General features: G+C 37.1%; 3 protein-coding genes across 6 annotated transcripts; 2 read left to right on the top strand and 1 right to left on the bottom strand.

The window, feature by feature from the left end:
* The first annotated feature begins 1,949 nt into the window (after positions 1-1,949).
* Positions 1,950-8,132, top strand: LOC129455360 (peflin). The gene is made up of 5 exons (XM_055220075.2): positions 1,950-2,087; positions 2,831-3,074; positions 4,608-4,763; positions 4,860-5,003; positions 7,258-8,132. Exons 1-5 carry the CDS (start codon positions 2,067-2,069, stop codon positions 7,482-7,484), a joined length of 792 nt encoding a protein of 263 aa, XP_055076050.1. The 5' UTR covers positions 1,950-2,066; the 3' UTR covers positions 7,485-8,132.
* A 1,028-nt stretch (positions 8,133-9,160) lies between these two features.
* Positions 9,161-10,752, top strand: LOC129455363 (small integral membrane protein 12). 3 transcript variants are annotated; one of them, XM_055220079.2, is made up of 2 exons: positions 9,161-9,316; positions 9,770-10,752. In XM_055220079.2, exon 2 carries the CDS (start codon positions 9,792-9,794, stop codon positions 10,065-10,067), a length of 276 nt encoding a protein of 91 aa, XP_055076054.1. In that variant the 5' UTR covers positions 9,161-9,316; positions 9,770-9,791; the 3' UTR covers positions 10,068-10,752. The 3 variants fall into 3 exon arrangements, with proteins under 3 accessions (XP_055076054.1, XP_055076055.1, XP_055076053.2); XM_055220080.2 differs by having other exon boundaries at positions 9,228-9,358; XM_055220078.2 differs by lacking the exon at positions 9,161-9,316 and adding an exon at positions 9,416-9,440.
* A 9,018-nt stretch (positions 10,753-19,770) lies between these two features.
* Positions 19,771-24,923, bottom strand: LOC129455781 (gap junction alpha-6 protein). 2 transcript variants are annotated; one of them, XM_055220542.2, is made up of 2 exons: positions 24,794-24,911; positions 19,771-21,524 (listed from the first exon to the last, which is right to left on the bottom strand). In XM_055220542.2, exon 2 carries the CDS (start codon positions 21,479-21,481, stop codon positions 20,417-20,419), a length of 1,065 nt encoding a protein of 354 aa, XP_055076517.2. In that variant the 5' UTR covers positions 21,482-21,524; positions 24,794-24,911; the 3' UTR covers positions 19,771-20,416. The 2 variants fall into 2 exon arrangements, with proteins under 2 accessions (XP_055076517.2, XP_055076516.2); XM_055220541.2 differs by having other exon boundaries at positions 19,773-21,484; positions 24,794-24,923.
* Positions 24,924-61,884: the final 36,961 nt, after the last annotated feature.

The raw sequence follows: 61,884 nt of genomic DNA, 5'->3' as shown, positions 1-61,884 counted from the left end.
GCATTACAAGTAACGTGAATTACGTAATAATGTTACTTTTCTGAAGTAACGAGTAAAGTAACGCATTACTTTATAAATGCAAACATTAATATTTGAGTTTTTTTTTTTTAAGTAGTGCAAGTTACTTTTCAGTTTAATTACTTAGATTTAAGAAAATATATAATGCACTGAATTAAACTGAACATAGTCACGTAGAATTACGCACAATATATGCGTGTGCGCCCAAACGGAAATAGTTTGAGTCAGAAACAGAGATGGCAGGCCAGAGCTCGACATTTGTGCGATAGAAAATGCAACTTCTGAATGCAACTTCTCAGTCATAAAAAAACACCTGCAATGCCTGAAAGAAGAAAAAATGTAACTTAAATGTAACGCAAGCATTACTTTCCATGAAAAGTAACCAAGTAACGCAATTAGTAACTTTTTTGGGGAGTAACTTATTGTAATGCATTACTTTTAAAAGTAACTTTCCCCAACACTGGTTTCCACTGCACTATGCACACCAAGGAATGTTTTTGAGACTTATTTCTGTAAATAATAAAAATACTGAAACATTTTTAACAAATAATACAATTTTAAATATGTTTATGCCAGACACTCGGTGGGAAATGTATGTACAGGGAAGTCCTATAGTGTAGAGAAAATATAGCCCCTTGAAGAACAACGTGGTTGGAGCAGACATCAGTAAACATCCTGTCATGTCACACTCAGACTGTACAAGAACATACTATTCAAACATGGACAGAGCTCACATTGAAAAAAGTGTTATATTATAGCTACTCTCTAAAGTATCTATTTGATGTATATGATTTGCACAACATATATATGTATTTATGTTTGCACTATATATAAATAAAGTTTACATTATGACAAATAAAAATGGTTTAATCTAAAAAAAATTATGTGTAGAGGTATGCATTGACGTCACTTTTCCACGTGACCACGCCGGAACTTGCCCTGTTGAGTGGCAAACGTTCAACAAAATTGCTGGTTTCATAGCGGGTGCTGTGAAAATGCCAGTAAAGCTGACTATTATCAGCTTAAATTGAATTTAGTTGGACTTCATAGCAAAGGTGGACAATACTTAGTTACATTAGTTACATTTTCCAAGCATTTGTGCTTTATTAGGGTGTTTGTCTTAAGAAAAAAATTACTTCACTACATTCTAAAGCATAGAATCATACTGTGTATTCTTTAATATTGCAAATTAAAATGTATTTAATACCTAATGACATTAAAATTTTGTATTTTTACTTGAGTAAAAGCACGTTAAGATACTTAAATATTGAATGTAAACAGAAAAGTATTTATGAAATGTAATAGAGAAAAATTAATCATAATATGCTTTGGAATGTATGTTTTTTCAAAGAAAAACACTGATAAAATACAAATACTTGAAAAAATACTTTTAAGTAGAAAGTAAAACGTCTGCTTGATAGTGACCCTAGCAACTTGTCAACCCACCTGTGGTCTGGACGTTGGCATGAACGATCAATTTACTTCTCCTTTCGGTGTTTTTTTGGCAGTCTGTAAAACGATAGCTCTGAATTCTTGTTAAATCTGTTAGTACAGTCTATCTGTCTTTTGCCACTCAGTGGGCGTAACCGCAGTCACTTTCGCCTAAGGTGACGTCACGTGCATACCCTCTATTAAAATGTATTTAAAAATAAATTATACTTAATACAAAATAAAATCCCATCTCATAATATAGTGGTTTAAGTTAAATTAAATTAATTATTCATATGTTGTAACAGTCACGCTTTTATTGTGACAAGCACACACATTCTAAATAATAAAGTCATATAATATGTATTATATTTATATATTATATAAATAGTTTTATATAACATTACTGTACTACGGCAATACTACAAAATTATTTTTTACACAGTTTCTAATGTGACTCATAGTTTCTGAGGTACGCGATTTTCCATTACTTTAACCAATCCGATTATAAAGATAAGGGTGCGTCTGTGACAGACGTTAAAATAAACCAATCAGCTCTTAAAGGCGGGACTTATTAAATACAAGCAAATCGTTCCGTTTGCTCTCAGATTCTGTGCGGAATGAGTTATCAATACGGGCAGGTAAGTGACTCTTCCGGGTTTATTTACTTATTATTTATCTATATTTCTCTTTGTTTGACTGTTTCTGATTCTGGTGTATTTGGTATACGGCGTGATGTACAGGGGCATGATGTGTACGTTCCGATCATTCCGATTGTGTGAACTTTTTAGAAACTGCTATGATTTAGGCTAGTCGGTTAGCCGCTTAGCTACATTAGTATAAGATGTGAGTTATAACACACGTATGTTTGTTTATCATATACATTTAGGGCGTGAAGGCTGCTTTATTGCGATCATGATTAGTTTATTATATTTTTATTATGAGTATTATAATATGGGATCACTTTCAAACAGTGCAAAACGCCGTTTTCCCTAAAGCTAAATCTTGCGTAAGTTAATTGCTTATTCATTTATCGTTAGTGATAGTGATGTGTATTAAAGTGTTTCTGCATATCATTGAGTAAGTTACAGCATTCGGTTAGCAACGCCACGGTCATGCGTTAGAATTCCATAATTTTATGATTTAATGTATTTAAAGTATAACGTAAATAATGTATGTATTTAACTTATAGATAATGTGTAGATTAAATGCCATGTTTGGATAAAAACATCTTCCAAATGTATAAATGTTAATATCATATTACCATAATTTTAATTTACAAGAACTGTAGTAACTTAACTTTTTGTTACAGGTTAGCCAAGGCTAAAATACTGAATGACTTTTTTGATGAAATGTAGTATTTTTCTTTCTTGTTATCCAAAAGGGATATCCAGGTGGAAACCCCCAGCACCACCCTCCTCCAGGTGCACCCTATGGAGGTGGTCCTGCTGGTGGACAGTATGGTGGTCAAGCATATAGAGGTGCCCCTCAAGGATCACAGTATGGAGGTCAATACGGCTCTTATGGAGGTGCCCCCGGAGCACCATACGGTGGGCAGGCTCCAGGTGGTCCTTACGGAGGTTATGGGCAGCCTCAAGGAGGACATTATGGTCAACAGCCTCCCGCAGGTTTGAAACTTGAAACTATTGTTTGTCTGTTCAGTTGGGCTAAGTATTATGTTGGTAGCACATATAAGTATATTGATAAAGTATTTATATGCAAATAAGTGCATATTTTGCCCCCAAAATGAATGTTTACACTATAAATACTATTGCAATACATGGAAAATATCATACCAAATGACTGAAACCAGCTTTGGTGGAGCAGTCCATAGGTAATATGAGGAACTGCGCCTGGGGTTACTTTAAGAAATTGACTTCTTATGATCTACTGTTATGATCTACTAAAACATGTTGGTTAAAAGTAATGAAAAGTTTTGTGAGAAAATTATCATCATTTGTTATTATATGCAAGTAAATTCATGTGGCTAAAGTTGGTATTACCATATACAATTTATAAATTTCTCCCCCTTTCCCGTTTAAAAAGAAAACAGGCTACATACTTCAATGATTGTCGATGATGACTTGATCTTGATTAATAATTTAAACATTGTGACACTAAAATCAATCCATCCGACCTAAGATTAATGTTCTGCCGAAGGCCAGTGGTTTGGCATATGTATCACTTTATATCAGATTTTTTCACAGCTTCATACATCCGATCTGCTTCTGCAAACTCCCCATGGGAGATATTGGTCCGGCAGGTGAATTTTTTCCTCATGGTCTCAAAAGTGTAGACAGCCGCCCCAGGCCGGTCTGACAGATGATGTTTGAGCATCAGGGTTGGCAGCCGAGACAGCGAGAGCTGCTGCCGTTCCATCAGGCGTGAGGTGGCTACGGGCTATGCATAAAATACGAAAGATAGGAATTTATGACTGTGCTGTACTCAAGGTTCTTGATCCTTATGTGCTGCAGCCGTGTCCCTCACTGAGTGACTGATGCCGATACACTGCAGGATGGCAGTAGCAGCTTGTACTGATCTGGTATGGGATGTGCCCACGGGAGAATTAGAGTGATGAGTGTGATAATCCTGAGCGAAGGGGTACGAGTGTATGTGTCCGGCTGCGTTTATGTTGGGGAGTGTGCAGTAATGTCCTGTGGGTAAGACTGTCAAATTTGCAAACAGAATAGTGCTTATCACTTCCTGGGGATGGATCCATCTGGGTTTTACTGAATAGCACAGTGTATTCTTGTTCCTAATGGGACAGAGGTGATGCATCGCTGATGACTTAAGCTTTGTCGCACTGCACCCAGTTTGGATTTCAAATCTGATCTTTCGGACTGACTTGTCCATGATGTCATTTTGTAAGCGATGAAATTAGTTCTGTTTGTTCAGCCAGCCATATTTACTATATATACAATAGTTGTCACAGTATTGACTCCAATGTCAAGGACATTGATGTATTTACACATTCATGCATGTGCATTGAAGCCTTGTTTTGTAATATCATTGAAGTGTGTAGTGTGGGTTTTATGGATTTATGTGCTAATTCGACCTGATTACAGTTAAGTGATTTGCTTTAAACTGATTGTATTATTTCAGTTCAGCCTTTCAGATGAATGTATCTACATTTTTTAATATAGTCTGTTTTTACATTGCAGGTAACATTCCTCCCGGTGTGAACCCTGAGGCTTACCAGTGGTTCTCTACTGTGGACACGGATCGTAGCGGCTACATTAACCTAAAAGAGCTGAAAGTAGCCCTCATTAATTCAAACAACACCTCTTTCAATGACGAAACGTGCATTATGATGCTCAGTAAGTGTTAGCGTTCAAAATGCTGTAATTTTTGTAACTAGTATAAAAATAAAGCTTTATTCTGTTCTGTAATCAGTGCTTAATTCTTATTTCCAGATATGTTTGACAAGACCAGAACCGGACGTGTGGACATAATGGGCTTTTCAGCAATGTGGACATTTCTGCAGCAGTGGAGGGCAATGTTCCAACAGTTCGACCGGGACCGCTCCGGTTCAATTAGCAGCAATGAGATGCATCAGGGTGAGTGAGTTAGGGATCAGAAAATGGACCCAAGAGTACGCATTTGCAGTTAGTTAAATTAAATCTGCATGTTAATGCTGAAATGATAATCGTCACAGACACTAAGCTTTAAACTAGGATAGTCCAGCATTCTATCACTATCCTGAAGTATATCAAGGTTTGACCAATGTGTATATCTACTGTAAACCAGAAGTGTCAAGGAATTTGTCAAATGAATATGGTCCAGAAATAAATAAATAAATGCTATTAATAGTCCATTTTCTTAAAAAAAATCCAGATAATTTACTCACCACCATGCCATCCAAAATGTTGATGTCTTTCTTTGTTCAGTCGAGAAGAAATTTTATTGAGAAACATTCCAGGATTTTTCTCATTTTAATGGATTTGAACTCTTTCGCCTCCAGCATATTTTAAAAAAGTTGCCAGCCAGCGCCAGCGTTTTTCATAATTTTCACAAAAGTTTAATGCCTTTCAGAAAATGTTCTTCTTTAAATATATAAACATACAATATACCAAATGAAAGAACAGACCCTCTGCTTTAAAAAAAAAAAAACGTTTCATCCTACCTTCAGTAGTTCTTTTGTAATCAGCTTTTGAATATGGGTAGGTTTCTGCAAAAACACCACATTTTGAGCAAAAAGCAGCGATAATTCCATTTTTGTGACGGACTTTTCATAAAGATCCCATTCAGAGCGATCTTTAAAACAGACACGGACATGCAGCCGCTTGCCATAAGGCAATACTTCCGGGTTTAAAAAGTTGCCACCTGTTGGATAATAACGATATTGCTGAAAGACGGAAATACTCGGCATTGGCAGGGAAGCGTTTTCTCTTGATTGACGAGATATCTCGTCAATGCCGGCGAAAGAGTTAATAGACCCCAATACATAACAGTTTTAATGCAGTTTAAAATTGCTGTTTCAAAGGACTCTAAATGATCCAAAACGAGGCATAAGCGAAACGATTGTAATTTTTGGCAAGACAAATAAAAAATATGCACTTTTAAACCACAACTTCTCGTCTTCCTCCGGTCCTGTGACGCGCCAGGGCAACCTCACGCAATACGTCATTACGTCAAGAGGTCACGGATGACGTATGCGAAACTCCGCCCCAGTGTTTACAAGTGTGTTGAAAGAGGACCGTTCTGACGTTGTTGTATGTCGAATGATACTAATTAATGTCTTTGTGTCAGTTTATTGTTTAAAATGGTCCGCAAATGTGCGGTCGCACTGGCTAATCACACAGCCGGAGGAAGAAGAGAAGTTGTAGTTTAAAAGTGCATATTTTTTTATTTTTCTTGCCAAAAATGACAATCATCTAGCTAGATAAGACCTTTATGGCTTGCTTGGAATAGTTTAGAGTCTTTTGAAACTGCAATTTTAAACTGCATTAAAACTTTTAAGTGTTGGGATCCATTAAAATCCATTAAAATGAGAAAAAACCTGGAATGTTTTCCTCAAAAAACATAATTTCTTCTCGACTGAACAAAGAAAGACATCAACATTTTGGAGGACATGGTGGTAAGTAAATTATCTGGATTTTTTAAAATGGACTAATCCTTTAAAATTGGCATTTGCGAAGAGATTACTATACCCACTGGGCAAAATCATACCCATAAGAAGTAGCAGTAGGAAATTTGTAAGGAAGAGACACTTACTGGCCCTTTGTTCTCTGCTGTAAACCCCTCATCTAATTCTATTCAACTGAAAGTGCGTTATTCGTAAGGGGAATTTCATTGTTGAGTCGCCACAAAAATTGCCTTTTGAAATAACCCCAACAATCGCAGCTGTTCTCTTGCAGGCACTTTTTTGAAATGTATTGATTTTGTATGAGAAGGCTATTCATGACTGCTAGAGCAATGTTTCATCTGCTGTGATAGTTGTAGCCATCAAGTGTGAATAGGCCTGAAAGTGCATGGATGATTACAGGTGTGGGAACGGGTGGAGAAAACATGGTGAATACGTAGATACTAATATAAATAGAGAAATTGAGAGAAAATTGGGACTTTAAGGAACCATGGCACATTAACATTAATTAAATACCCAAATCTCTCTTCTTTGTATTTGACTTAAAGCATAGCAAAACCTCAGGAATTATTTCCTTTTATTTTCCCCACAAAAATGTTGCATATTAATAAAAAAATAATTTGATATATTTGTGATATTTCCAGTATAAACTTTTGATTAGAGTTTTTTTTCTGTTTTATGTAAAATGTAATCTCACAATTTCTATTCTTGTTTTTCTCATTTTTTAGCATTATCTCAGATGGGCTACAATTTGAGTCCTCAGTTCATTCAGGGACTGGTGAATCGTTTTAGTGTACGTAGTGTGAATGGAATCCAGCTTGACCGCTTCATTCAGGTGTGCACCCAGCTTCAAACCATTACACAAGTTTTCCGTGAAAAAGACACCGGTATGACTGGCAACGTGCGGATGAATTACGAAGATTTCCTGTCTGGTGCCATTACTAGACTGATGTAATATATACTGCATAATAGTTTCAGACCTGTTTTGGCTAATGATTTTAGACCACTTTGGATTGTTGATGAAAACACGTTGCACAATACTTTCGCCTCTTGACACCCTTAACAGTGCCTTTCACTGCAGGTTACCTTGATTTTACCTTATTGTGCTACACAGCCACTTTGTTTCAAGTATTGTCGACAAGCCAAATATAGCACTCCTGTGACATGCTACCTGTAAAATGCTTTGCCTATCTGCTTATATATATATAGTTTTTAAAGACTACATTAGTGCCAAACATGCCTGTTGTACATGTGAATGAGTTGCCAGTAACTATACAAGGAGCGCTGTTTACAAGTTCATGAGATTATGTAATGGAAATTTGGGTATTCATTATTTCAAATCTTAATACAACTATTTCAGATGGTTTAATCGGGAATGTTGAAGTTGAACTTTCTAAATATTTGCATATAAATAGTCTTTTATCCACAATGCCGTGGCTATATGCTCAAGTTTGTTTAAGCTCACTTTAACACCCCAATGCACCATCACCAGAAATAGAGTAAATGTAACTTTTGATTTTTATGTATTTATCTATTTTGTATGTTTTCATTTAAACTTTTTGTTCTATTTTAAAATAAAAATAAAAATTATGGTAAAATTCTGTCTTTAGTGACTGGGTGAATGTCAATGAGCAATATCTGGGTAGTAGTTTGCAGAGAGAAAACAATATTTGTGTTTTTTTTTATTAAATAAAGCACCGTGTTTATTTAAATAATAATTTTATTACTCTTTCATAACAGTAAAGACAAATCATCCTGTCTGGACGCATAGTTTATAAATGCAGAAAAAGTACTTTATATGTATACTCCCTAAATTAATTATATGATTAATAAAAAATAACTTCCACAGAGTTCCTGTAGCTCAGCTGGTTATGCATAATGTTGAAAACATTGTTATTGGTTTTATGGGAGAAACACTTCTGTCAAAATCTTTACCTAAATGGATTGCATATCATTAACATTACATGTATGGCAGACATTTCTATCCAAAGCAATTATAATGCAATACAGAGGTTATTTTTATCAGAATGTATGTTTGAACCCATAACCTTTTTTTTTTTTGTTGCTAACGCAATGCTTTCCCTACTGAAAAGTCCAGCTAAGATCAGCATAAGCTGGTGAGTTGGTTTTGCTGGTATAGCAAGCTGGTCTAGCATTGTTTTGGTCACTTTTAAGCTGGTCTAGCTGTGTTTTGGTCACTTTTTAAGCTGGTCTAGCTGGACTTAGCTGGTCAGGCCAGGAGGACCATCTTAAACTAGCTTCCTGCTTATGCTTGTCTTAACTGGATTTTTCAGTAGGGTTACCATTGAACTGTACTAGAGCTTTCAAAACAAGCTTTCTTTTTTATGAACATTTCAGATTTGGACAGTTTAAATGTATTGTCCTGAGATTTTTCTAATGTTTTAACAAAATATTAAAGTTTAGTACAGAAGTACCAGTAGCAAATGTTCCTGAAGACTTTGAGGTTGTACGTCTTCGTGCGACGCTGCGCAGATTGGTCGGTTCATGACATCAAGTACCGCGAGAGCTATTTAAAAGCAATGTTCTTGAGTCGCTCTCGCGGTACTTTGATGTAATACCTCAATCGTAAACACTTCTTTCAGTCGGTTTGTAATGGTATGTTTCGGCATTGGACGCTGGGTGTCAGCGTTGCTCTGACTATACAGCTTCCGTTAAGAACGCTATTTTAGACAACGTGTTAACGTCATACTGACGTTAAGACATAACCAATCAGATTGCTGATGAGGTAGAGTGACGCAATGAGGTAGGAAGTGGAGTCGCCTGGAGGTACGTCACAAGTTTTTATAAACAGATTCAAAGATATATACGGTAAATGATTTAATATGCCTTGTATCGTCAGCATGTTGTTAAGTGTGGAAATTTCGGATAATTTTGGATTCACAATTATTATGTACGAATGCGCTTTTATTATGCTAGTTCACCCCTCGTGCTTTGACTCCGGTACCCTTGTAACAGTTAACTTGCATGATCATGAAGTTTCATAAGCACGTGTGGTTAGACATGATTAAACGATGTTATGTTTACTTTCTTGAAAAAAAGCGCTTTATACATGATCAAAACATTTATTTAAAAATAAATGTTCGTTACATTAATTGCTTGAAAATACTTATCCACCAATGTTTTCAAGCCTTGAATTTGAACTGTGTGTAACGGTGATGATAAAACATGTATACTTTCAGCTTGTTTAATTACCATATGGAAAACGTTTTGCCCCTACAGGTGTATTTCTTTGTTTGCAACCATGTGGCCAGTAATCTGGACTGCCATGCGCTCATATGCGCCATATGTGACCTTCCCAGTGGCCTTGGTGGTGGGAGCTGTTGGGTACCACCTTGAGTGGTTTATCAGAGGTACTCCTAATGCTCCAAGAGAAGAAAGAGGTATCGCAGAGCAACGAGAGGACAGGAAATTAGAAGAATTGACGGGTCGGGACAGCACACAGGTCATCAGCCTAAAGGACAAACTGGAATTCACCCCAAGAGCGGTACTGGAAAGAAATCGACCGGAGAAGAGTTAAGTGTCAAGTCCTGCAAGATTACCACACGATGAGCTACATCTTAGTCTAAATGAATCAACGTTGGACTCATCATCTTGTTTCACTGCATGGTACCAGACACGGATGTTTTGGGAATCATATAAACAAACTGAATTTGTAGGATTTGATGTCCAAGCTTATATCACATCGTTTAGCTGCCACTTATGTGGAGTCTTTCCAATATACACAATGTGAGCTGGTAAATCTTGACTGCTGTGAGACGCTTTGTAACATTGATTCATTAAGACGACTTGATATGCATTTTGTGCTTCAGGCATACAGACACATGACTATATGCTTAAGTTCTAAGTTTTTCATTTGTGGTCCCTGTCAGATGCTCATGAGACTCTTGCTGAAAGAAAGACCACTGTTGTTAAGATTTTGTATAGATAATAAAAGTGCATGCATGACGGTGTTTGAGTGGCACAAAAACTTATGATGTTTGATTTTGGGTTGATTCGGGTTTTTGAATATTCAGAAAATGTCTCCATTGCCGTTTTATGCTAATTAGTAATAACAAACCCAGTAAATGGTGCATAATGTTACCTCATGTGTTTATGCCATTTGATGCATTAGTATTTATTTGTCAGGTATGTGGGCCAGCAATGCATTCTTAAGAATAAAGGTTTTTGGGGAGGTTGTACAATAACATGAAGAATCTGTAGTATCTGTTGAACTTCCCCACTACACAAAAGGTTCATTGTGGTAGAAAAATGGCATCACTGGAAAACCTTTATTTTTGACAGTGTATCAAACTAATGAAAAACAACAGTAGTTTATTGTTGCCTTGTTTTACTCGGGGCATTGTAAATGTAGTGCTTTGGTAAGCAATACTGAATGCATTGGAATTATATGAAAACACATTTAATTAAATAAATAGTTTGCTCTTACTTTGTTTAGCACACAATTCTTTCTAACTAGAATTTTGTTGCATTGCCTTAACTGTGCCATTAATCATTAACTTACAGTATACATTATTATACATATTTACAGCAATTATTCATTTTAAAGGTGAATCGTATAATTGCAGCCATAATACTAATTGGTAAAAATATATTGTCAAATATTACATATTTGATATTAATTTTGATCCACATCTATTCTGCCCTACAAAACAAAAAGGCAGTAACTGCATTTTTGGTTAAAAAAAAGGAGTTATTATCATTTTCATGAAATTCAAGACATCCTTTGTTAATGTGACAAAACATTTTATCTCAAATGTGTGTCGTTTTGGAGAAAAATGGTAGTCGTTTGCACAGGCTGGATGAAAGGATAACTTTAAAGTCATTTTTCTCATTTCTGCACTCTGCTTAGCTACTGCCTTTTTACTTTATTTTTGTGAAATGTTTTAATGCACATGTTTTATTTTCAACATTAATCCCACTGCACAAAATTATATTTAATTGCTTTTATCAAGTGTGGCTTAAATGTCCATTGTTTGAGGTCATTGCACATTGACTATAACTTTTCAGAGCAGATGCATCTCTTTTTGGTGTGTGTGTGTGTGTGCAGCATATTATTTTTCTTGCAGTACACAGCTTGAAAGAAACCATAAAGGAGACTTCACCATTCCTCAAAGCGTTTTTAATAGAGGTAACCTTTACATTTTTTTTCAACGTACGTTTTGCTTCACTGCTGCCAACAAGCTAGGGAAATTTTTGAGTGCTGATTTAGATTTACATCAGCAAAGTGTATAAATGCTGATACCAATCACCATCGGCATGACTACACAAACAGTTTTCTTTTAAATGTTATATTTGAAGCAATATTTAAGTCGTGAAACTGAAATAATGGCTTCAAGTTGGCCCCTAAACAATGTACATTTGTTAAAAAAGTGCTATATAAATAGAATTGAACTGAAAACATTTTAACCACTTCGCATTCACAACTAAGTTGACAATACTAGTAAGCCCAACTTCTAGTCCTGGGTTTGGAAAGAACATCTGTGAAATTAAAATGTGTTAAAGGGATAGTTCACCCAAAAATGAAAATTCTGTCATCATTTACTTACCCTCATGTTGTTACAAACCTTTATACTGTTGTTTTGATGATCACAAGAAATTTTGAAAAAAGTTTGAAACCAAACTGTTTGGGGACCCTATTTACTACCATAGTATTATTTTTCCTATTATGGAAGTAAATGGGTCCACGAATGGTTTGGTTACAAACATTTCTCAAAATATCTTCCTTTGTGATCATCAGAACAAAGAAATGTATACAGGTTGGTAACAACATGAGAGTGAAAAAATGATGACAGAATTTTCATTTATGGGTGAACAATCCCTTTAAACAATATTAAAGTTTTATCATTTACTTTCCTTTATGCTGTATTTTTACCTGTAAGATATTATTTTGTTAGATGTTACAGACTGACAGCTTCAGTCACCTTTTAATTACAGTGTCTAATGTTATGTCTTTTGTGTTTCTTGGAGGAAAGTGAAGTTTGGGAACAACATATGGGTGACAAAATTATAGTTTTCATTTTGTCATCAGTTTGTTATGAATACTACACTCTGGTAAAAACATAAAAAATTAACGTGGAGTATTATGAAAGATGACTGGAGGTCTGTGGGTACAGATTGTCTGTAAATAGTTGACATATTGTAAACAGTAGCTGGTACACCAGGATGTCATTCAGATGTTATTAATATCTGCCACATCCTTCCATAGCAGAGCTTTTGGCAAAAATTGACCAGTGAAAGAGAAGTGAGCTATAATTAGGCAAACTGAATCCGGAGAGTACAATTTAGGTCCATCTGTTCAGATATAATGTCCAGATTTCTTTTGGTCAATGAAAGTATTCATATATACTGTCATCATATGTATTCATACTGTTTGAAACATCCACTCAGATCAAATTGTTTTGTATTTGATGTAACAGAAAATGCAACCTTACAAAAAAAGTACCATTGTCTATAAAAGTATAGCATTTGTATGAGATATCTCCTGTAAGCCTGTTAGATCCTGTGTTGGAGAGGATGTGGTTTAAAGATTGTTTTAGTTTGACCAGGTACACGTCTGTGGGTTTGGTGGTTAAAGGTGCTGTTTTATCCCAGGGGGCAAACAAGCTTATTGTTCGTGAGTGATGGGAAAAAGAAAGGACGCCGGCCACCCTGTTTAGTCAGGATGTGCACAGGCTCCTGCATGATTACTGTAGAATTATTCACTAGCGAGTTTCCCATCAGCGACAGAAACAATGGAGAGACGCTCAAAATCCTCCCCTTTCCCATGGGCTTCACAGTTCAGTTCCCACAACCGGCTCAGTCTGTCCCTCTTTGAACCTTTTAAGATACTGTAGTTACAAGAGTGACTTCCATATTCTTTAAAATGAGCCCCTAGAGTCTTATCAATAGCCTATTGTCCCATTCAAGATAAATTACTCTACGTTACACTACTTTTTGGCACATATGCAAACAAATACTTATCTGCTGCATCTCAAACATGTTCTTGTTATTTTTAAGTTCTAAAAACCTTGGTATACTTAAGTAGAGTATTTATGGTAAGCAGGGTCATTATTACAGAAACTTCCAGAACTGGCCGCTCATTAGCAAAGATGGCAGATTTCAAGGCGCCTTCTGAGAAATTTAAATGTAAAATGTGAAGGGGGTGAATGTAATGCTGGTGATTTTTTGTATGAGATATCACAGAATAACAATAATAATTGCCTGATTATTTTGTGTATGAGGCATCAAGCATTGATCTTCATCAGCAGTTTCATATTAATAAGCATTGCTTCTGAGAAACCACGCTGTGAGTCACCGTTTAAAGGTTAAAGATGCTGATGCACAATGAGTCACCGCTGCCCTGTATATGACCATGTCCAAACTCATCTCGGTTTGTCTTTTTTATAAGTAGTGGAGCTGTAGGCCAACATCCACCATTAGTTTTGCTTTAGTTATGCTATAATATGGGGTAGTCGTGGTGGACTAATGGTTAGAGAGTTGGCTTGTAAATCAAGAGTTGCCGGTTTGAGTCTCACTGAGGTGTCCTTAAGCAAGCCACCTGTCCCCATAGATATATAAACTAGATGTCGCCTTGGGGTTCTGAGCATGCGTCAAAACCGCCGCCATCTTAGAACAGGGGTCTTGTCATAGAAAGTATCTAGGTAAAGCTGCTATCTCTGCCTGTACTTCGAATTCATGAACGATGCCGGACTTTTGTGCTGCGCATGGATGAAAGGGCTACTAGCACTATGCATTACAGTTAAAAAAAAGTAAATTTTCATAAAATCAAAACTTGTATTTTTTCCAGTACTAAATGCTAAATACATGTCTGACTGTTGAAACGAACCAAAAGAAAGCCAAGAAAACCGCGTTCATTACGATTTATGGTGATTTTATTTCCGTTACACCATTGCCTACAATGATGCTGATGCGGGGTTCCCCTGTTTCAAGATGGCGGCTCTGTTTGACGCATTCGGTCCAATGAACTGCCGTAGCCAAGGCGACATCTAGTGTACATATCTATGACCTGTCCTCCAGTGCTCCCCAGGTGCTGCACTAATAGCTGCCCACTGCTCCGTGTTTGTGTGTGTGTGCGTGTGTTCACGAGTCACAACTGCCGGTGTGTGTGTTCACTACTAAGTGGATGGGTTAAATGCAAGGTCACATTCCAAGTAGGGGTTAACATACATTGGTTATTACTTCAGTTTCAGTTGATCTCACAAATTTCCGTGTTATAGTCACTGAATATTTTGCTCATTTATCCGTGTCATTGTCACGGATCTTCGCATGTTTCCGTGTCCGTACCACGGACTTTCTTTTCCGTGTCAGTTTCACGTATTGGTTAATCAATTGTTTTTCTTATTTTCTTACCATTTTCGCTTGGGTTTGGGGTTAGAATGACTTTCTCTTACATAAAATGACATCCAAACCCAACTCAAACCCTAACGTCAGGCGACGATTGTTTAAAAATCCTGAAAAAAGGTATAAACCAATAGTTAAAGTGACATACTAACCCAAACGCCAAATCTAACCCGAAACCCACGCGAAAATGGTTTAAAAATACGAAAAACCATTACGAATAAACATTATGTGAAACTGACACTGTCCGTACCACAAAGACTGTGGTACAGACACAGAAAAATGCGGAGATCCGTGACAATGACACAGATAAATTAGCAAAATATTCCGTGACTATGCCACAGAACTTTGGGAGATCGGATAAAATTTTTTATCTACCGATTGCCTCCTTGACTGTAAGTTTTGCATGCGGCACTCATAGTATTGTCATTTCATGTAATTCAAGGTTTCGGGAGTTGGTCAGGACTTCCTGAAACAGCCGCAAGTGGGATTTGACCAAAAACAATGTAACAATGCCCGTCACTGGACCATTGTAAGAGTGAACAACCACGTTAGCCCGTCCCTGGAGTGACCAATGGCGAAATAAAGGAAGTCCTATTAGCGCTTTTCCTGGTTACCTAATTTATTTATTTAACCATCTGTTTGATCATTTGATGGGAGTGCATTTATGTTTGTAAGCCTATAGACTGCAGTTTTGAAGGTTGTGACAAATATTCAGCTAAGTAACATTAAAGGCATACTCCACTTTTTTTGAAAATATGCTAATTTTCCAGCTCCCCTAGAGTTAAAAGACTAATATTGAAAGTTAACAAGGGGACTATTTTCGGATGCTGCGGAATATCATTGCCTCTGCTGCAGCCATGTTACAGCAGCAAAGTCCTCGATTATTACGCCAGAATGAGAGTATAGTTCCTAGCCATATCGGCCTAGAAAATAACAACTTTTAATTTTCCGTCGGTTTTAGTACATGATGTAACTAAAGAAGAGTCAAGTTTTAAATAGAAAAAACATAGAAACTCTTTGGTTATTTTTTAGCGCAAAGCTAATGGTCTAATCAGATTCAATGGATTGTGCTAAGCTATGCTAAAAGTGCTACCGCCAGACCCAGAGATCAGCTGAATAGATTCCAAAACGGTAAAAATCAAATGTTTAACTCTAGGGGAGCTGGAAAATGGGCATATTTTCCAAAAAAATGGTGTCCCTTTAAGTCAAGTCACTTTAATTTTATAACATAGTATAGAAACTCAGACTCACTCATTTTGTAATGTGCGTTATTGAGTATAGACTAAACATCCTTGTTATTTTTAGGCCTTTATTTTCCCGCTGTGGGATTGTGTGTGACTTCTTGTTATGGCTTTCATATCAGCTGACAGGAAGTATAAATTTGACCGTTTTAAAGCACATACATTTGCACATGTGGTGCTCCAGCCTTTATATCCCCTACAGGAAAAACATTGGCACTCAGGCATAATCCTCCACAGGAAGCAGGTTGACCGGCCATTCGAAGGCAACAAACAGCCCAATCCCAAGATGCTTCTTCATATATTAAAGGTATGTAGAATTCCCATGTTTTAATGTCCACTGTTGCCTGTATGAGAGATACATGGTATTAAGCATAAAATAGAATGCACCAGTGGTCGGCAAAACAATATCAGGATGCAGACGAAGGCCCGCAAGAGTGACAGCTCGTTTTCATTGGTGCTACTTTGTGCAAATCACCTAAGGGCAAGCAAGCTGGCAGTGTCCCTGCTGGGTTTCACAAATAGAATGACCTTTGTCCAATAAAAAAAAAAACTTGTCCTGTAAAAATGTATCTAGCAAAGTAATGACTCGAAGAGAGCAAGCGTGCAGGACTTTTTTGTTATTATGGATTTAAAATGGCACACATTCGTCTGCCTTTGTTTAATGCCTGGGTGTGCACATTAAAGCATAGTTGGCAATGCAACACAGATTTACAATTTCAGGCCGTGATTAAGCTTTTGTAGGTGTTTTCCACACCAAACTTTGTTTTCACTGTAAAACGGCTTTGCCAGCACACATAAAGAGAGAGAGTTTGATAGTGCACCGGGCAGGTCTTTCTTTCTTTGTCTTTCTCTTTGCTTGTTAACTGAAGGAAACTAAAAGGGTCAACCCTCACCAGCTGTTGACTGACCCACACATCTTGTGTAGCACCTCATAAGCTTTGTATTGGAACGAGATGACAGGCTAACGGTTTTTGCCGGCCAACTGCGATAGAGGGAACTATCCATTGAGCAAAGACAGGTTATGGTTGGCAACCCCACAAGCAAAAGACTCATTAATCTTTCATAAACTGGAGCCCAGCAGTGCAGATAACACCCCATAATAAAAACATGATCGCCATTAGCAACATACCATTTGATGAAAAAAGCACTTGTTGAGTGCTTTGCTGAAATGTAATTTTTACCATATTGTTTTGATTTGATTACTAAGTTCACTGAAATTCGCATGTCTGTACCGAACCTTACTGTAAATTCTCATCTTTTCTTGCTATACATATACTTTCTAATCATTGTGGAAAAAGCTCAAACATTGCTGGAAATGACTTCTGTGGACACGATAAAAGAAATGCAACAAGGCCTAAGTTACATACTGTAGGATGGCTGAATTGACAGTTTGATAATTTTAGAGTTAAAACAGTATCTCCATTTTTTTTAATTAATTTTAGCATTAAAAAAAAACTTTCCAGTGTGTATCATGTAATTTATAAAGAACAACTGCTTCATGTATCTGCTGTTCTAAATATGATTTAAAGCATATCAATATTAATTTCCTATTTGTATAACAAAATAGTGTGATAGTTCCCTCATAGAAATCATGGTGCTTTAAAGGTTCTTTATAAAACGGGCAGTTCTGGTTCTACATTCTGATTGGTTGAAACGCATTCTAAGCCGTGATAAAATACCCCGGTAAACCCACGGTTCAGACCGCATTACAGGAGTATCACTGCGCCACTGTTGCTGCGTACTGATTTATGAAAATAAACACCAGTCTTTAATCATATTTTTAATTTGTCTACAATTGCACAATTAATGGCGATATCAAGATAAATGTCAATAAAACATTTTGAGTCATCTCGTCGATAAAGAGAAAACGTTGTCTGAGGAGTTTATAACTCAAGTTCATACGTCCGCTATTATCCACTGGGTGGCGATTTTACCCAACTTAAACACTGACGCATTCACTCAACACTAAAAACAGCGTGTTTTGATCAGGCTCTGAATCTGATCTCTTACAAAAGTTCTTCACAAAAAATTTTTTATCTCCGCTTTTAGCTAAAAATTTGAGAGGTGATAAGAGAACAAATGAAGGTAGGATGAAACAGGGTTTTTTTGTTTGTTTGTGTTTATAAGCGGATGGTCTGTTCTTTCATTTGATATTTTATGTTTATTTAAAGAAGAAAATTTTTCTGCAAGGCATTAAACTAAAACTGGGTTGCAACTTAAAAAAAAAACAACGGGGAAAGAGTTAAGCATGCTTCCAAGCATATTTGATCATAAACGCAATAACCCCCGCGAAGCAGTGTGGTTACAGTGCATTTTATAACAGCTAACAACGGCCCTTAGCTGTTATAAAATGCACTGGTAACCCACTGCTTCTTGGGGCTTATTGCTTTATTATACCAATGCCATCAAACAATTTTTGATTCTTTGAATAAGCATTCAGCAAGGTTCTTAAAATATTTCTATTTTTTACATTTTTACAATCTAAAGATAGTTCAACTTAAAAAACTAAGTTACTTGGTTTCCATAAACATTTTGAGTTAATATAACTTAAAAATGAAGAGTTTAGTTCCAAAACGCAATAAATCAATTTTGATTAATTTGGGTAAAAATGTGTTTTCTATACCAATAAAGTGACAAGATGAAAACCACTATTTTCTGTTACAAACTTTCACATAGCATCTTTAGGTTATAACATACATTTTCAAAGATAAATCGATTTTCAAAGATTTATTATAAAAACTGATTCTTTTTTTCCACAAAATGCAATAAATCCATGACCATGAATTCAAGTTTTTTTTTCAAAATACTATAAATCTATTGAATCAATATATGCTTACTTTGTCATATTAATAACACTGTCACTGCTGCTGTTATACTTGGGACTTCATCTCTCAACTTTTTTGACAGCGATCAGCTGTAAAATGTTTTGGTCCTGTTCGATTTTCGTTGGCTTTGAGTAAAATAATGGAAAGTTTTTCATAAGATCAATGTGTTAGCATGACAGAAGCTTGAAGCTGTCGGGAGAACAATTAACTGCCGTCATTTTTCTGTCTCCCGAGTGCCCCTCACGTAAATTATTCAGTGTTAATGGTTACGTTTATTTTCTTTAATTGTTTTTTTAAATTCTCATGTATCTTTGTTTTTATTGTGATTTTATTGTGTATCTATTATTTTTACATTTTCTTTTTTCTCTTTTATATATTGTTTCCTCATTTCTATGTAAAGCACTTTGAATGAAATGTGCTATACAAATAAACTTGCCTTACCTTGCCTATTCCCCGTCACAAAATATTAGTGCCGTTTATCGCGTATTGGGAAAAAGGGAGAAAAGATGACAGAATAACACAGTGGATATTGCATTTTGCGTAAAATTTCAGAATTTACTTTTTAATACTGACCTGATACAATACTGATTTTGGCGGTAAAAATGTTTTTTTAAATGGCGTTTATTATGTTTTGGAACCAAACTCTTCAAATATTAGTTGATACAACAATGATTTTTTTAAGTCAACTAATATTTGCTAAGTTCATTTAACTCAAAATTTAAGGTAACCAGGTAACTTATTTTTTTAAGTTGAACCAACAAATCTTTTTTTACAGTGTACAATGAACATTTTGTGCAACAGAAAGGTTCTTTGGGTGATAAAGGTTTTTTATGAAACCGTTCAGACAAAAATGGCTCTTCTATGGCATGGTAAAGCACCTTTATTTCTAGGAGTGTTGTTTAAATATGAAGATCATTAGTTTACACCAACAAAGTGTTGTAATAGATTAATAAAACATTTTTAATAAAAGTAGATAAATATGAAAAAGATAAACAATATGAATTGATTTTAAATACATTAAATATTACATTTAGTTCACTTTCACATAATTCACTTTGATCTGAAATACAGTATGGTATTAATTACCCAAGCTGTACCGTATTAAACATTTGCATTTATGCATTTGGCTGACTCTTTTATGCAAAGTGACCTGCAGTGCAGTACTTGACTTTAAAGCACCCTTCGGTTTGGCGTTTATTAATAGCCGTTGTGCTCGTTTCTTTCAGCTTTAAATATTTCTCGACTTGAGATTCTTTGATTTAATCACTGCTTGAGAGACCTTGTATCTAGTCACTCATCACGGAAGACAGTCCATCCCACTGCTCATTTCCCTGTTTATCCAAACAAAGGAAATGCCTCTCTAATGTACAGTAAACCACTTACAGTTATATACATGTGGCTGACTTTCACTGTACTGTTCCTCCCCAAAATTTGATCCTTGGTTCTCATTGTTCTGTTCTTTAAACGTAATGTTTGGCGGGTCTGTCATTGTTGTCAGTCTTATTGTGTTTTTTGTGAAAATGGTTTGTTGGGGGGCTTTTGTGCGTAGCTGGTTTCTCATTGTTTATGCAGTGTAGGTAGCTAGGGAGCATGTCCTCCATTGAGTGTGCTTCTCTGTTGTCCCATTTTAACCCTGATGCATGGTACCTATCATTGGTTATGGGTAGAAAGAGATGATCCCTCTCTTTAAATGTTGCTAACTGAACTTTAGCTTGTACAGATCGAGATGGATTCCTATCAATACGTTTACTAATGTCCTCCTGGCATTGATATTGCTTCTCTAGGCGGTAAGTTACCGCTAACCGAAGCAGGTGAAAAAGCTCAATGACATTGAGCAGAGCCGAGATCATGGCGATCACTTGCGTGTACACGGTGAATATAGTTTTTTCGGTGGGCCGTGAGACAAAGCAGTCGACTGTGTGAGGACATGGAGACCTCGTGCACTTGTACTTCGGCTCGACTACAAATCCATACAGTAACCACAGACCTACAATGAAGCCGATTTCTAGAATAACTTTCAGGGCTATGCTGGCAGCGTAAGCACACAACAGCCGTCCTTTTAGCTTTGGAGGTTCTGGAGCTCTACTTCTCTTTTCCGATGCTTTGTTTTCATCTTCTTCATCTTCCTCTTTTATGGCCTCCAGGGTACGCTCATTGGTTTTTCGATATCTTTGTCTTCTGCCCTCTTCTACTTTCTCTTCTTGCTTTCTCTTATCTGCAGCCTTGAGGGCCACGTAGCCGAAATAGAAAATAGTTGGCGTCGAGACGAAGATGACTTGCATAACAAAGTACCGGAAGTGGGAGATGGGGAACGCCTTGTCATAACAGACGGACATACAGCCGGGCTGTTTGGTATTGCAAAGGAAGCCAGACTGTTCGTCGTCCCATGCAGATTCCACCGCCGTGCCCAGCACAAGCATTCGGAAGAGGAAGAGCACGGTTAGCCACACACGCCCAATGCCTGTCGAATACTCCTGACCCCCTTCCAGCAGGTGCTCCAGAAAACCCCAGTCAGCTCTGGACATCCTCTACACCGGCAGAAACAAGAAGTATACACAAAATGAACATCTGTAGGAAGAGACAATTTTTATTGTGGGATCTGGGCAAACATCCCTACTGTAAGTAAGCATGACAGAAAACAGCAACATTATACTGAGCGGAAGGTACACAGTGTTCATCAATATTGCAAAACATGTTTTTTTCCTCTAAATTGTAAACATCATGAGTAAGACCACCACAAAAAAATAAAGTCACAGGTTCAAAGATTTAATAGGGAACAGGTTGATTCTGTTTGTAACTTTTGTCCTCCAATAACTAAAGCAGGTTGCATCTGGTAACATACGTAGGCTGTTTTCTATTTATGAGTCAAATTGCACAATTGTTATGGGTAATTTATAGTCTCTTTTTTTCATTTCAAAAGATTGAAAGAGAAGATTTGCACATTACAGTTTCCACAAATTATCCATTTGTTACATTTAAAAATAAACTTAACCCTAATGTGTTTTGTTATTTTTTAGTCTTAATTTGGCCACAACTTTCTCCGTGTTTCAGCAAATTGAATGATTTTTTTCTGACAAATCATATATTTACACATATTTTAAGATTTTTTTTCCCAAAAACTTAACAATATACCGTGGGCACATATTCTACCCTTACGTGTTGTGTACAAACCAGGGCCCTCATTTATAAAGCGTGCGTATGCACAGATTTGATCGTAAAGTGTGCGTAGGCAAAAATCCACGGCAAAGTTCATATTTATAAAAACTGTCTTTGTTGTGGAAAAGTGCTTAGCGCTACGTCAGGGTCTGAGCAGACGTACACACTTTTGCTTGTCCGATTGCTGCAGGTTTTTGGAAATATAAGCCATTCTTGCTGTTTGAAATTGGGTTTAAACATTGACAAGCGCTCTTTTGTATGTCTGACATTAAAGGCGGAGTGCACAATGTTTGAAAAACGCTTTGGAAAAGGAGACGGGCCGACTACCAAAACACACTTATAGCCAATCAGCAGTAAGGAGCGTGTCTACTAACCGACATCCTTGCCGGGTTGCGTATGTGTGGGGCGGGTCTTTTAAAAGAAGGTCCAGATTCTATTGGGGTGGGGGCGTGTTTGTTTAGGTGATTTCAAATATCAACATTGGCTTTCAAACATTGTGCACTCTGCCTTTAATTACACATCGTTTAAAGGCGGAGATCTGAAACTGCTTGGCTGCGCGCACAAGTTCAAGTTCATTTGCGATTTATAGATTTGAAAGGGGTACGTTCGGTTTATAAATCACACGTACGCATTTTGTTAAATGATCGTAAGATCAAATGTAGGATGGTTTTTACGCAGCATTTTATAAATGAGGCCCTAGAAATTAAGCTCTGTTTTTTGCACTTGCTACTAAAGGGTTAATGGTACCACATGGTGTTCAATAGTAAAACTGACAAATTTTACCTCTTTGCAAAAGGAAAAACCACAAAGAATCAAGAATGCATGATTATAAGGTGTCATTGCTTTGCAATAAATAAATGTTGTTATAATGGAAGTCAATGGTGCAAAAATGGCCACAAACCATAAATGAGGGGGGGGAATTTAAATCTGATGCTGCACAAAAACTAAAAATGCATCAAAGCTAATGGTTTTACTAATCTTTGGCATGCCCAAGACTGTGAGAAAGGTGAAAAAAATCCAGTCCACAATCACTTTTTATATTGAAAATCAGGCATTTTGTGTTTTTTTTCCCATATTATGAGATTTTTTTAAAGATGTAAACTAAATCTAAATCTAGGTCTGAGCAAAAGTGTGCCGTTTTGGGTGTGTCATTTAAAATGCAAATGAGCGGATGAAGTGCAAACACTGATCACCATGATGGTGGTTTGTTGCAATTGAAACTCAATTGTGCTGTGAATGATTTTCTTTCTCTCTCTTTCTCTCTGTACTAAATGGCTGTGCTGTGGTTGGATAGTGCAGATAAAGGGGGCGGTATTATCCTATTCTGACATCACAATAGGAGCCAAATTACAATGAACTTTTTTTCACATGCTTGCAGATAATGGTTTACCAAAACTAAGTTACTGGGTTGATCTTTTTCACATTTTCTAGGTTTGATAGAAGCACCGGGGACACAATTATAGCAGTTAAACATGGAAAAAGTCAGATTTTCATAATATGTCCCCTTTAAATCAGTGGCATCACTTATGAACTTGGCAATTAAAGAGTTAAAATCATGAACTTTTTGGAAACATTTGGTAGTTTTGATCAGTACTGAGGTTGATTAACAGATTTATGCAAAAAAAATTGAAAAACAATATTAATCTGATACATTTTTACAGCCTTTTAATTTAGTGGCCATTTTTGGCCAACAACACGAAAGGGTAGTGAATTGGAACAATGTATAAGGTTAATCAGTAATATATTTCATATATTAACAAATAAATCAAGGTTTTGTTTTACTGACAAACTTAATTTATCGATTGTAGCCTAATATACAACTTTATACATAAATTATTTGAAATTACTGTCAGAGTTAACTCCAACAAGAAATAGAGACTAAATGACCCTCAAAAGAATGCTATGGAGAATGGATCATGAATCCCGGCAATGACCTGTCATTAGAAATTAAATTATCACAGACAGAAAGTGTTATAATCAGTTTTCAAGCATGAACTTCTGAAGAGAAAGCATCTGTGTCTTCTTTTTGAAGACTCATGGGACTCAGCAAAGCGTTCCAGCTCGAAATGACTCGCGTTTGTGTAAACACCACATACACTGTTCATTCCCAGACTGCTCTTATCTGTTTATTCGTTTATTTTCTTGTTTTCTTCTTTCAGCAGACCTGGTTTGTTTATGTGGTCGATTCATTCAAACATTACATAACTGTTTAAACCTAAATAATAATAGTAAAAATGTGTTATTTCAATATTTTGCCCCCTGGCCACGAGGAAGATCTTAAACAGATAAAGTTTTTGCATTGTTTGGCCCCAGGGGAAAATCAGAAGCCTTTAGATGGCTTATATAACAGAGAAATATGAATTCTCAGAATTTTTCTCTCTCTCTGCCTTTTTGTCTTTCTTCAGCTTAAATGTTTGGTTTTTAAATAAAAATAGCAAAATAATAACTAAAGGTCCTTTATAAATGTACTATATAACAGTCCAATAGTTTTTGTACATTCAATTATTAACAAAATGACTATTTGGATATATGTAAAATGTTGCTATTATTCAAAACTACTATCAAATGTTAATGTTAGTTCAGAAACTTGGTTATATATACAGTATATAGTCAGTTGTGTTAGGTTATTATATAACAGATCAAACTCTACAGGAAAGATGATTTATAAGACATAAGCTTACCTGTAAGCCCTGCGTAATGTTTATCTTTACTATCCGTGTGAGGAGATTCTGCCACTGAGACTCTTACAAGCACTTGCCGTTGAGGCTCTTAATCAGAAAAAGAAACGAATGAGGGAAAGGAAACTTTCCCATGCTTTTTAGTGGCCCTCCCACAGGAACTCGTGCAGGAAAAGGAACGGACGGGTTCAAAAATAGATTCCCTTCACTTTGGAAAGGCCAATCTGGTCATGGGCTAAAGTGCAGTGTTTGAAGACGCATACTTTGGGTGGTAAATAATATTTTTGCTTACATGGTTTAAAATAATAAGTATTATTAGTGTGGGGGTACAATCTCCTCCCATGTGCAGTCTGAATCAAATTACATCTTTATTTTTATTTATAACTATTAATATCACATTTTTTCCAATCTTATTGATGTGTACTATGTGTGTGTGTGTGTATACTCAACTTTACCTCCCTTTGGGTCCTAGGATGTAACACAACCTCTCTAGATGAAGATCTGTGTATTCTTCATAATCACCACTGGATGGCGATATAGACTAGTGATGTAATGACAAAAGGACTGTGAGAATTGTAAAGAAGACCAACTACATTTTAGCATTACCTGGTACTCCAGCCATCCCTGACTATGGCCAATGAGGAAAAAAAATGCGTTATGAAAGTGTGCTACATTAATTCACAGACATACATATTGCTACTCTCAGGCTTATTTTAGCAAATACTTTGTAAAATTTGGCATTCAAAGAAAAGCGTATTTATTGACTCAGGTTGCCTGCATGCCTCAAAGGGCTGTGATCTGTATTTTTAAAATATTTTTCTCATCTAAATACATAAGTTTATACAACTGGGAAAATATCTGTTTAAAGTGATTATTTTATTTAAACCAAGCCTGTCGTGAGCCCGCATGTGAAATTTTAGAGGAGTAATATTAATAATTCATGCGCATATGAAATATTCATATTTACAATGCTTTTCATCCTCAGCCTTTGTTTACTGAATTTTGATAACATGTTAGTTGGCTACAGTTAAAACAGACCATACAGGAGACACCAAGTTTTAAAGTATTAATGCTTAATTTTAGATAAGCCCAAAAAACGTCCCGAGTATTTATTTTATTGAACAACCTTAGTGTTTATTTCCCAGGGTCATCTTTTCCTTTTACTCAGCACTGCAGAGACCACAAGCAGTTTTCCAGCGACCACTCCAATCAGTGCTGCGCCATTAAAACTGTCAATATGCTGATAGGTTACAGACATAAAGACCAGCGTTTAATCTGGAGGCAGGTTACGGGTAAGAAAGCATTTCAAAAAGCTGCTTAAGTTGATAGTGAATCACCCTGGCCAACGGGGGGTGGAGATGCCATGGTTTAAAACTCAACCATTACTGAAATATGTTATTCATCACACGATTTTGCATTTAGTATATCACACCTCAATATTGTCATAGGGAACACTTTATAAGGGTAGTCGCAGCATTATTATATGTTTGTGCCATCTTTTCAGAGAAACATTTAGGCCTGGCGATAGAGAGGAGACAGCTGTGTGGGGGCACACATCCGGGATTGGTCAATAACTATCACTTGCTTCATGTTCGCTGATTCAGAGTACACATGCGAGGTGGAGACTGTGACCAAAAACTAAATTCAGAGGTGACCTTTAGCTGTGATATGACACAAACCTCACTGGAAATTTGATTTGTGTTTTGTTCCATCTTGTGATTGTCAGCATAGACTGTGTGATGGAGATGCGTCCTGTTGTGCATCACAAAGCCCCGTGATTGGTTGGGTAAATATCATTGCCCTCAATCATTGCCTGTCCCATATGTCATTTATGATTGTATGAAATGTGCACAATGTGGAAATATAATCATGTTTATGAATCATGAATAGCTTTGAGCATAACTCTGGTATAAATGTTGTGAGCACGGATGGTGAACACACAGATCACCATCACCACCAGTCTGGTACACGACACAGCACATACGCCGCTCTTAAAATAATTGAAGACCCAATGTCAGATTTCAAAATCGTAGTTTCAATCGCTGTTTCTGCTGACACAGAGCATCGACTACAGTCATACAGTGTGCCAGGGATCGCTCAGCTATGTAATGGTACACAGTAAACCTAACTTCTATAATTATGTGCCTATGACTTCTTTCCATGTGTTTTTCATATTATACAAACCCTGGCCTAGAAGGTAATATCACACACATTTAACCCTGGAGAACCCAAGAACCTTTATCTTAGCATCAATTAACATTGGCCAAATTTGACCAGTGGGTTCTCCAGGGTTAAATTTATTTCTCTAAATGATAATTTGCTATGTCCTGCAATTACCTTCCACCAGATGTTTTGCGCTGACGACTTTCATCCATATAAACCTGTAATCGACAATTATAGTCCATTGTAGTAGTGTTGAGTCTCATGTGACCTGCAACGAAATGAATGCATTAATGATACGTATGCAGTTGCATTGAGTCTGAGCATTGTTTATCACTGTTGCTGAAACTTACATCAGAGATTCATATTCCAAAGATGCTTATTAAAGTTTGGGAAATGGGATATACTGTAATCATATACTGTTGTTTAGTATTGCAAGATATACTGTAAATGCGTATGATGCAAAGCTAGACTTTTGGATTATAGGGACATCTGAGCAATCTACTATGTGACACTCAGCTGACTGTTTGAATCAGCTGGGTTGGTAAAATACTTAAAATGCTAAGCAGGTACTTTAGATTTTTTCAATGCATGCATTAGGTACTGTACTCAAATTTCAAGTTGATGTATGGGCTCTCTAAATCACCCTAGATTTGCATTTCCTTGAGGAAAAGTCAGTTGCATGAGAGGCAGCGAAGTGACGTTTGAACAGCTGTATACCCAAATATAGACAGATGGAGGCAAAGATACAGAGACTCGTCAATTACAGTTCAGTTTTCATCTGTAACCCAGATGTTTGATAAACCAATCACTATTAAGCATGACAACAGTACAGTGTTGTCATAAGTGAGAAGTAACACTGCAAAAAATGACTTTATATGTTGTATTTTTGTCTTGTTATAGTACAAATATCTAAAATGTTTTAAATCAAGATGTATTTTTTAAATCAAGTTTTAAAAAAAATTTAAATCAAGATTTTCTTGAAAAAAAAATATTTTAGACAAAAAATATAAAATTTAAGTGAATTTATGCTTAAAACAAGCAAAAAGAAAAAAAAATCTGCCAATGGGGTGAGACTTTTTTCTTAAATTAAAGGCGCTCTAAGCGAATCTGTGTGACGTTACTTTTGTTAATATTTGAACTGTTTTCAAACAAACGGAGAGTAGCTAACTCCTCCCCTTCCCTCCCGTGCTTTCATGAAAGCGCCCAATCCCCACCTCCAAATCCTTCTTTTCGGTTATTGGCTGGAACACTTTGTTATGATTTCTGTTTGTAGGTTTGGCCACTTTGTTTTTATTGCAGTTTGTGGAGCCTGGGCTATCTACAGAGATCGTTTTTTTTTACAGTTTGATCAGAGGACAGGCAGCAAGCAGATAGTGAGGAGATGTTTGCTGTATGTAACAAAAAATGTTTTATGGTCTAAAACGCGTGAATTCGCTTAGAGCACCTTTAAGTGTTTAAAGGTCCCTTTCTTTCTGTGTTTTTAAAGCTTTGATTGTATTTACAGTGGACATTGTGTTCATGTTTCACGTGTAAAAAACGCAGTATTTTTCACACAATTTACTTATTTGTATAGCCCTGTTTTCACTGTCCTCAAAACAGGCTGATGTCTTCCTTGTTATATGAAGTCCCTCCTTTAGAAATATGTATCGAGTTCTGATTGTGTAGCTTGTTTATTGTATTGTGATCATAGACAGTAAAAAAAATGGACACAGCAACCCCATTGGATTTAATGGAGACAAGTAAAGTCAATTAGAAGCACGCACTTCCTGGGGGTCGAGCGTACTGCGCAGACTCAAACTAAGCTTGATGATAGATGTGACGTGAGCAACCTGTCTGACAATTTTAAGTATTCTAATAGCTGTGCCAAGAGAAATCTGAATCACCCACCGAATCCTCAAAACATTGAACAATTTTGTCCCTAGCTTTTATGGACTTTCTATGGGCTTCTCCCTTGACTTTATGCCTCCACGTCCCCCCCGATTGCCTCATAGACAGTAAAAGATTGCCTGTGAGCTTCTCTTCCTGTTCATATGGTAATTTCTCTACTGTGCGACAGGGAGTCAAAGGTTATGACGCAATCGTTAGCCTATTTTTACAAAAACTGCTTCTAATGGTAAAGTTATTCGCTGTCAAAGTGAGGCCACAATGAATGGGAGTCAATGGAATGCTAACACCAGGTGGGGGTCCGCTAATCAATGGCAAGCTTTAATATAATATGAAACCCTGCCCCCCTGGTTGTGATTCGATAGCAGCTTAGCTTGCTGTTAGCTTAGCTTGCTGTTAGCTTAGCTGGCGACTGACGTATTCCTGTGTGCGGAGGTTAGCCAACAAACTGTTCTAGTGACGTCATTAAAGCAGGAAGTAGAGGGCTGTAGTCCAAACCGGCCGTTCGCTGTATTGAAAGGCGAATTCTGTTACAGAAAATATATCACTTGGCAGTGAACTTTCAGCTTTATCATTTTACAGGTATTATTTATGCTATTATAGCAACATTACACACTAACTAGGGTTTAAAAATGGGATCAGAAAGAATGTGACCTTTAATTAAAAAAATGACTTATTTCAAGATTTTTTTCTCACCCCATTAGCAGATGTGCTTGTTTTAAGCACAAATTCACTTAAATTGTATATTTGTGTCTAAAAACTAGACTTATTTTCTTAGGTCATTTTGCTCATTAAGAAAATGCATCTTAATTTAAGAATTTTTTGATATTTGTACTGAAAACAAGACAAAAATGGAGTGTAATGGTAAACGTGTTGTCAGTGTTAGTCAATGGGACTTGCTGTTGTGATGGAGCTTGTGAGTCGCTGGCCAAGGTGCTGAACACGATTAAATCAAGACACAGACATTCACACCTATACATCTTACTTTTCTTGAAAATTTTGTTCCCATTGGATTTTGGCAGTTGACGTATTGTTTAGACTTCCGTTTGGATAGGCATGCATGTTATTATACTGCTTACATATTGATGTCATATTTCCGTAGGCCTGATTACGTGTGCGGAGGTCTGCGAGGTTTCGCTGCATTTATTTGCAGCGAGTTTGTGAATTGACACCAGAGGCTGTGAAAATAACCAGCATTATGGTTAAACGCTGTAATCATTTCTTCTGAATATGAAACGGATAAGCCAGTGTGTTAATGTTACCACATTACAATTTTGAGCGGCGTAATTCCCATTTGGTGTTTTAATGAATGACCAAGATAGACTAAAATAAATAAAAGAAGACAAGATTATTGAAGTTTTGACCTTAAAAGAATCGCTGGTTTATTTCCTTAATCCTTTGGTCTTATAAAATGTATTTATACAATTCTGTTTAGAGTGAATGTAAGTCAGACATTTTTTCTTGTATTTTCAAGGGCGTCTGAGGCGTACGTGTTATTACGTTGAAACAGTAATTCAATTCATTAAAGCTTTTAAACTGACCTTGGTTTTTCTTAGCCCTTAAAAGGGTTAAACCCATTTTCTTTCTCAATTTTTGTAAGATAGAGAATAAAAGGACTTGTGTTCATTTCATGTATTGCATTTGTCAAACTAGCATTTTGCTTTTATCTGGAAAAATCATGAGATAGAAGCACTCGGAAGGCTTTTCCTATACCACTTCTTTGTTTCAACCATTACGAAAATACGAACATTTACTGGTTTAGTATAACCATGTTTTTATTGTTTTGTTTTATTGTAGTAAATGCAATAATACATGTATTTAAACTGTGGTAAATACAAATGATAATCAATTCGCAAGAAAAAGCATGGTTTCTTCACTTTTACTATAATATGGTTCATTTTGCTGAAGGAAGCACTAAACAGTACCAGACAGCCTCCATTGCATGCCCATACATAGGCTAATGGCGACTATTTTCATGTTTAACTTATAAGACACCATACAATGAAAACATATTAATTTAATAGGAAACACGTTTTGCTGTGGATGCATGTGCATGTTGTCGTAGCAAGAGCGCATCTCTGCGCCCCTCCTCTAACTGAGGTGCAGCAAGACCAATGGAAACGCGCGGCTGGGACGGAGGGGAATCCTGCGCGCTGCTGTCAGCATCTCAAACAGCGGCGAGTACCGGACCGTCAGCACGAACCTAATCATCAACCCGGAGGAATATTAATACTACCAGTACGGAAATGCGCGACTGACCCTTTAAACTTAAAAGCAAGGTAAGCATAATTTGGTTGCGGGTTTGTTAACGCATTGCACGAGCTAGTAAATTAGTGCTTTTGTTGCTACTGATTGGTTATATGCAAACATGACTTGGAAGCTGTCACCATGTGTGTACTGAACGAACCGGTCGGTGTAATTTTCCAGAGGTTTAATTGGCAGGGTTGAATAAGAGATCTATGCAGATGTGAACTTGACAGCACTTAGAAGTTTGGTCACGGAGGGAACCGGGCACACACCCGTGGACCCGTGACGAATCGGAGCAGTTTGAGGGCTGATCAAAACGTCAGGGACCTCTGGACCTTGGAGCAACTTAAGTTAATGAATAAATTATTGGTGACCGTGCTTCAGCACAGGGATGCGCTAAGCGGTTTCACACTCACAGTTAAACCATTACGCGTCGAGGTGGATGTTGGAGAATTGCAGATTTTAGTGGGCTAACAAAGCAAAGACTATTGTGCTATTGGCTTGCGGTCTCACTTAAAAGACTGTGTAGTGTAGCCCGCAAATGTACGCATGTGCATGGGTACAGTATGCAAACTGGGCGAATGCTGTGATTTCTTGCATGGTTATGTGAGGAACATGTGTTTATTGCATTAAATACTGTACCACTGCCACGTACTTTACAGTGTTAATGAACTAATTTGATGTTAAACCGGAAATGAGTTTTTTTTTTGTGCAGATGTGATAGTGTTTTTTTCTTCAGGTTAGGTGAGATAGTTTAAGATGGACAGTCTTTACTGTGCATTAGGTCCACCAATGTCATGCATCAATCATTTGCATTGATCTCACTTTTGTTTGATGTCTTGATGTTTTGGCTTTCCATTCTGATGTGTAGTTTCAGTGTGCGCCGCCCAAGCAAGGAGAAACTGAAAAAGTAGGTTAACTAACTGCTCATTGACTCAATTATATTTCGCCCTTATTTAGAAAAATGACACACGGACGGACCACTGTGTTTGATTTATTTGGCTCCGCTCCTATAGAGACTTGTGCTTGAAGGGATAGAAAAGAAATACCTACTGTAATCGTTTGGGAAGAAGAAAAGATCAGTGCTAATTATTCGAAGATAAACGCTTTCGTTATTTATATCCATAAAATCCATTTAATTCTTCCCATTGTCACATTAAGACTTAGAAAAAAAGGAGCTTATGGTGCATACATGATTATGTGTTGATCTAATTTTTAAGTCTGGCAAAAGCCCATCCAACGGGATAGGGCCAAAAAGCATTATAGGCCTTGCTGATGGTATAGGTTGGTGTAGAGTTTCTTACATTCCTCAGGCAAACGAAACATTATATCCTTTGATATTGAATTGTACACATTACAAGAAAATGGTTTAATTTGTGTGATGCAGAGATTGTTTAAGCAAGCAGATGTTTTTAATTCATTCATAGACCATTGCCGTACCACCACCTGCCGTTTATAAGAGAAGTCTTTGGGAGCTACAGCAAGCTATCTGTCTGTGCTTACTTATTTTGAACACCAATGAGAAGTTTAAAAGACATTTTTATCGACATTTTTATATAAGGTTCTCCTTCGCTCAAATGTATATGCCCTCATCTTCTCTTAACTCATGATGCCTATTGATTTACTCCAAGTAGTCATATATAGACACACTTATTAGTGCACTTCTGGGATTCGAGGCCATGGATTTACACACTACGTTTAAAGAAGTGATTGGTCCTTACCTAGCCACATAAAAGCCACTAAAACACAATAGACCAGATTGAACATCCAGTAATAAAGAGCCCATTTGGCGTTCTGCGTATCAATAAAAGAGTTTGCTGGGAACCGAGTGCTTTATGAGACAGCCTTGAATATGGAGGGGAATGGGAAGTCCATATATGGGCAGATCATTTTCTATGGCTTACGGAGGGAATGTTAACGATTGCTAGTATAATAGCAGGAAAGGTGCTGCCATTTTGCCTCGTGTTTTAGGTGCTTTTCCATATGATTAGGTTTGCTATTCTGGGTGATGGGAAAGGCTTTGCCAATGACTAAGTGCCATTCATTGACACATCAGGAACTGGCAGCCATTGTTTAACTAATTATTATAATCATGCTGGTGGGTCATTGTGTGGTGTGTCAGGAAAAGGCAGAATACGATTATTTTGATCCCTTTACAGAAACTCATAAAAAGTGATTTCTGGGCTGTAAACTGGCATGTTAAAAAGACAAGAGCCCAGTTAGATGAAAGCACCCGAATCGATAGCCTGCAACGGGATTTGTAGCATAGTGCCGTTGAAATATTGTCTAATATTTTGACAGTTTTCCATTTGTGTATTCCGTAAAAAAGCACACGAGTCTCGTACACAGCCAGAGGAAAAAGATGATGTAATATGTGGAAAGATTTTAAATAACCTTCAAACGGATCAAGCGCATTCGGGGAACATCGATACATGACTAGGAACTTAAAGATGCGGTGAATAATTGGCACAAATGTGTCTGCACAGAGAAAGCAAATTACATTTTTGTCCATGTGGATATGCTCTGTAAACTTGTTCTCCGTGAAATCGTCCCCCTTCGCCGTGCTGACACCAGTTCAGTCCAGTTCAGGGCACATGTGAGCGGAGCAGCGGACCCAGCAGGCCTTTAGCTGGGATAACTGAGCACTGCAGTGCTACTGATGCACAGTTCAGAGAAACAGGCACATCAGAGGAAGACTGAAGAGCAAAGTGAATGGAGAACGAGTGAGGAGAGTGAAGAAAGGAGGCTGATATGCACGTGGATTGAGAGGTCTGCAGAGAAAACTGGGAGAAGAAGGCTGTCTATATATATATATATATATATATATATATATATATATATATATATATATATATATATATATATATATATATATATATATATATATGAATTACTTGACTTAGAAGTTGATATGCTTAATGGTCTAATTATACTGTGATTATAAAATCGGTTCTGATCCCATAATCTGAACCTTTCTTCACATGCATACAGCTTTAGGCTGTAGCGCAGAAATATGATTATAATGATTATACGGTTACAAAAGGCAATCTGGTCTTTTAGGTGATATATAGTTATGTCCAGGAGAGACTTATGAGATCACTCATAAGATTTCCTTGTTATTCTGGTTTTGGAATATATACAAAAGTTTATGATTTCTTGCCTGAAACCTCATAAAGAAACAGATTTTCAGTGTGGTCTTAGGCAAAAATGAATAAATAAATAACCTGGGGCTGTCTCTGATGTTTTTGGATTTAACTAATATGGAGGTCTGATTATGGAGGTTCTCCTCCAGCTGTTTCCAGGGATGATTAGAAAGATACGGGGAAAACATAAGGGGAAAGCAAAAGAAGTGAGTGAGACATAAAAGATGAAAGGGAGCTGGTAGAGGAATAATAGAGAAGAGAGATTGGCTCAATGATTCAGAATGAAGGGATGACACGTCGAAGTAGATGAATGAAGGATTGAAGGGAACAGAGAGGCTATGAAGGTGAAAAATATGATAGAAAGGAGCATATTCAAGATGGTCCTGCTGTAGTCGTGCTTTCCATTTAATTTCCTGTCTTTTTTCTGGCTTGCTCTCCTCTCTTCCAACCAGGCCATGACAGCACCACATGCAGGTTTTAGGATGGGATTGCGCTAGGATTTAAATAGATAATGGCAGGCTAACGGTTGTTGGCTGATGAATTATTTACTGGAACCGCAAGACATTGTTGCGCAACTCTCAAGCCTACAATATTGATGTCATGGAAGACCCTCCATTTTGGTTTATGCAACGGCCATGATACACAGCTTTGCTGAAAATGGCGTTCTTTGTATTCTGAAGTTGCGACTGCTCTGTATGTTTGTTTTATATGTTATACATGTGATCAGACCTGATGTTAATAGTTGCACTGAGAACATGGCGCCTCATGCACCCCTTGGTAATTAATACTTCAAATTACTGGCAGCTACGTGAAGGTGCAGTAATGGCCACTTGGTTATTTAGAGAGGGATAATGCAAAATTACATGGCATGTTTGATTGTTGCATTGCCCTTTGACTGCAGCTACTGTGTTCTGGGCTGTATTTCCCAAAAGCATCGTTAGACAACTAACGTCGCAAGTCTATATCCTATGTCCATCATTCTATATACAAAGTGCATTTTATGTCTTTTACTTTGTAAACAGAATTAAAGCACTGTTTTTGAAAAGTGCGCATACATGAAAGTGCGCTTGGGCTTTAGGACCCTTAATTGGGAATCCCTGGGAGGAGGGAAGTAAGAGGGAACTTGTACATAAATAAAATTTATTTGACATAAAATTGATTTGAGAAGATTAATAACTTAGTACGCCACCTGTCACATGACATCATCAACTATATTGATGAACCAACGGCAACAAATGATGAATGTTCGAAGATGTTTTTGGTAAACAGTCTTGACTAGGTAGTTTGTTTTTCCTACTATGCATCATACTGAGGTGGTTAATCAGTAAACTACGTTGTTGTTGTGTTGTTACAAAGCATTTAAGGGTGGGATACAAAAATGTACATAATAGTACAGTATAGTATACAGTAAATATTAAGTATATTACATTAAAAAACAGTTGAGTAAAGTTGAGCCAATCAGATTAGTTGATCAAAAACTTGGCGTTATGTGGGCATGCCATTTGAGGATAAGTCTACTGTTATCTTATTTTCCCATTTGGCTTCAGTGTTTATTTCTTGTCACTTGTCTACTATACAAGTTAACCTGTGGCATAAACTGTTTATGTTTGAAAGCTAGTTGTGGTAACTTGTGTACTGTGTTTTTTAAAGAGAGATTATTATGGTACACTGAATACCACAACACACAGTTAGGATAAGTAAAATAAGGAGCATAACAATAACAACAGAAAGTCAATTTTTACGGGGGTGTTTTTGTCCTTGGATCTTTTATTTCAGTTTTTACTCTCTTTTACCTTGTTTACAGCGATGTTTAATTCACGGTTAGTCAATATTTTTATGCCATAATAACCCCTAAAGTGCTGCATCTAGTTTTTTAGAGTATTTTAATATTCTGTTTCTGCAAATGTTGTTTCCAGCATTTTCAGTTTCATAATAAGAGTTCAGATGCAAAAACTGCTAAACGCCATCTCTGTCAAAAATGAGATGATGATATTGATCGAATGCTCTTTGCCTGTATTATAAGTTCATCAAATACTTTCGCTTCAAATACGCTTTATCCAGACCATTTAGAAATACTAGTTTGATGGCAAAATCTGAAACACCATGTCCATTATTCAGCCAAAACCTGCACAGATGAAGAATAGGATGAACAATGGCACAAACAGTAAATCAAGGTGCAAGAGTTTATTACCCAGTTAAAGTCAGTTATATTAAATAACACTCCACTTTTTTTGAAAATATGCTTATTTTCCAGCTCCCCTAGAGTTAAACATTTGATTTTTACTTTTTTGGAATCCATTCAGCCAATCTCCATAGAATCTGATTAGACCATTAGCAGGGCGCTCAACAATAACTAAAGAGTTTCGATATTTTTTAATATATTTAAAACTTGACTCTTCTGTAGTTACATCGTGTACTTAGACTGACAGAAAATTAAAAGTTGTGATTTTCTAGGCAGCCTATGTCTAGGAACTATACTCTCATTCTGGCGTAATAATCAAGGACTTTGCTGTAGTGACATGGCTGCGGTAGGCGCAATGATATTACGCAACAGCTGAAAATAGTCCCCTTAGTAACTTTCAATAGCAGGGGACTATTTTTGGGGACTAGGTAATATCATTGTGTCTCCTGCAGCCATGTTACGGCGGCAAAGTCCTTGATTAGCGATGCTAACGGTCTAATCAGATTCAATGGATTGTGCTAAGCTATGCTAAAAGTGGTAGCTCAGATCCGGAGGTCAGCTGAATGGATTTCAAAATGGTAAAAATCAAATGTTTAACTCTTAGGGAGCTGGAAAATTAGCATAATTTCAAAAAAAGTGAAGTGTCCTTTTAAAAGAAGTAAAAAAAATATGAGGATATTGACCAAATTTAAGCCTTTTACCTTTATTCAGAAAAGACAGTGAAGAGTATCTGAAGACTTTTTTAAAATTGAACATTTATGCATGTACTTACGGTTTTGCAGCTGAAGACTTGTTAAATTTGTTAAATACCAATTAAATGACTAAAGTGACATTTTGTGAAAATAATGCGTTTCAATTACTGACTTATAACCTTTTCATTGCCATTGAAGTTTAAATTACGGAACCTAAACCTGATAAAAAGTCTCATTTACAAGAAACATGTCAGACGCACTGAGTGGGTTTTGCATCTGATCTCTTCATATGCTTTTTATTGTTTTTGAAAAACAATGTTTTAAGAAATGTTTCATTGCTGTAATGTCATTTCAAGCAAACTTTGGCTTGCTTTGCAAAGGTTTGGTTTTGCTGCTCTATTGTGCCCCGCAGGCCCACTGTATTCTTCACACTAAATTTAGCATCATGTGACTTTTTTTATTACACTCGGAGACACTCTCAGAACTCCGGAGCTCTGAAGGCAGAAATGAAATGTCACCACATTTATCCAGAACAGACCTTCTTTTTCAACAACCTGTCAGGGTTGAGATTTTTCACAATTTACTCCAGCCTCAGATACTTCAGCTGCCAGACTGCTTAACAGACAAAGCTGGGGATAGTTTTCACTTTTGACCCTCAATATGGCAGTTGTCAAGTTGTTGAAGCTGCCATTAAAATAGAGATAAATTGAGTCTGATGGCAGCCATTGTTTCTTAACCTTTCCTCTGAGTGAGATCAGCTTGGAGTGCACTATGTCTGATTTTTGGGTGGTCGTGACCCCACATGCCAGAACTACAGATTGTGAGAGATTTCTACAGCATGTATCTTTTTTAAGGTTGGATTTTTTTATATTATAACCTTTTTATAGTCTCTGTATCAGGAAGTTTATAGCTGTAGGCTAGACCTATATATTATATATGCAGCTTCTTAAAATATTTAAAGAAATGTAGGCTAAAACGTGACTGTGCAAGCTTCTATACTTGAACACAAAGAACTGTCATTGACTGAGTGCCGTAAAACCCTACTGCTTATTTGTGCGAAGCTAAAATTAACTTTAAACTTTAATCTTTCTTGTATTAAGACAGAGGTGTGCGTATGCAATCATTTAAGATCCTAAAAAATGGGTCACAGAATAAAAAAGCTTAGGAGTCATGCTCCACCATCTTATTTGCTAGGAAGTATGCATTTGAAATCACCTACTAAAGCAGCTGTGAGACAGATGTATACCATAACCAAGATTATGCTATTGAGAATACTGAGGTCGTATGAAAAGATGCCCCCATTAGTAACAGACACCCAGAGCAATGTGCTCTGAAAACACAATAACCTGAAAACCGGTGTGACCTCGTCCCCGGGGCTAGGCCTGTCAATCCCAATATGGGCTTCTGCAGCTCTGTTACCAGCCAGCTGATTGAAGCTTGAACCCTACATGAATAGCCAATGATGAAACTAATAGGACCTCACCTTCAGGAAGGTTGCACACAAAACCAATTGAAGCTGTCAAGATGGCAAATAAGAAAGAGAAAGGTGTGCCATCTAGAAACAGAAAGAAAGGACAACGTTTGCCTGTTTGGTGGTCATTCTGAATTGAACAAACAAATCTAACCACTCAAAGCTGTTTTCTTGCTACAGATAACAAAGCCGGGGAAGTAGAAAGTTTGTTTTGGGATATTATCATATATTTTCTTTACTTTGTTCTATTTCTGCTCACTTTTTACCAACTAGACTTTTTAAGATATGGCCCACAGGGACACTTTTTCTTGTTTGTGTGCTGTTGGACTTTTCTGTCAGGCGTAGTTGAGTGAGAGTTTGGAGAGGGATGTTCAGTCTCTGAGTTTGATTGCTATTTGATTGGGACAGATGCTGAGTCCCAGTGGGACGGTTTACACAGGCTGGTCCTTCAGCAGTAAATCACAGGCCATGATTTCAAGTGATCTAACAGGAACATGATGAGTACTTGGTTATGATGATCTCTCCATCTTACAATCACAAACAGTTTTTCTTACACTGACACACTCCACATGATTGCAAGGAAGTCATCTTTAGCCATTGTCTGGAGAGTAGTATTAAAAGCCAAACTGTTTGTTGCCCTTGAAGTTTCTTCACACCGTATAGTCCAATTACCTTACCGTAACTTACATTTACAGTAGTTTTATTCAGCTTTCCTCTTTACTTACACATACTCCAACTTCTTTTACATGAATATGCTTTTAACAGACTAACATTTACACCTTTATCCTGCTTTCCTTTCTTTTTGAAAGGGCAAAGGTAGAGGCCATGTCTTGCAGCAAACTGCAACACGTAGGGACAGACTGTTCTAGAAAAGCTCAAAGTTACGTGAAAACCGTACATAAGAATACAGCAATTTCATCATCTGATCTAGAGGTTGGTATAAAATATAAAACATAAAACTGAACTGACTTGTTTTACATCACATATTCACTTTATTCACAAGGATAATTTCTGAAATTGAGGACATGTCTTTACCAGCAAGAGTTCATTGGTGAAACAGCATCACCAAATAGACCATGCTGGTGTAAGCTGGTGTTTTAGCGCGCTACCTTGTCAATGAGATAGTGGATACCCTATTATCTAGCAACCGGTCTGCAAATGAGCTTAAGTGGGTCAAACTGGTGGAAATAAATGGACTCCCCCCAGACACCCTCTTTCAGTCACATTCAAATTGAATGTGATGATTTGAGTGCGAGCCAGATTTTAACGTAAATTAGGGTGTAGCTACGTCATCAGTGCTGCCAACCTTAGATGTCATCTGCAGTTTTACCAGGTATATGTTTACTAATGATGCAAAAATAATGTAAGGTTACACTTTATTTCGATAGTAGAATGTCTTAACTGGACTAACTATAAATAAATTAGCAACCACATGTCAACTATCTCTCATTAAAGTATAAGTAGATGGTTAGGGGTTAGGATTAGTAAAAAAAGTTGACATGTAAAGCTAATATAGTGGTGGTTTCCCGAACAGGGTTTATCCTAGTCCCAAATTAAAATGCATATTTAAGCTGCCTTAATTCAAAAACACTTTGCATTGACATATATCAGTGCTGTTGTTTTGTCTCAAGATGAACCTGTAATGTTTTTTGTAAGGTTTGCTTTTAAAAACGACTTAAATATCCTAATATAACTAAGGCCTAGTCTTGGATTAATCTAAACCCTGTCTGGGAAACTGTCCCTTAGTCATAGCCAAACAATAGTCAGTAGTAACAAAAGTTTTAATTATATGTTTACATGCTGGATTATTGTAGCTCTTTTTGAGAAAATGTAAAAAACACATTTGATAAGGCTTTGATGTGATTCACTTTTAACTCATGTAAACATAATTAATGTTTTTATTTTGTGGTAAAAGTGTAGTAACCAAGTTTTTTATTTCCGTGGCATAGTCACAAAATTTTTTGCTCATTTTTCCATGGCATTCTCACGGATCTCCGCATTTTTCTGTGGCCCTGCTACGGACTGTCTTTTTCCGTGGCATTCTCATGGATTGGTTACTCAACTGTTTTGTCCTATTTTCTTACCATTTTCACTTCGGTTTAGAGTTAGATTTACATAAAATGACATCCTTACCCAAACCCAACTCTAACCCCAACGCCAGGCAACAATTGTTTAAAGTTTAGTAAATATAAAATAATAAAGCAGAAAAATAGTATAAACCAATTGTTAAAGTGACATACTAATGCAAACACCAAATCTAACCCTAAACCGAAGCGAAAATGGTTTAAAAATAGGAAAAAGCAGTTGAGTAACCAATCCGTGAGAATGCCACGGAAAAAGACAGTCCGTAGCAGGGCCACGAAAAAATGTGAAGATCCGTGAGAATGCCACGGAAAAATGAGCAAAAAATTCAGTGACTATCCCACTGAACTTTATGAGATCATGTTGCGTGGTAACCATTGTTTTTGTTGTTGTTTTAACTGTAGTAAAACCATGGTTAATTTTTGAAAGGGTGGTAATGGAACATGAATATATATTGCACCAATAATCAGCCAAAACACAGAGCATTTCACCTTAGAGAAACCGTGGTGTTATGGCTTCTGCATGTGTCCTACCACAAGCAGTGCACAGCAGGAATCCTTAGTTCTGCCTCTGGGGGGGTGACATGGGAGTTGGCTGGACCAGTGAATCGGGGACGCTCTGAGAACCATAGTTGGCTTTGGAGGTGATCAAAGCATGCAAGCTGGCAGGCACCAGGCAGCAAACAGCCCCTCCTTTTCCCAGACTCCTCAGTGACCGTGAATTACATTGACTGGCTGTATCACCCAGGGCATCTGAGCTCAGTACATTAGCAGCAGCGCACAAGCAGCCCTGCCCCCATGACTCGGCCCTAATGGAATATTTTCCTGCCATGTACATGTAGACCCGAGCCAGCTTCAAGGACTGATCTACTCGCTCGTACGCTGTGAAAACTTTGTTAATTATTAAAATGAATTAATATATTCAATGTATTGATTACATAATTTCAAGGGGGGGTGATGCTATTTCATGCATTCTGACTTATTAACACAGTTTAAGAGTTGTAACCCTCATGCTAAACATAAGCAAAGTTTCAAAAAAGCAGTTGAGCTTGTGACGGAGTATTTCTGAGCCAAACTCATGCCTCCTTTTTCCTACAAGTTTCAGAAAGTTTTTTTTTTCAAACCGGGGTGTCCGTTACAACTGATTGACCCCATATTCCTTTTATGGGCCTTTACCCCTAGAAAAACACGCCTGCCGTACACGTCAAGTGAGAGCGAGAACGAGCATTAGCATTGCTGCGTCGAGTAGAAGTCACCGGTATCACTGCACAGCACGCAACAACTTTGTTTTATCAAGATGGTTTACATAAGAAATTGGTTTTTGGATGTAAAGAGAAGAAAACCTTATTTAGCTTTCCCTGTCTTAAGACAACAGTGCATGCAGTTTGTTTTTCCCGGACAGCAACGTAATTGCAAATGGGTTTATGGTTGTTTCCTGGCTGCATTTTGGAGAGAATTGCTTTACAAACCAGGCTCTAGTGTTGTAGTCAAGACCACCTAAACCAAGACCAAGTCATGACCAATACCAAGACAGGCCGAGACCGAGACAAGACCAAGACTTTAAAGGGTCGAGACCAAGTCAAGACCAAGACAGGCTGAGACCAAGTCAAGATCAAGACCAGTGCAAGTCACTGCATTAAAACACTTATGATAAAATGTGGCATATGCATATGATTAGGCACTTCTTGTCTGTGTGTGTGTGTGTGTGTGTGTGTGTGTGTGTGTGTGTGTGTGTGTGTGTGTGTGTGTGTGCCATCAGAACAGTTGATAAAATAATCAAAGGCATTGCAGATATGTGGGAATTTATCTTTGTCTATAAGCAAATAAAAGTGAACAAACACTAAAGAGCTGAAATCAACTTAACCCTTTATACTGAACTGTCTTTCCCTGGCTTGGCATTCACTTAACACAATGCAGGTGTTTTAGTAATAAAAGTAGAAAAATTGTCATTGGGAGATTAAACTTAAACAATGCTTAAACAATCCCAACATCATATGCCAAACCTGAATAAACTGCATAAAATTAATGATAAAAAATAAATTTGTGATGTGCCATCAGTTGTGGTCTTGACCGGTCTTGAAATAAAATTCCAAGTCCTCTTTGTCTGAGACCGAGACGAGAAAATGCGGTCGATTCCAAGAAGAGACCAAGACCTTTAAAAAGTGGTCTCGAAAACTACAACACTTCCAGGCTCAGTTTGACGCCGAATTCGCCACTTGTTTACAACTGATGGAGCGGTCCCAACTTTAGGAGTCGCAACCACAGGCATAAGTAAATCAAAATCTCATATGTTTTGTTTGCAATCAGTGCATACGTGCATGTAAACAATACGAACAACAGCAAACATTTTCCACCTTAGTTGGCATCGTACTGCACTTTAGAGGTCTACACGGGTCCAAAAATTACCCGATCAGACCCGTAAATGTGCTACACTGAACTGACCCGGACCCGTCTGTTGATTTGAAAGCTGGACCCGGAACCGACCCGGACCCGTCTATTATTTAAAAGCTGGACCCGGATCCGACGCGGACCCGTCTATTATTTAAAATCTGGACCTGAACCCATCCGGGAAGACACAGACCCGACCGGCAAATATTCTTTAGTTAAATGTTATTAATACGTCAATAAACAAGTAGCGAAAATTAAACTTTTTGTCTTACCCATAGAAGTTAGTCTTCTCCCTCCTTACCTGACTGTGTGATGCACAATCCTTATTTCCAAGAAAGTTCCATCCATGTTATTCCTCTCTTGACGATTGAAATGTTCAATGCTTATTCCAGCTTTAAAAGTCCACTTTACAGTCATGATGATTAATAATGCAGGTTTACATTTGTTGTGTATCGGGTCAACTTGCTTAATAATGTTTGCCCATTTGGATTATAATAACGATTGCTCGTTCAGTGCCATGGCTGCTTTCGTTAGCTTTACTTCTTTGCTATCATCTCTGTGCTCTTTGAGCAGAGTCGCGAAAACTTTAGATATAACAGCAAGACGGTCAATTTATAATATTATTATAAAAAGTAGAGAAGTCAGTGCAAAATGCGCGGTATGGCAAAACCCGCCTTCTAAATAAAAGAGCCAATTGTCAAAGGTAAAGTCATTGCGTCTCACTGCAGAAGCTCCTGACTGGTAGCCAGAGAAACATTAAAGGGATAGTTCGGGCAAAAACGATATTAAACCCATGATTTACTCACCCCCAAGCTGTCCGAGCTGCATATGTCCATCGTTTTTCAGACAAACACATTTTCGGATATTTTAGAAAATATTTTAGATCTTTCTGTTGATTAAATGTAATGTTACGGGGTCCAGCAATAGTCCACGACCTTCAAGTCCAAAAAAAGTGCGTCCATCCTTCACAAATTAAATCCAAACGGCTCCAGGATGATAAACAAAGGTCTTCTGTGGGTAATCCGTGCGGTGTTGTTGTAGAAATATCCATATTTAAAATGTTATTAACGTAACTAACTTCCTTCCGGTAGCGCCGCCATCATGGAGTCATCCGCATTCAGGATGAGAGCTTACGCAGCGTACATAGTTTCTCTTCTGCTGCACTGTCCCCCCGCCCTCCGAATTTGTCATACGTCACTAAGAAAAGTGCGTAGACTACGCTAATACTCTCTCCTGAGTCTAAGATGGTGGCGCTACCGGAAGGTAGTAAATTACGTTAATAACATTTTAAATATGGATATTTCTACAACAACACCGCACGGATTACCCACAGAAGGCCTTTGTTTATCATCCTGGAGCCGTTTGGATTTAATTTGTGAAGCATGGACGCACTTTTTTTGGACTTGAAGGTTGTGGACTATTGCTGGACCCCGTAACATTACATTTAATCAACAGAAAAATCTAAAATATTTTCTAAAATATCCGAAAATGTGTTTGTCTGAAAAACGATGGATATATGCAACTCGGACAGCTTGGGGGTGAGTAAATCATGGGTTTAATATCGTTTTTGGCCGAACTATCCCTTTAAAAGAGCACATGCGCGTTAGCTGCCTGGTTGGAGCAACCAAATATAAACTTTTTAACGCAATTTTAGCGTCATAGAAAAAATGTATGCGACAGTTCATCTAAGTTTTTGTTGCAGTTTTTGAAATATTTTATTTAAATGTGAGTGTGTGTTCTCCGAGTCCGATCGACCTATATCGACCTGTATTACCCACAATGTTAAACAGACCCGGAACCCGAAGTAATAGATTGAGACCCGACCCGGACCCGGCTTATCATTTAAAATATTAAATATTAAAAATTCCGTGTAGACATCTACGGCACTGCACATTTACTCCTTTAAAACGGGCAAATGCAAAAAAAAAAACATTTTTAATAAAATAGCGGATAAACAAATAAGGATTAATTACCAAATAGAGACTTCCAGCTGTAATCGTTGCTGTTGTTCCTGTTGATCAATTACTGACTCAGTATCCGATTCTGGATCATGTGTAAGGCTGTATCTGACTGTAAGCCATAGTTATTTAAAAAAAGTTTTATTTAAGTTTGATTTCCACCGATGTCACAGCTAGTTAACATAATATTGTATTTATTTATTTATTGCATAGTTTAATGTTTTATAGTTAAAACCATAAAACCATAATTGGCAGACCCCCTGCAGAACCGGCACTGACCCCCTGTTGTGGACCCCTTCCTTAAGCAAGGACAGATGCTATATAAATCAAACTAATAATCATTAGTGTATAACTGTACTGTATGTAATTAACCACTAAAGTGCAGGCATGATGCATGAAAAACATTACCAGTGGACATGAACGGTCATTACTTTATTCAAAACAAATGGGATCTCATTGATAGAAGAAGAAAATTGCAGGGCTTGTGTGTCAGTCTATAGTACTGAAAACTTACTGCTGAAGTGTGACGGTGATACAGTATGTGACCAGCACAGATAAACAGAGGATGTGAGTGCGTTGGTACCCAGCCATGCCTTCAGCTTTCCAAGCCTCCTTCCTCACATATTTGGGTCTGACAGGTGCCACCCTGGTCAACGCCCATCAGCGAGTGGTTTACTTCAAAGCACACTTGCACGTATAGATTTAACTGAGCAGACAGGAGAAGAATAGGTATATGTGCTGAAGTTCAGGTGTATGCTTTAAAATATGAGCTACAGGGTATTAATAATTGTGGTTGGTTTGACAACGTGTACTCTATGTGTCTGGGGAGAAAGTAATGGGCCCTTCTATTTCAATCTTGCTTCAGGAGGTTGTTTACAGTGAGCGGGGGACTTTAATGATAAAGCACTTCAACCTTCAAAGCGATGCAAAACTTTGCATATTGATTTGTCTCTGGGGTATTGTTCACACTGAACCCAGTCCCAGTGTTTTAGTCATATCTGTATAGGCTTGTTTGCACTGACATTTTACGTTTTGAAATCAAATTAGTTTGTTAAGAGGGTGTAATAGATGTCTGGGATATCTACATCAGTTGCCATGGTAATGACGCAACTGTAATCACAGTGCACATGTAACATTTTACATTATGGTGATATTTTTTAGGTTATGCATCAAATGTCTGGAGTTGTTTCGCAAATGTTTTGTTAAAATTTAGAAGCATTTAACCTTACCTGCGACGGAACATGACACCAGAAGCCACCTTAATGGAGAAAGGTTTCTGGAGTTGAAAAATTAGGGTTAAATAATTGCAGACAGGTAACCTAACTGTTGCCCTAGAGATTTATATCGCCATTATTATCTTCCCCATCACGATTGTCCTTGTATGCAGCTCAGGGTTTCTGTATCATCGTGCTGAGTTAAGATCACTGCATTTCTATTATTGCTTTTTAAGTTCCACTGGCCATGTTTTTAATACACTTGCAGTTTTAAATTCGGTTTGGTGAAACAGGTCAGTTATAATTACCGCACCCAAATTGGAATTGGCATTTCAATTTTGATGTAGCGCTGATGAAATCAGCTTTGCCCTTACGAGGGCAGGCGACTCTCCCCGTGGAGGTTATTACGGGTGATGTGTTTACTTTGCCGAACCAAAAACGAGTGGAACGAGGGCTCTGTACGAGCCGGGGAAATGTAAGGGTGCTGCTGTAAGCAGAAGAAATAATGAATATCCCTTTGAAGTTGCGAGTTTAGTTCTTGTAGCATCGTTTCGTAGATGCCAGAGTGTAATAATCATTTCAGTGGCTTTGATTTGAACTTGCTTTTGTGTTTTAATACTTTTGGAGAGGTTTGATGTTATTTTACATGGATGGGGGAAAATCCCAATTTCCCCCTTTATGAAGGCTCAGAGGCAGATGGAAAGTAAACTCAATTAAATTTTCTCCTGTGGTTTATGTTCTCGGCTCGGTCGTGAGGGATTTAACACAGAGCTCTGATAGTGTGTGTCAACCGGTGCACAATGTCAAAGCTCAAAAACTACAAATAGAAATGTTTGAGCTGATAAATGGGGACAGTAATCACTGTGTGTCTGTGCCTCTAGTTGACCCGTCCGCTCAAACATACTTTGTCCGTCTGGAGCTTGCGTTAATGGATACTGAGACCTAATTCAGGGATTGAAGAGGAAATGTCAAGCAGCAGTTGCAAAGATGATTAGGAAGTCAAATGTCAAACTGGGTAATCGTGTTTCTCAACCCATTACTGTAATATATATGGGCAGTGGTCATGACATTTTAAGCAATGTTTTGCAGGTATGTTTTACTACCTTTTTCATACCTATTCATTTTGTTATTGAATAACTTGTGACAGCACTTGAAAGGGGAAAACATATTTAATTAGCATTGAAATAAATGTTAACATACATCTTGACATTAAATATTGCTTTGGCAATTAAAGGTAGGGTTTCACATTTTGAAAAATGCTAACGGTAGCCGCCTAGCAATGAAATCCCGATCCCACCCTCCAGTCAAATCGCCATCCAAAGTCACGCCTCTTTCAAAACTCATGAAGACGCACAGATCAGACGGTCACATCTCATGTCTCATTCACCAGTGAGAAAAATTGCAGTACAACATTTCCAAAATAACCAACATAAACTACTATTTACATCAGAATTAGTTAAAGCACACTTTCGGTTGTGTAGTCGTAGTAACTCTATCGTTACGCTAATCCGTAAACGAACACAAATTTCATAAGCAACACAATGTTTCATCAAAGTAGAATATCTGAATCCATCTCAATACAAACACATACCTACCTTACCAAAATAAACAGTGCAACGACCCTTTCAGACCCTTTGCCTCCTGCAGCTGTTTGCATCTCGTGGTAAAGCAGTAAAGTTACCGATGTTCATTTGGGTTTTTGCTCTTTGCTGATCCAGGCAGGTTTTGCTGTTGTTGTTATAAAATATGTCTTTCGTTGTGTGGCTCCTGTGTAGGTTGTCAATTCAGCAGAAGAGTTTGCCATTCTCGCTGTTTACAGACTGGAGGTGAGCGCACGTGAACGCGCCGATGACGTATGGTGTCTGGGTGGACTCGCTGCACGGTGGGCATTCAAATTACGCTTACGTATGAGGGACAAAAAAGGAAACGTCCGTTTGGACCGAGATCTATGATTGGTTGAACATTTTTTGGTTCTACGCCTTTCACAGATGACATACATTTCTACAAATACATTTAAACAACTTAACACAGTGATTGCTATCAGGATGTGAGGAGACTTTTAACCAGCATAACTAAAAATGTTTCAGGATCAAATCTGTTACCCTACCTTTAACCATATGTATAAAAGTATGAATTAACCTGTCGATTTTATTGTTTTATACTGTTGTCTGAGGTCAACTTATGATGTTCGCATGGTTTTTACATTAAAAAAAGTTCAAAAGCAACAAATAATAGGCTATTTCGTAACATGGTTCTGATGCTGTCTAGAGAAATGGTTCGTTTAAAGGGGTGGGCCGCATTGAATACCTGCATGTAAACGCCCACTGCTATGATTGGATAGCTTCATTCCCCGTCATTACATGTGTGGAATTGTTTTCAAAACATTAATGTGTAAAAATAGCAGCCGAACACATGTTTGAGCCTCAAAAGATTCTGGGTGCTAAAGATGAAAATGACAATGAAGTAGAAACAAAACTTGACGTGACTAAATTACTGTATACAACACAGTAAGCGCGCATCAGAATCTAAACCGTGGCTGATAAGTCCTTATCAATAACTTTTCGGCACGTTCCAGAAACGTCCGTTTACTTGACTTGGTGTGAAAAACTTATATTTCAGTTACAAGGACGTTTTCAGTTCTGAAACTTGTAGGATGTTCATTTAAGTATGATGATCTTTTATATAACAAATTATCAAGTTAAAATTGATTGTTTGATTCACCACTCCTGTAATATATGTATTTATGTATAAATGGTACTCTTTATATACTGCATACATACCTCACAGCTACTTATAAACTGTTAAAGCTCAACTCCTTTTTTTAAACTAAAAAATAATGTTATTTTATATCATCGTGAGGGCAATCAGATCAATATTGGACTGAAGAAACAAACTGCTGTGTATTCTCTGTTGCTTTAGTAAATTCACTAATTCTGTGCTGACACTTAATTTGATTTAAAAGGGACATGAATTGAGAATTTCTTGTTCTTTTGACATATAAGAAAAAAGGTCATTGTATTAAAGCATTCTATAACCACTTTTACTGAAACCCAGCTGGCAAAAAGCTTTGTGTCAGATTTTGTCTCAGTATGACATCATAGTGTGACTGTAATGATCCGGTTTTGTGTTTCCCTGGTACTGTCTCTTATTTTGAAGAGATGTGATACCCATGTGTATTTTGAATGTTGGATGTAATCGGTCTTTGTCTTCGTATTATGGATTACCTGTCGTGGATTATTTAGACCTGCATGGTAAAAACCAATGAGTGACTTATCTGGGTAGTGAGTATATAGCCCCAGTATTTCAGTTGTCTTTGGTCAGTCGTTCTGTAACGCTGGTGAGATGAAGGCAGGCAGAGGCAGCGGATCCAAGTGCAGCATTTATTAAGTGAACATAAAACAAGATAAACAAACAGAAACCCAAATAATCCATGACAGGTAATCCATAACAAGACAAAGAACGGAACCAAACCATTACATACAACATTTAAAATACACATGGGTAAACAAGACAACAAGACACACCTAGGAACAATAAACAAAAGAACTACACAAAACTACAAACATGGACCACAGAATACAGGACGTCAAAATAAGAGACAGGACCAGGGAAACACAAAACCAAGATCAAAGGCCACTTCTACATTACTGCCTATTTAGTCCTGCAAACCTACACTGTAAAAAATACACATTTTTGTAAAATCAACATATATTTTATGTAACTTTAACTTAAAAAATCTAATTAAACAATTTCAACTTGATTTTATAAGTTATGCCAACTTTTTTAAGCCAAAACTTAAAATAGTAAGTTGACTTGCAAAACCAAGTTGTGTTAACTTGCAAAACATAGCCTACTGCATATTTTTTACAGTGGAGGATTACTTGAGCAATAAAACAATAGCGATGCCTATACGAGTATTACAAGACATTGGGCAGTGTGGAAAACTGATTCTAGATCTACACTGTTCAAGTGTTTCCTTTATGTTACTTTCATTTTGAAAGACACAGCTCGGTGCAGACCTTTTAGAGAGACTGAAAATAGAAGATGATGCAGTGCCAACTATATTGTGACAACACACAAGTGTCTGTAACAATGTTTTCACCATGCTTGTCGTATTGCTATGTCTGTTACAGTTTAACCTATGAACAGAGTGTTTTTAAACAAAATGAGCCATACTGTTGTTCACGTCTTGAATGCAACACAACTATCACAACAGTGTCTTTTAAAGAGAGGGTCAAAACCACAATCACTTTTTACATTTAAATTATGATGTTTTTGATGTAGCAATCTTTCTAATATTATATTATTAATTATAGTATTAAAAAAATTAAAAAGGAAAAAATGCAGTTCATGACAAGTTTGCGAACTTTAAGATCTCTTTAATTTAAAGGTGCCATAGAATGTAAAACTTTATTTATCTATGCATAGATGAATAATAAGAGCTCTGTACATGGTAAGGACATATCATGAGCCTTAAATATGATTGTTTCCTCTTTATGTAAACCTTGTGCATGCAAAAGACTGCTGAAAAACAGGCCAATCGCAACATAACACCAACTAGGACACCACAACATTAAAGAGCACCAATGGTCCGATTCACAATTTTACATTTCCTTACATGTTAACAATATGCAAAAGCTACAAACCTCAAAGTAAACAATGACGCAAGTTATTGTTTCCAAAGTAAATCTGTTGTATTTGACTACAAAAAACACACGGAATGTAGGCAACAGTTTACTTCCTGGGATTGGTGATGTAGACAAGACGACATTATCATAATTCCTCCCGCTTGGACTTACAGCCTGTAAGTTAACTTCTGATAGCATTGCATTGTGACTGAATTTTTCAAACATGGTAAGGGGCGTCACATTTCTGGCTGAAGTCAGAGGTATTCAAACTTTATGCTTTGTTTGTTATGGTTTGAACTGCTCATCTGTTCATTACCATGTCAACAGCCGGTACCGCCTGTGGGCGTGACCGCATTAAAAATAATGAAGTCAGCCAGGAAAAACAGTACTCTCTTTACTTCAATGCAGATTATATAAACAGGCAATTTTTTTTCGATTATAATTAGCTTGTTTAAGGCTAATTTGGATTTCAGGCTTTCTTTGGATATGTGTATCATGTTTGTGTGAGGAGTATTCACGGAGTTTCAACAGATTTTTGTAGCGTGTTTTGAGAGACAGCTGGCGGAGACAGAAATGTCTGGATGCACACCCTGTTTATTTTCTTTATTTGACAAAAACACAAAGATCTGTTGTTATTGTGAATGTACACTAATTAAAGAGGACCCTTCACAGTTTCAAATGATGTCAAACACGTAAGTGTATGATTATTAATGATGGAGTATTTTAAGTTGATTCTGTTATGATAAGTAGAAAACACATCAAAACGCGGCGCCTTGTTATGGACCCCGGGGGGTTAATAATGTGTTTTTTAACCATAAACTACGCAAACACATTGTATTATACTAAATACACAAAATAACCTTGTTTTTTAGCAATGAAATAGGTGCTCTTTAAATTACACCTTAAATTAAGCACAATGTTGTTACAATGCTAAAAACAAAGTTGTGACTGCTGAGTTGCCGCTATATGCTAGTTAATGCTATATGCCACTGTTTAGGTGGAAGTTCTACTATTGATGTTACGTTTTGCAGGTCCATAATGAAAAAAACACAAACTTACCACTCCGTTTATTTGATTATTCATCAAATTCTGTATCTTCTATTGACACACACAGAGCTACTGGAATGAGCCGCTAGTAACAGCCAATCAGAGCAGAGCTCAACATTATTATTCATGACCCTTTCAAATAAAGTAATAATATACCATTTAATTCTAAGGGCAAATTCTAGGACTGTAAATGGACATGTAAAATGTTTCTGAATAATTTTTGCACTAATAAAGCCACATACCTCCCTGTAGGTATCAGAGAACAATTTAACATATTATTTCAATGCATTCATTGGCACCTTTAAGGTCTTTGTCTGACCTTAGATCAGCTACAATGGCATGTGATAAATATTGTCCTCTTTATCCGTCTAGTGTTGAATAGAAAATATCAAAACTTGTCCTTATTGTGCCCTGTCAATGTATCAGAAATGTTCTCATTCCAACAGAAGTCCCCAAGTGCCCCTTTTGCTGATCTGTGGTAGCTTTCGCCCATACTGATTGGCCAGTGTCGTGCTTTCAAGCAATGTTGCAACATCAATAGAGTTCAAAAGAAAATAAACCCCAACATCTAAGGGAAATACTACATAGTGGTTTAGAAAGGTGTTGCTTTAAAATTTGTGGTTGAATGAAATTTAGACATTAGTTAAAGGAATACCTGTGCAGTTTCATGAGAGACTTGAAAGAATGAAGGAAAGAATAGACATAGACAGTACGAGAGCATTAAAAAAAGTATACATTTTATCAGTATGTGTGTTCCCAGGGAATGGAACCCATGACATTTTCCTCTGCTAACACAAGGCAATGCTATACCTATTAAACAATGCTTAACCTATTAAGATAGATGGATAGATAGACAGACAGACAGACACTGTACTTGTATGTTGATCAAAAGATATCACTATGTTTCCAAAGTTGCGTATTAAATGCATTATTGGAATTTTGCAGTTGCAACACTAAATATCAGTAAGAAAAGTGTAAAGCCGCTGTAATTAACCATTTTCGCATAAAATCACCTCAGAACGTGCAGCCAGAGATGAAACACTATTCAGTAGGCTACACTTTTTAACTGATTTCGGATGTGGATTCCTGCTGTGTGAGTTGATAGTCAAGGAAGACCGTCATGTAGAGTAATATTACCGAACCATTGAGATAAAAGTCTTTACCTGTTCATTTCAGATCTTCCAAAACCGCATTCTAGATGCTGCGCATTTAGAGTTATGTAAGCTGGTTAGTCCATATGCCGTCCAAAGTTACGTGACTTTTTGATGCGCATCTAGGGATTTACGGTTGAAGTGTTTCCATTGTCCATGCACATATTTTCTTATGGGATAAAAAATTTATCAGATTGAATTATGCTCATGAGTTTTTTATGCACACTTCTTCAAAAGCAGTGAATGCTCAGAACAGATTTCAAGTTTGAAAAAAGAAATGCAGAGAGAATCTAACCGCCTGACTGCGCTTTTGAAACGCTATGTCCTCTGTTATCATCTGCCTGCGGTACCCTGCAGGCCATCTCAATCACATCCAATGCATTAATCAACTGAGCAGAATCCCCATTTCCAGTGATTCTGCCCAAATTACAATCTCCTGAAATGGCTCACACTGTCCAGCCCTCAAGTTGGTGTCAGAGACGATTACAATATCATATGCATCACCGTGCATGGGTAAAATCTAAAAAGGAATGTTTTTTTTTACTTCACTCGCTACAGTCAACAAACAAGACCTAGCATACTAAGCGATCCCTTCACTGTCAGTATGTCACGATTGTAAATGGATATGTTCAGTTTCAGAACAGCCGCAGAGAAAGAAAACATCTTTAAATAATGATGAAGATGGAGAGCAGGGTATGCTGATGTGACGTCAATGCAGTGTTGTGGATTATTTACTTATGATATAAAAAGCAAGACCTCAAAGGTATCCGCGAGATTGCAAAATCAATCACACGAGAACGCATTACTCTCCGTTTTTTAATATAAGGAAGGGGAGTGAAAGCGTTCCAAGCGCTGTTTATTTGAACATGCTGCCGGTGTTGTTAAAGCCACAAGTTTTCTATAGGATTTGTGCTAATGAGGTAGCAAATATAGCCCAAAATCTGTGTTAAAGGCTGTTGCATCAAATAGCTTTAGTGGTGGGTTGTTGTTGGGGATGCAGCAGGCCGCTGTTATCTGACACACTGTACTGGGACTGTACAGCATCCATCCATCAGTACGATCCAGGCACCTGAATTGGCTCTTTAAAATGCGCTCGACTACACCATGTATCCGGCTTGGTTGTAACACCCCTCTCTATCATATGATCAGCATTTGATGTATTACTGCTGCCACGGGTGCTGTACGTGAATATCTCTTTTGAATAAAATCAGGCTTGTTTACACTGAAAGAATGACACCTATTTTATATTTATGTAATGCATTCCCCATATAAAGTATGTATGTATGCACATTTATGTTTGAAGGGATGTTTTCAGTGTAAAGATCATATGGTTGGATTCCTAGGAAACAAATATACTGATAAAATAGACCTTCAATGGACGGTAAGTTGCTTTGGATAACAGCACATACCACATGCATCTCTTATGAGAGGTCATGGTTGCACACCATCCTTCCCTGAGTGCATTAAAGTCATTTTCCAATTCCCCCAATCCGGTGAAACATATGTTGTACACGCCCATGTGTTTATTTCACCCACCAGGTTTACTAGAAAATACGTGGTTGTTTGTTTGACCCAACGAAGACCTATACAGGGTAGAAGCGTAGTCATTAAAAGTGGAATGTCAGCAGTGTGCCAGCTCTCTTTCTGTTTTCTGGAGAGTCCAACATAATAAACCTAAAAGCTGGACTGAGAGAGAGAGAGACATAGAGCAGAAGGGAGAAAAGAAGAGACGGATGCGCGCATGCAGAGGTTAGCGGTTGAAGCTCAAAGCCAGAGCGGAGCACTGGATGACTCAGTCAGTCACCATGGCAACCTGGCGAAGACCTGTCCCCGATGCAATCTGAGTCGCTTAGGGTCTGGGGTTTAAAGGCCAAGGTACGGTAAATAATTGGAGTAAACAATAACGAAAGGAAACAAAATGTGCCTGTGTCCTATAACAGATGAAATGAGACGTCACAGGCCATTGGGGAGATACAAATTGGACGAGAGCAACAGAGGTATCCAATGAGAACTCCTTAAACCATGCAAATAGCCACACAAACAAAACTCTCAGTCTTCTTCTATGGTGCACTGCAGCAGAGATCAATATTAAGAAGCAAGATATGCTGCAGACAAATTATAACTGAAATTAAAAGTGAGGCACGCTTATATGGTGACTTGGCTCAGACTTGGAGGCGCAGAAGATGACCTTGGATTGTGGGACAGGTTTTATGGAGAGCAACAGATTAGTGGAAAGAGAGCACTGGCTTTTCACCAGGCTATTATTTTACTTTGTATTTTTTTTTGTTTATCCACACTACTGATATAATCTGCACTACCTAAATATAAGAGGAAATACAGATGCTGAGAAAAGTCTTTTCCTCCTTTAGTCTTAACCTGGACAAAGATGAGAAAAACGTCTTGCAGACATTCATCTTCTCATTGAGTGGCGACAGCACTAAATTTGTGCTGAAGTGGAGGTTTCTGACCTCTGAGGGTCAATTTTGACGCTTGGTTTGCCTTCAATCACTTGTGCACACTGACTGTATCCAGTTACCTCCTTTTGTTTTTCTCACAGTGTTGCCACAAATCTCATAGACTTCTCAAGGTTCAGGGTTTATCTCACCCTGACTGCCCTTACGAAAGGAAAATATATTTACCAATATATTACTTGAAATATATCGTAATATATTGCAATGTATTATTTTACTTTCCATTTTCCAATATATTATACATTGGCAATACATGGAAAAATATATTGATGGTACATATATTCTATATATGTGTAATATATTGCAGTATATTGCAAAATATACAAATTATTGCCACTTTCAATATATTGTACATGGATATAATATATGTGTTTATATATGTAAAAATATATGCAATATTATATTTATAAATGTCTGCAATATTGTATTTTGATTTATATGCGAAAATGTATTAACAATATATGTAGAGATATAGTTTCACATATATGTTTACTATATGGTAGAATATATTTCAAATATATGTAAAATTATATGGAAATATACATGAAATATATGTTGATATGTGTTCGATATATTGTGGAATACATTTTAAATATATGTAAAATAAGATGGGAAATATATGTGCATATATGGGAATATGTATTAAAATATATGTACAGATATAGTGTCACATGTATGTTTACTATATGGTAGAATATATTTCAAATATATGTACAACTATATGGAAATATATATGTAGATATGTGTTCGATATCTTGTGGAATACATTTAACATATATGTAAAATTAGATGGAAAATATGTGAAATATATGTGCATATATGGGAACATGTATTAACAATATATGTACAGATATAGTGTCACATGTATGTTTACTATATGGTAGAATATATTTCAAATATATGTACAACTATATGGAAATATTTATGTAGATATGTGTCTGATATATTGTGGAATACATTTTGCATATATTTAAAATTAGATGGAAATATATGTACATATTTATTGTAAATGTATGCACAATATGTGTACATATATGAGAACATGCACATACAATGTATAAATATATTTGGGATATATACAGTATTTGTACATGAAACATCTAAAATATATAAATACTTAAATATGCAACCTGCAATATACAAACATTTACACCACATAGATTACCCATCAGTCTGTGTTAATATCAAAAGCCACCTTTATTTTCTTTTAATCAGGCACAGATACTAAACCCAATTTGAGGTACAGAGCTCTATAGGCCTATTAAAACCACAAGAGGTTTTGCATATGGTCAGTCAAAGGAAATGTGATTGGCTTTACATTACATTACATAAAAGTGTTGCATTGCATTTACATAAATTACATTTTAAAAGAGTGCCATTAAACAAAAAATATACAAAATATAAATTAAAGCAACTTAAATTACCAATGTCCATTTCAAAATTTCAGCAGTGCCATTATACAATATAAAGACAATATCAATAAACAAAATGCACAGACAATAATGAACAAATAAATAATAAACAAACTTTCAAGAAGTTTTGGGAACCGTGAAAAAGCAAAAAAAATGCCAAAAGAACAGTCCATTATCCTGGTTAGGAGTCCACCTTGGTTCTTCACTGATGTAAACCACTTACATACCCATGCTTTTGCTCTTCACCTGGTGTCTTAATGCCATTAGCTCGCAGATTCTACTGTTGATAGATTTTCTGACATCAGCTTCCTTGGCCTTATAGGAAACTGTTTTAAAACAGCATCTGTGGAGCAGAACAACAAGTTGTTCACAAAAATCTCTCAGAGATGCAATAAAAACTGAAAAGCACCAGCTCTGAAAACTTATATACCTTTTAAAACTTGAAGTTTCCTTGGAGCCTGCTGACATCAGCCTTCTTCTTCTTCTTCTTGAGTTTTACTGGCAGTTGGCAAACAACTTTTAGTGGCATTACCGCCACCTACTGATTAGGAGTGTGGGTCAGGATCATAGGTCAGGACCTATCTATCAGCCTCTTTGTTGCTGGTGTCTGTTACGCATCCTGTCCTCTCTTCGCGCCTGAATCTCAGCTTCCTACTCAAGCATTTTATATATATATATATATATATATATATATATATATATATATATATATATATATATATATATATATATATATATATATAAAATATAGTGCCCTTTTTGTTCTTGATTGCAATATATTTTGTATCATATATAAATGTATGTTTCATGCATATATTGCAATATATCAAAGCATATAAAGACAAACTATTACATGTAAAAAATACAGTGCCCTTTTTGTTCTTGATTGCAATATATTTTGTCTCATATATACATGTATGGTTTATGCATATATTGCAATATATCAAAGCATATAAAGACAAACTATAACATGTAAAAAATATAGTGCCGTTTTGGTTCTTGATTGCAATATATTTTGTCTCATATATACATGTATGGTCTATGCATATATAGCAATATATTAAAGCATATAAAGACAAACTATTACATGTAAAAAATATAGTGCTCTTTTTGTTCTTGAATGCAATATATTTTGTCTCATATATATATGTATGGTTTATGCATATATTGCAATATATCAAAGCATATAAAGACAAACTATAACATGTAAAAAATATAGTGCCCTTTTTGTTCTTGATTGCAATATATTTTGTCTCATATATACATGTATGGTCTATGCATATATTGCAATATATCAAAGCATATAAAGACAAACTATTACATGTAAAAAATATAGTGCCCTTTTTGTTCTTGATTGCAATATATTTTGTATCATATATACATGTATGTTTCATGCATACATTTCAATATATTGGAAAATATAAATATTAAATCCCATATATGGGAATATGTTGCCTAATATATTACATGATATTTTCCAATATACTGCAATATATTTTTGTTTCGTAAGGGTGAAGCCACCTCTATGAGGAAGACCATGGCTTAACCCGTCTGACAGTGGCGGCTCGTGACTGCTCATCTGTGGGGCACTAATTCAAAATAAGTGTTCGGAGTGTCATGTGTGTTGCTTGCGTCCTATAAAATATGTGTTTGTTGTGGCATGCGAACCATGTGCATCACGTGTTTTGTCAAAATAAGTGCCTGCTGCACAAGCGTCAAAACTGTTTATGATGAAAGAGATGCTCACATTCACAAAATACACGCAAGACATTCCCTAAACAGTAAACTTTGATTATGCATGAGATTATGCGAGTATCTTGCAAACGCGAGCGTCTCTTTTATCATATACCCTTTAGACGCGTCTGCAGCAGGCACCTATTTTGACAAGACATGTGATGCACACAGGATCTCTTGATGCGGAGAACACATACTTTGAAATTATGAACCACACACATGACGGGCTACATACATGTTGTGACGAACTTCACATCGAGCGCCCTCGAAAAAGAAGTCACTGGTCGCCACTGCCATCTGAGATACAACAGTTTGGCCTGTTTTATTCTGACGGCATGCTGTTTGATTTATCATTTTTCTTAGCGTTTTTGAATTATTTCCACGAGTCTGTTCCATTCTTTGAATAGTTGCATTAATCACTTAGATTTAGTGTGTAATGCAGTGTATTTTTAGATAATAACTTTCATCACATGCAAGAATATTTGTGACCCTGCCTGTGAAAAATCCAGCTAAAGTCATTTTTAAAGTGAAAATATAACTCTTAAATATTGACTGAGTAAGGCCATGCCAAAGATTAAAAATAAAGTGAATTTAATGAGTGAAATTAAACTTTGATGCTCCTAATCTCATAATTAGTTTGTGAGACTTTAGCCTGGATTCACAGACAGAGTCATAAATTATATTGAGTTAATTGTATTAAGTCTTTTGCTTCCAAGATGGAATACAAATTAATTGATCTGTAACATATTTGCAGTGTTTTGTGTGTGTGTGTGTGTGTGTGTGTGTGTGTGTGTGTGTGTGTGTGTACCTGGTAATTATTACGTTGTGGGGACCAATTGTCCCCACAAAGATAGGAATGCCAGTGTTTTTGTGACCTTGTGGGGACATTTTGATGTCCCCACGAGGAAACAAGCTTATAAATCAAACAGAATGATGTTTCTTGAAAATGTGAAGTAGAAGACGGGTTTCTGTGATGGTTGGGGTTAGGGAATGGGGTAGGTAAGGGGAATAGAATATACAGTTTGTATGGTATAAAATGCATTACGTCTATGGAATGTCCCCACAAAACATGGAAACCAGAATGTGTGTGTGTGTGTGTGTGTGTGTGTGTGTGTGTGTGTGTATGTATATACATTCAATTTCTCATGAATGCAATTATCTAATCAACCAATCACATGGCAGTTGCTTCAATGCATTTAGGGGTGTGGTCCTGGTCAAGACAATCTCCTGAACTCCAAACTGAATGTCAGAATGGGAAAGAAAGGTGATTTAAGCAATTTTGAGCATGGCATCGTTGTTGGTGCCAGACCGGCCGGTCTGAGTATTTCACAATCTGCTCAGTTACTGGGATTTTTATGCACAACCATTTCTAGGGTTTACCAAGAATGGTGTGAAAAGGGAAAAACATCCAGTATGCGTCAGTCCTGTGGGTGAAAATGCCTTGTTGATTCTAGAGGTCAGAGGAGAATGGGCCAACTTAATCAAGCTGATAGAAGAGCAATTTTGACAGAAATAATCACTCGTTACAACGTAGGTATGCAGCAAAGCATTTGTGAAGCCACAACATGCACAACCTTGAGGTGGATGGGCTACAACAGCAGAAGACCCCACCGGGTACCACTCATCTCCACTACAAATAGGAAAAAGAGGATAAAATTTGCACAAGGGCACCAAAATTGGACAGTTGAAGACTGGAAAAATGCTGCCTGGTCTGATGAGTCTCGATTTCTGTTGAGACATTCAGATGGTAGAGTCAGAATTTGGCGTAAATAGTAGGGTTGCCGCGGTGACATAATTTTCCCACCGGTTAATCGGCTCGTCACAAACTCGGTGATCCCGGTATCACCGAGTGGGGGGGGGGCTTATAAATGCGCATGCAGACGTGCACATTTTACTTTCACTTTTGAATTACGCAACTGTTTAAATGCAGCGCTTGCGTAAGCTGCGTTAAATCGCCTATGAATTTGCGTGCAATGCGAGTCAATGTGCGCAGGTAATTATCAAAGAACCAGCCAGTCCCAAGCAGAGCAACCGGCTACTTCTCCATAAAAGCGCTGCTTGAATGATGGGTTTAATATTTTTCTTGATGAAAAACACAACAACAAAACGATCTCGCTTATATTAAACATAATATATGTATATTATAACAAAAATGAGCAAAGCACGCGGCTTCTGTCATCATCTGGTCAGTCAGCTCGCCTTGCAAACTCTGACAGAAATAAATGAAATCTGAAACCTGCGGCTGCTCTGTGACGTGACGCGCGTTCAGCCCCGCTGAATTCAGACAACAGACACATTCAGTTGTAAGTGTTTGCTCTCTCTAACGAAACTAAATGATTTAATTACTCGAAAATATCAAAACGACGGTGAAAGACGGTGTCGCGGTGGGCAAGTGATATAACCGGTGAGAGGCTGAAGCACCGGTTATCACCGTTTCACCGACTATCGCGGCAAGCCTAGTAAATAGAATGAGAACACGGATCCATCATGTCTTGTTACCACTGTGCAGGCTGGTGGTGGTGGTGTAATGGTGTGGGGGATTTTTTCTTGGCACACTTTAGGCCCTTTTAGCATTGAGCATTGTTTCTGACCATGTCCATCTCTTTATGAACACCATGTACCTATCCTCTGATGGCTACTTCCAGCAGGATAATGCACCATGTCACAAAGCTCGAATCATTTCAAATTGGTTTCTTGAACATGACATATATATATATATATGCAGACAGTTTTATCCCAAACAGCATTCAGTGCTTTGTGAATAAACATTTTATTAGTTTTTGTTGCCTGGGTATCAAACACATGGCCTTGTCATTTCAAGCGACTACTGAGCTACGGTACACACAGTTTCACAGAAACACTTGTAGTTTGCATGTCAGGAGCTCAGAGGAATTGATATGTCTTTACGCTAACGCTATTTTTCAGCTCTGAGACCCGTGTTAACCCCTCAGCCTTCTCTACGGGCTTCCATTTCCAGATGAATGAGAGAGCGGATATTGAACTGTCAGTCAAATGATTTTCTGTCATTCAGGACAGAAACCTTCAAGTTTCATTAGTACAGAAATCAAGCTGAATCAAGTAAAAGGACCAAAAAGACGTTTGACATAAAGTATTGGTACCTTAAAGGTAAAGGGTGTAATTTATCTGCGACTTATGCAATCTTTCTTTCTATATTTATTCTTTACGCCATTCTAGCATCTATAGCTATATTTATGGCGAGAACTGGTT

The sequence above is a fragment of the Misgurnus anguillicaudatus genome, unplaced genomic scaffold (genome assembly GCF_027580225.2).
Source record: "Misgurnus anguillicaudatus unplaced genomic scaffold, ASM2758022v2 HiC_scaffold_34, whole genome shotgun sequence".
Lineage (NCBI taxonomy): Eukaryota > Metazoa > Chordata > Actinopteri > Cypriniformes > Cobitidae > Misgurnus > Misgurnus anguillicaudatus.
The sequence above is the reverse complement of the archived record's forward strand: the minus strand, read 5'-3'. Positions and strand labels throughout refer to the sequence as shown.

Excerpts from the sequence above, each read along its gene's own strand:
- LOC129455360 (XM_055220075.2), top strand. The coding sequence starts at position 2,067 with ATGAGTTATCAATACGGGCAG. Across the intron at positions 2,088-2,830 it reads TGAGTTATCAATACGGGCAG|GGATATCCAGGTGGAAACCC; the intron begins GTAAGTGACTCT and ends GTTATCCAAAAG. Across the intron at positions 4,764-4,859 it reads AACGTGCATTATGATGCTCA|ATATGTTTGACAAGACCAGA; the intron begins GTAAGTGTTAGC and ends TCTTATTTCCAG.
- LOC129455781 (XM_055220541.2), bottom strand. The coding sequence starts at position 21,481 with ATGTCCAGAGCTGACTGGGGTTTTCTGGAGCACCTGCTGGAAGGGGGT.